This window comes from Glycine max, chromosome 1, assembly GCF_000004515.6.
Source record: "Glycine max cultivar Williams 82 chromosome 1, Glycine_max_v4.0, whole genome shotgun sequence".
In the NCBI taxonomy this organism is placed as follows: Eukaryota; Viridiplantae; Streptophyta; class Magnoliopsida; order Fabales; family Fabaceae; genus Glycine; species Glycine max.
The window spans coordinates 34,735,736-34,807,824 of NC_016088.4; the positions used below are offsets into that span (position 1 = coordinate 34,735,736).

At 33.8% G+C, this 72,089-nt stretch overlaps 1 protein-coding gene and 1 pseudogene across 1 annotated transcript; both read left to right on the forward strand.

Annotated features, from left to right (window-relative positions):
* The first annotated feature begins 11,060 nt into the window (after positions 1-11,060).
* LOC100801791 (NADPH-dependent aldo-keto reductase, chloroplastic) lies at positions 11,061-14,224 on the forward strand. The gene is made up of 7 exons (XM_003516848.3): positions 11,061-11,360; positions 11,712-11,762; positions 12,060-12,136; positions 12,240-12,327; positions 12,767-13,042; positions 13,262-13,504; positions 13,963-14,224. The coding sequence occupies exons 1-7, from the start codon at positions 11,241-11,243 to the stop codon at positions 14,047-14,049; spliced, it is 942 nt and encodes a 313-aa protein (XP_003516896.1). The 5' UTR covers positions 11,061-11,240; the 3' UTR covers positions 14,050-14,224.
* A 9,133-nt stretch (positions 14,225-23,357) lies between these two features.
* On the forward strand, positions 23,358-46,062 carry LOC100806207 (NADPH-dependent aldo-keto reductase, chloroplastic-like; annotated as a pseudogene).
* Positions 46,063-72,089: the final 26,027 nt, after the last annotated feature.

Consider the following 72,089-nt stretch of genomic DNA (forward strand, 5'->3'; position numbering starts at 1 on the left):
AGAGAGGATGATCCAATCAACTTCTGTCAAGCTATGCACAGTTCTAACTCTCAAAATTAGATTGATGCCATGAAGTATGAGATGAAGTCTATGAATGACAATGAATTTTGGAATCTAATCGAATTGCCTGAAGGTGTGAAACCTATTGGTTGTAAATGGATATTTAAAATCAAGAAGGATTCAAAGGGTAATATCGAGAGATATAAGGCTCGTCTAGTTGCTAAAGGCTTTTCTCAGAAGGAAGACATTGACTATAAAGAAAACTTTTCTCTAGTATCTTTAAAGGATTCTTTTGGTTAAATTGTGTAATTTTAAGAAAATTTGTGTAATTTTAAGACCTCCCATTTATTGTATTAAATTGTCTTGTATTTTTTGTTAAATTGATTGAAACAACATGTTGCCAAAGTAACCTCTGTTGCGTAAATTTATTTGATTGAATTTACATGGATGTTGCATGAAATTATTCATGTGAATTGTGCTCGGCCCAAAGGAAGACACAATTTGACAGAATAATTACATGCTTGCAATGGTAAACATGTGGTGATTATAAATAGTGTGATTTTCCATGTGAATAATGAAATGTTCAAAGACAATCATTATTTGACCGGAATAATCATCATATAAGTTTTTCATGTGAGCAATGGAGTGTCCAAAGACAACCTTTGTTTGACAGGACTTATCACCAATGTTTGATCAATGCATTGAGAGTACCACTTGCAGTTAGTCTTTTTCAATCCAAAGATCAAGGATTAATGGTGTGTTAGGTATCTTGTTTGGATCTTGAAATTTACCATAAAGATTATTTGTGCATTGCATGGTTGTTGTTCTCTTCTTTAATTGTTGTTGTTGTTACTACTATGGTTTAAATTACTCATATTATGTGAATCCCAAATCTGCATGTGTAAATTATTTTGTGGGAATCCTAAGGTGATATATGAGTAATCTTGGTATGTAACACTAGAAGTAGTAAAGCGTATTATGCGTTAATTGAAGAGAACAAGAAACTATGTGTTTTCATATCGAAAGTCTAGAAGTTTAGAGATCATTGGGTATTCTGACTTTGATTTTTCAGAATGTCTTAATAGCAATCACTCTACATAAGGATCCATATTTAACCATGTTGGTGGAATTAATATTTTGCTATGAGACATCATACTAGAATTTATGATTGCTAAATTATTGTAACCGGTTTTCCTGTTGTTGCCAACATTAAGTAACCATTAGGTGTTTATTGAGACAATATCTTAGCAGTCTTATTAAGGCTTCAACCAAATAAAAGTTTGTTGACATAAAGTATTTGGTTGTTAAATAAAGAATCCAGAAAATATAGATTTGTATAGAACATATAGGAACTCATTCCATGCTAGCTGATCCACTTACTGTAATTCCTGATAGTACCTTAGTTCAGTGGGAGTCTTCTTCATGTTCTATATCTTATGATTTGCAAACATTTTGTTATTTGGATTTTCTGCAGAAATAAAGTTGAAGTTTATCATTTCATTATAAGTTTGTTTGTGTGCAATATTTGTAATGCATTTTGGATTGATCTCTATAAAGAATAAAGTTTGGACTAGTTGGAAATAGACATGATTAAGATCACATTGTATGTAATTTCCATGCCGCTTATCCATATTTGATCTATGTCATCGAGTATGAGTAACAGTGGTGATCATTGTGACTTAGTCAAGCTAAATTATGATGAAAACTGCTGTGGTTTCCTGTTGCTGTATGAGATGGACCAGATTGTATAAAAGGAGTCTAAAAGTAAATAACGTACGGTTGCGCGCCTAAAGAATTTTGTGATATAAATGTATAAGGTTAATATGAAGCCCAAGTGGGAGATTGTTATGAATTTTATAATTCCTAATTAATTAATATGGGATACATATTATATTATAACATTTATATTAGTTATTTACATTTAAATGGGTTCAATATAAAATGATCTATTGAAGTGAGCTCATTAGACTGCCAACAGATAATTGATATGGGCTTAATGAGCGGAAACCAGTTTGGCCCATTAGGGAATAATGGGAACCCTAATAGGTTTAAAACATAAGACATGATTATGGTCCCCAATACACCAAATCAATAAACAGTTTCTCCTCTCCCCATTTGAAGAGAAAACGAATGTCCCATAAGAAAGAATGTGATTTAGTTGAGGAAGATCATTAAGCCAATTGTTCGTGACCGCTGTAAGATTCCGCTGCGTGTTAATCAAGCTCTATGGATCCAGGTATTCCTCAAAACCTCTTGATAATCTGACGTAATGTGTTTTAGTGCTCATTTAGTATTTTATAAGGTTTATTGAAAATTCTCAACATCTTTCTCCAAGTAAATATATAAGATTAGGAAAATATCATATAGTTTTATGTAGTCTCGTTTCTATTTCGAAAGCATAAAAAAGAAAAAAGATTCAATGGTTGACGATTTAGGTTCCAATTTCACTCAATGTTCTAGTTTTACGACAAGAAGCAATACAACGATTGAAGAGAAGTTCTTCGTGGTTTTAAGATTTCTAAGATATTTCTAAGTTTAGAAAAGCGAAAATTAAAGAAAATATGAAAAAGAACCAAGGATTACTTTACAACTTTTTTAAAAAAAATTAAGAAATTGTATATGGACTATTTTAAGTTAGCATGACATAACTCTACTTATACAAAAACTAAAAATATTTAAATATTAATTTTACAATTATTTATTTTGGACTATTTCGGCCTGCAAACATTATTCATTAGATTCCTAATCCATAATGAATAAATATTCCAAAGTGGTAGACTTTGTAGCTTCTGCCGGCGAGGAGATGCTAGTTAGTAGTTAGTGGTTTACAAAGGTTTTTTTTTTTCTTCTTATGAGTGGGAAAGCTACAAAAAAGTCTAAGAAAAAAACACAAACACTTACTAGTTACAAAGTTGTGAACGCGGGGAAAAAAATACACATTTAATTATTCACTTAGTCTTATATTTATTTATACTTTTTTTTTCTTTATATTTAAAATTCTAAATTTTAGTTCTTATATATGCAATTTTTTATATTTTAATCTCTATCAGTGTTAACTTTAGATTCTACAAAGCTGTTACAAAATTGAAATTGTCAAAAAATTTGTTTGCATAATCTCAGTATTAAATATTGAATAAATTATGTTGGAAAAAAAATATTTATTTTGTATGTGATAAAATATTTTTAAATAAGATTTGATCACTACTAATACAGATTATACTTCGTACCTCACTAGATAAAAAAATAAATAAAGTTTTTAAAATTTGTTGACAACTTTAAAAAGGTTCATTTTTTTTACAGGAGTTTAACATAAATTTTGGGGGATAGGAAACCTAGAGTTAAAAAGGTTACTTACAACAAGAACAAATTATTTAAAATGTCGTTAAAACTTACATACAATTTATTTAATAAGAAAAGATTATTTAAAATTTTAAAATATGAATATTGTTAATATTCAACATTCTTATCATCTCTCTCTCTTACGCGTTTACAATGATGTTAGAACTTATGACATCATATATACTGATCAAACATCTCATTGAGAGTGCTTTTAGGTTGATTCTTGCGCTTTTTTATTCTAATCCACTATATATAAATTAAAATAAATACATTGAATAAGAGTATTTTTAGGAGTTATTATTCAATGAAAGTATTTTTCTTAGTTTTCTTTGGATGAGAGTGTTTTTAGAATATTTTTTTTAACGAATTGTCTCTATTTCTAAATTAAATTTTAATGATTTTAAAAAAAATTAACAATAACTTCAAATAATCTTGTATCCCAATATAAATTATTTATCATATATCTAAAATATAACTTATATGTTAAAAAATATTTATCTATCACAAATTTTAATAACAATATATTTTTATATTTAAAATTATTTATTTATTAAAAATATAATTATATAAAATAAGCATTTATCTTGTATATTACACAAGACAAACTATTAGTTATATTTAGACATATTTTATGTTTTTATATGAATAAACTTATTAAATTTTATGAAGATTATTTAATATATATTTACTTTAATTATACGATATGAATAATTTTCTACTTTTATAATAAACAATTATATTATAATTGACATATCAGATTCATTCCGTGAAATTCATAGACTAAAATATAGTAATGAAATTAAGGTCAAACACATTAACAACATATTTTGTTTTAATCGGTGAAGGAAAGAAAACACAACAACAAAAGGGAAAGCTATAGATGACTAGGGCATCAGCAAAATAAGAGTCCAAAACTCGCCAGAGAGCAGAAGATGAGGCTTCATGCTTGGCCAATGCTTCTCTACAAGAAATGTTACTATAAATGAAAAAAAAAATTGTAGGAATTTATTAGGTAATTTTACAAAACTTGAAGGATGATCAATAAAATTTACTCATAATAATATTTTATTTATTTAAAGTATTTAATTAATCTATAATGTGTAATCTACAACAATTTTAAAGAAAATTTTGCTTTTCGAGTTTACATTTTTTAATTATTTTATTATGTATCTAATATTATAAATTATACTATTATTGTAGTTTTTTTTTATCAGGATATTATTATAATATTTTAATTGCATATAAGAATCACTCCACTAACTATATATAAAATTCAATTTCATCCTAAAAAAATCAATCTCAAACACCTATATACATTTATTTATAATTTCCATCCCTCTCTTTACCTTTTTAATTTTATAGTGGGATATAGAGATCAAGAACGCCTCTCTTTCTCTTAATAATAATAGTAAAAGAAATATTAAATTACTAAGGTATGCTTAATATCTTAAAAGTATAACAAGTACTTACTTTACATTACAATCTTAAATCTAATAAACATATATATATAGAATAAAAGAATCAAATTACATCAATGTATTTTTTATAATTATTATATTATTTTATAATTTTTAAGTGGTTAATATTTTTTAAAAACTTACTGTTATATTAAAAGTTCTTTTCACATAATCATATACATAAAATTTTATATTAATTTATTTGACATAAACGATTTTGATAATACGTAGATATAATTAATGGTTGAATAAATAAAAATTATATTTTATATTAAGATATAAAAATGGTATAATAGTGATCAAAGTTACACCGGTGTAATTTGATTCATCCTTTTATATATATATATATATATATATATATATATATATATATATATATATATATATATATATGGTTTTTTATTTTATGAGGTGATGACATGTGACACTTTCATATTCATCCCCTTCAAATAATTCAATTAATAAGTACCTAAGAATCGGATAAATGATTTATTGACATATCTACTAACATATATTTATTAAAATTTAAATTAAATATTTAATAATATATTTAAAATTCAAAATAATATAAAATAAATTTCTCATATAAATTATAAAATAAATTTAATACCTATACAAGAGACAAAATAAAACTAAATATATATATATATATATATATATATATATATATATATATATATATATATATAAATATATAAAAGAAGATTTTATTTTATGGGGTGATGTTCCATGAAAATCCCATGTTCATTTCCTCCAAAAAGAGTATTAAATAAATTTATTTTATTTTTAATTTATAAAAATATATTTATCATTTATGGTATTTAAGATACTTATTTAATTATGAAATATTTAATTACAATAATCAATAATGACTAGAATATTTCTAATAATTAATAATATAACTATAAATAAATTAATGAATACTCAGATATTAATACATGAATTTGTATTCAGTGATGCTAATTAGTAAGAAAATCTCTCATGAATTCAAAACTATTCAATCAAGTTATTGCTTAAACATTCTAGGAAAGAGAATAAAAACTACACCAATCAGTTAGTGGCACATAAGATTCGTACGGATTTGTTGAATAATATTTTGTACCTAATATCATTTTTCATTTGTATTTTATGAATTGATATCAATGTTTGTGATTGCATTTTACAAATCAAATACTAATAAATTTGATTGATATCATTTTATTTGATCAGATCAATTAGACAATTCATGATGTCCTATTACTAGTGAAAACACAAGTCCTATCATACATGTACATGTATGTATGCATTTCTATTATATTATATTATATTGCATATAAAAGAGAAAAAACACAGACTTTATCATATATTTATTTTATTGTTGAAAAAATAATTCTTATATTTATTTTAAAAAAACACATTTGAAGTTCTTCAGAATAAAAATAAAATTAAAAGAAGTAGTGGGATAATTTGGGATTTTAAAAACAAATGAAGATGACAATGATTAAGTAATACTGATTTATTTAAGAAACAATTAAAAAATAATGAGATAATATGAAATCTTAAATTTAATTTTTTTTTCTAAATAGCAATAGTTAGTTTCCAATATGGATGCTTACAAGAATTAAAAAATCTACTTTAATATGAATCTCATAACATTTTTTTCTTTTAATCTAGACCATTAAAAATATAATCCCATGGTCTATATCTATAATTCTCTCTTCATTCTTAAAAAGATTAAGAGAACAAAAATAATCCAACTACCAAAATAAAACATTACATCACCTTGCTTAACATGATCACCACAAAATTATACTTAACAACTTTATTTTCCTCCAAAGTTGTGGCATCCTTAAGCACCTTCCCATGATGAATTAGCATTCGTTGCACAACAAACTAAACACCAACACCTTGCGTTGTCTCTATATTCTTCCACATCATCAACCTAATAATTCCAGAAAAAGGTAAATTCAAAATATTCAATAGCGTTTGACACGGATGTAACTAAAAAACAAACTCTTATAGCGAGAAAATTACAAAGGAATTAAAAGAAAGGTTTAATCTAAACAAAATTAACAATCCAATGCCAAAAAAAATAGTCTACAAAAATGTAAATATTCAATATCATTCGACACAAATGTAACAATACCTAATTGTTAAAAAAACTCCTACAGCAAGAAAATTACAAAAGAATTAAAAGAAAATTGTTTAATCAGACTAATGTAGAAACAAAGCTTCATGGTGAATCAAAGATGATTCAAAGGTGTTTTGATGATAACAATGATAATAACAAAAGATGATGACAAAGGTGATGACAAAAAGTTCAAAGATCAATCAAAGAACAACTCAAGTGAATCAAAGATCAATCAAAGAACAACTCAAGTGAATCAAGAACAATTCAATAGTTCAAGATAAGAATCAAGAAGAATTCAAGACTCAAGAAGAAAGTTTAGAGTCAAGAATCAAGATTCAAGGTTCAAGATCTCAATAATCAAGATCAAGATTCAAGACTCAAAATTCAAGAATCAAGAGAAGGCTTAATCAAGATAAGTATGAAAAGGTTTTCTCAAAAATTGAATACCACATGGTTTTTCTCAAAACATGTTTACCAAAGAGTTTTTACTCTCTGGTATCTGGTAATCGATTACCAGTAGCAAAATTGTTTTGAAAAAGTTTTCAAATTAAATTTACAACGTTCTAATTAATTTCAAAATGTTGTAATCGATTACAATGTTTTGGTAATCGATTATCAGTGCCTTTGAACGTTGAAATTCAAATTCAAATGTAAAGAGTCACATCCTTTCACATAAAAGTTTTGTATAATCGATTACACTTATTTGGTAATCGATTACCAATGACTGTTTCTGATAAATCAAAAGATGTAACTCTTCAAAAAAGTTTTGACCTTTTCAAATTGGTTTTAAGTTTTTCTAAAAAGTTATAACTCTTCTAAATGGTTGTCTTGACCAGACATGAAGAGTCTATAAAAGCAAGACTTTGATTTGCTTTTCAATATACTTTTACACTTATTCAATCAATCCTTTACAAGTCTAGAGTCTCTTTGAACTTCTTCTTCTTCTTCCTTTTGCCAAAAGCTTTCCAAAGTTTTCTGGTTTTTCTAAACCTTGAAAACTTGTGCTATTCATCTTTTTCATTCTCTTCTCCCTTTGCCAAAGAGAATTCGCCAAGGACTAACTATCTGAATTCTTTTTGTGTCTCTCTTCTCCCTTTTCCAAAAGAACAAAGGACTAACCGCCTGAATTCTTTTGTGTCTCCCTTCTCCCTTGTCAAAGAATTCAAAACGACACAGTCTGAGAATTCTTTTGATTCTTCTCATTCCCTTATACAAAAGTGTTCAAAGGACTAACCGCCTAAGAATTCTTTTGTATCCCCATTCACAAAGTATCAAAGGTTTAACAGTCTGAGATCTTTGTCTTAACACATTGGAGGGTACATCCTTTGTGGTACAAGTAGAGGGTACATCTACTTGGGTTTGACTGAGAACAAGAGAGAGTACATTTCTTGTGGATCAGTTCTAGTGGAGGGTACATCCACTAGGTTCAAAGAGAACAAGGGAGGGTACATCCCTTGTGGATCTTTGCTTGTAAAAGGATTTTTACAAGGTTGAAAGAAATCTCAAGGACCGCAGGTCGCTTAGGGACTGAATGTAGACACGGGTTGTTGCTGAACCAGTATAAAAACTCTTGTGTGTTTGTTTCCTTCTTCCCTACTCTTTTACTTTCCGCTGTGCATTTAATTTCCGCTTTTACTTCCTGTTAAGTTTATCTTCTACTCCTCATTCTCTTAACAATTTAGTAAAAGCCTTAGAAGAGTAATTTTTAATTAGTAAAGATTTATGAATAATTAATTCAACCCCCTTCTTAATTATTCTGAGACCACTCGATCCAACAAATAAAACTGAAAAAAAAATCAGAAGAATGTAAATTCAAATATTCGGTGGCATTTGACACAAATGTAGTTGTACTTCAATTTTTTTTTAAAAACACCTCCTACAGCGAGAAAATTACAAAAGAACTAAAAAACAATTGTTTTATCTAAATAAAATTAATGGTCCAAAAAAATCAAAAAAATGTAAATTGAAATATTGAATAAAATTTGACACAAATGTAACTATAGGTATCTTAAAATAAAAATAGAAAAACAACAACAACCGAGAAAAATAAAAAGCAAAAAAAATAAGTAAAAGAAAATGATTTAATATGAAGAATTACCATGTCCTGAGGGCTCACTTGGACGACAAAGTGAGTCCTCTTGAGAGTCTTAATGCTAATCTTTATCTTGTTCGAGTTTTGCTTCTTTTGGGGAATTGCAATTGAACCACTACACTTCGTTTCAATATATATAAGCTAGAAAGAGAAATAGGAGGATGGAGTTCCATTTTAAGAGAAATCAGACTATTCACTAGTCTATCTAATTTTTTTAGCCTCTCTTTAAAGTAAGCTTCCATCATTTTATTCAATTCTCTTGATTTTTTTAATTTCTTATACTATTTGATGTCTAACCTACCTTTTATGTTGAATTTTTTTTTTCTTCTAAAAAGACGTAGTGCTTTGATGGATAAAGTGATGATACAAACATATATCATTGGGTTTCTGCTCGTGAAGGACTTCAATATTCACTGATTAATTGGTTTCAATCTTCATGGAACTTCCAAAAATTGGGTTTATATTATGGATAATAGTTTTGTTTTGACAAAACTCTCTTGTTTATTATTGTCATACATATATACTACGGGTTACAAATTTGTTGGGAATGGGGTGCTTTAGTTTTTTTTTTCTTGGTCACTTGTACCTTTTAAATAAATAAATGAGATTTGTTGTATAAAAATCAACAAATAATATATATATATATATATATATATTGTATAAAAATCAACAAATAATATATATATATATATATATATATATATATATATATATATATAAAAAAATAATATTTCTATATTATACACATAAAGTCTAATTTTCTTTTTGTTTAGAATTTTAATTTTGCTATTTATTTTCTTCCATATATATATTTATCTTATTATTGTTTTAAATTTTATTTGTTTTTATTTTCTTTCTAATCTTCTACCTCTTTTCTATTTTTGTTGACTTTTTTTAAAATTATAATATTTGACATTTGAATTAGTTTGTATACCAACATTATTTATAATTTTAATAATTTCAATTATTAAGATGGGATAAAAGACTTAAAAAAAGAAAAAAAAAACAGTTTTTATGTTGATGCAAGATAACCTTTAATTTTTCTCCCGCTCTCTAGGTACACACAACATTTTGTAAAAAAAAATATGTCAAAGAAATATGTATTATTATATTAATATTTTTACATGGTAGTGCGTTTAATATTTCATTTAAAAAAATTAAAAACTTATAAAGAAATTATTCTATTTATTAAATCTCAAGTCTTTTATTATCATCAAAACATTTCTCTCATTTTTCTTTTTTATTATAATTTTAATTCGTGAAAACAAATTAATTGTTAAATTTATTGTAATTAAACAATTTCATTTAACTTTTTTTACCCAAGTCAAGCATGCAAAAAAAAAAAAGTTAATGAAGTAAATCAATATTTTAAAAAGAAAATAAAAAAGAAACATACAAGATATCATAGAGTAAAAGGAATCCTACCTAAAGATAACATTTTCAATAATAATAATTTATGACGCATGTGTGTATATAAAATATATTCATTGATATATCTATTAACATATATTTATCAAAATAATATAAAAATTAATCCTATAATTTTAGAAGGTGAATTTAATAGGTACAGGATATAGAATACGGATCTAGTAAAAAAAAAAGTACAGTACATACTTTACAATAATAAATAAAAAAAGACATTTCGTTTTTTTTTTTCATTTATTTAACACTTAACAAAAGTACATAACTGCTAGAAAGACTCATCCTAATAATTTAAATTTATTGATCCATTGATTAAACAATATCAATTTCATGATTAAACTCTTCAAAATAATGCGTCTCCACGCATTCACTTTTTCGTAAATGACGTGTGTGCATATGTCAGCCTTTCACTTTCGAGAGTCTTCATGTGAAGACCAAACACCCCGGATTCAGATTCGCCACAGCTATCATTTCCGAGTTACCAAGTTCCAACCGTCGATGAAAATCGTACGGTTCATATATCAAGTCTCAGTTTTCAGTTAAATTTACAAGATAAAACTAGAGCCGTCTGTTTCATCACACGACTCTGATTCTCCAATTGAACGAATAAATAAAAGAACTGTCCATAGAAAATCGAACCCACCTAACCTCACCGTCTCCTCCACTGTCCACTTCTTCATCTTCAGTTTTTTTTGCCTATAAATACACAAAATTGCTTCGAACTAAAACCGAACTCATAATATTCATCACTAGAAGTGTTGGATGCATTTCTATTTCTAACTAATTATTGTGCTTATTATTATTGTTGAGAAAGAAAAGAATGGCAAAGTTAATAAAATTCTTTGAGTTGAACACAGGGGCCAAGATTCCTTCTGTTGGGTTAGGCACTTGGCAAGCTGAGCCTGGTGTTGTAGCCAAAGCTGTCACCACAGCCATTCTGGTAAAACCCAAATTCTTTATTTTTATTTTCATTTCATTTTTTTTAGCCTTTTCTCATTTCTCAATAGAATACTAATTCAACTGAAGAATATTTCTCCACTGGTTTTAGTTTTTCTTATGATTTGAGTTTAGTTCTAATTCTTGTAAGTTTAGGGTTAGTACTCCTACTTATATATTTTAATTTTTTCGTATTGCTAATTGATGTTAAATCTCTAATAGTTTTCATTGCTATGTAAATAAAATTCAATTTTAGTTTTTTTTTTTGTTTATGTTTGGGCAAACATTTTTGTAGTTTTGATTTTTTCTAGGTGGAATTGATAACTAAATTTGGTGTCGGGTTATGGTTTTTCAGGTTGGATACAGGCATATTGATTGTGCTCAAGCGTATAACAATCAAGCAGAGGTAATAATAATTTTCACTTGATTACTCTTGTTTGTGTAATTCTGGTTTATTTTTTTCTCTTTTGTATTTTTTTATTTATAATATTTCCTTTGCACTACTAGAAATAATAATTAAAAGATGTGAATTGTGAAAATTGTTAATTTTTCATTCTGGGTTGTTTCAGCTGGTGCTATTTTACCTCAGAATTTATTGGAGTTGCTACTATGTGATATAATCTTGTTTTGAAAAATAGCGAGAAGCAGTCATTTTTGCAAGCGAATTAATGTATTTTTTTCTTCTTAATTTTGGTTTTTATAGATTGGTTCTGCTCTTAAGAAGCTTTTTGATGATGGTGTGGTGAAGCGTGAGGACTTATGGATCACCTCCAAACTCTGGTTTGTTGTCTTAAAAATTGTGTTTTCTCTCTGAATATTGGAAAAGATTGTAAGTGTTTGGTTGCTGAAGGAAGAACCTCTGCTTTGTTGGCTATATTTTCAGGTGTTCAGATCATGCTTCAGAAGATGTGCCCAAAGCATTGGATAAAACATTGCAGGATTTGCAACTTGATTACCTTGACCTCTATCTGGTATGCATGCATTATGTTTACTGATATGTGAATTCATGTTGGCAATTTGGGGGAAGGTTAAGTGCTCTAGATTCAAATTAGAGAAGTGTAGAAAACTAGCAGTACATCTTTTAACATTTTCTTTTCCTCGTACTCTTTTTTATTAGTTGAAATTGATGTGAGTCCTACTAGGTTGGGAAATGAGACCTAATAGGAGAGTGTCTCTCACTAAAATAGTCTTAGGAACCCAGTAGGAGAGTATGTATCTCTAAATTTAAAGAGTGTTGGAGGGGAGTATATTGTTAGCATTTATGGTTTCTGAATTGAATAAAGTTCATTGGTTTTCAAACATTCATATAATGCTTAGTTTAGTTACCAAGGGGCAAGGGTTTATTTCAATTTCATCAATTGCTCTCTTGAGTCTCTCCGTTCAAACAAACTAAATTGATTTATGTTTTAGATCCACTGGCCAGTGCGCATGAAAAGCGGATCAGTTGGATTCAAGAAGGAATATCTCGATCAACCGGACATTCCCAGCACATGGAAAGCAATGGAGGCACTCTATGACTCAGGCAAGGCAAGAGCCATAGGAGTTAGCAATTTCTCTTCAAAAAAGCTTCAAGATCTCATGAATATAGCAAGAGTGCCTCCTGCTGTTAACCAAGTGGAATTGCACCCAGGATGGCAGCAGCCAAAGCTGCATGCATTCTGTGAATCTAAAGGAGTTCATCTGTCTGTAAGTATGATATACATTATATGTACTTTCACTTAAAGGACCTAATATTCCTGTAAATTATGACTTAGAAATAAAATTATCACTTTTGGTGAAATTGGCTAGAGCTGGGTAAAAATGAATTTGGTGTATACTCAAATTAAGTTGATGGTGCCTCAACAACCACTCTTTATTCTTCTGATATTTGTAATGTAACTATTTATATGATGAATTTCTTTTCAGGGATATTCTCCACTGGGCTCACCAGGAGTTCTCAAAAGTGACATTCTTAAGAATCCTGTTGTGATAGAGATTGCAGAGAAATTGGGGAAGACACCGGCACAAGTTGCCCTTAGGTGGGGACTGCAAACAGGTCATAGTGTGCTGCCTAAGAGCACTAATGAGTCCAGAATCAAGGGAAACTTTGATGTGTTTGACTGGTCTATTCCAGAAGAAGTGATGGATAAGTTCTCTGAAATTAAGCAGGCGAGTAGTTAGATACTTAGGGTGTGTTTAATTTCAAAAACTGTTTTTGGTTTTCAAATAAAACTTAATGAGGTTGCTTAGACTGTTGGCGGAGGGTAGGGTGGTACAAGACACAGAGCAGAGTGTAGAATTGAGGAAGATGTTGAACAAGATGAGATAATATTATTTTCAAAACTTAATAGATTTTGGATGAGAAATTAATTGTTGATCAGTAGTATAAAATTGATTTAGAAAACAATTTTTTTAAAAAAGAAAAGTGAGAATGGAATTAAGCATTCCCTTTTTATTATCTAGTTTTTTTTTTTTCTCTTGATATGCATTTCCTCTACATTTTATGTTATACTGTATTATGCTTTTGTGTGGCTTAACAATAAAATGCAGGACAGGCTGCTCATGCAGGATTACTTTTTGTTGAAAGCTTCATTTTTTGAATTAACACATGGAATTTACTCATGCAGGATAGACTAATTAAGGGCACTTTTTTTGTTGACGAGACCTATGGTGCCTTTAAGACCGTTGAAGAGCTTTGGGATGGTGAACTCTGAGCAATATGCTTCATAGAGATGTTGACAAATGCACTGCTCCTCAAGCAGATTGATTCCGCCTTTTACCTGTTAAGATCTTAAAGCTACCAGCTGTAGTGATTCAAGTATGTTTGAGATTTTGAGAAGAGCTATTGTTCATAATAACACAAAGTAACCGAGACTTATTTTTCATTTATAATTGTTGTATCTTTAATTCAATCTAAAGAAACCAGTGCAGTGAATTTTAAAGGTCTGGTAGCCAAAATAAATTGATATTCAATCTCCACCATCTAGTCTTAATGGTAATATGATGTGATGCGACTCATCATAATATAAAAAGTATTGTAAAATATTTACATTTTTTAAATATATAGGTAATGAAATTCACTAGCATAACACAAATTAAAATATTTATTATTTTTTAGTTTATATGCTTAATTATTAATTAAAAAAATTCTGTATTATTGTTTTAATATTATCTAGTTAATTATAAAAATTTTAACAAATTGATAAATGAAATTTTACACTACGTTTTAAAAATGAATCATAATTTTGAAAATGAATCGTGAGAATTTAAAAACAGTTTTTTTAATATTATAAATATATGTGTGCAGTAATTTTAAATAACCTTTATCTTTAAAATAATAGTTAAAAGGATAATTTTAAAAATAATTATTACTTATGCTTATATTTAAGGTTATACTTTATATATGTGTATATATACATATCAGAATAATTATATTTCTCTTATCCTATTTAACAAATATATAATTTATATAAAATTATTGTTTTAAACATTAATATTAGATCATATATGATTAAAATCATTGACTATTATGAAATATAAGTTTGGTTAATGGTTGTGATAGTTTTAAGTGAACTTTAGATCAACAACATGGAGTTAAAATTTTGATCCAAAACTTAAATATAGTTAGATTAACGTTTTCATCTTTTTTGCAAACTAACAAATGTCATCTCTATTTTCAACTCCATGGAACAAAAACATTGATGTGGTTGAGAATGAAGCCCAAACAATGCTTATTGCAAAAAATCCTAATTTCTCCTTCAAATAGAGATGACCAATGGATGAAAAGACGACTTTCGTTGTGCCATGAGTCCCTCGCTTGCACCATCGCAAGGATGTAAGCTGAATGTGCGCTAGCTCTCTTTTGCTTCCCCTGTTGCAAGGACCCCCGCGGTCCCTTGACCACCAAGAAGGGCTTCTTCCCCTTGATCTCACTACTACAGTGCGTGACAACACTGTTAAGGAAAGTTGTTTATCCAATCGCATGTGTAGATCTTCGCCCATTATTCAGGCCACACACCACAAGAGGAGTTTGCACATTGGTTTTGGCGATGAAAGTGATGTTGCCATGATGGAGTCGGGCTTTGTTCGAGGGCAAGGGTTGCTAGGTTTCTGTGTGCCTTTGCTTCTTTTTTTCTTTTTCTTGAATTAATTATCAATCAAAACTATTGTTTTTGATTGTTGAAACAATGTTGTTCAGTTCTGAATTGATGAGTCATGAGTGATTTAAGTTCTTGCTTTGGGATTATGTATCCATTTAATCTAATTTTTTAAGCTAGTTTTAATTTGCTTATAGCAATTTATTTTGAAAATTTATTAGTTCAATTTTTGTTTTTGTCAAAATTGTTGATAATGATTCTTCGAAATTTCTATTCTTTGCAAAAAAAATTTGCTTAAGGGGCTTAATAAAGAAGATGAAATGGGGGTATTTTAGGAAAAAATGCACATGCCTGTTACATGACCCGTAAATTATATAGGGCTAATCCTGTTTGAGGTGTAGGGTGAAAAAAGGGAGTGTATGTGTAATTTGGGTAAATCTTAGGGAAGGTTGTTGCAATTTACTAAAATTATTATTATTATTATTATTTGTTTTATTGGGAACTAATAGGCACAATCCTGATTATGTGTATTGTAAAATAATATTATCTTTTATACTTTTATGTTAAGATTGACGGTGCAACTGCAACATAAGATTAAAAGTGATGTGATGTTAATGTGCAACATGCAAGTAATGTGAGAAATAAAATTACTCGTGTTATGAGAGAAGGAGGAGGATGCATTTCTTTATGGTTGAATCACTTGAATGAGTTTTTTTGGGTAATCATTTATTGGTATAAAGTATTTATCAATTTTTTCGATGATTAATCTCCGTCAAAGAATCTGACTGATTACCTTTAGTGGGATTCTCCCCTTGTGACATCCTAAAATCTTTTATGAATAAATATACAATTTTTCTTGATATGTAAACTCATTTTAATATAATCATGTTTATTAATACGATTGAGGAAACATTTTATCTTAAGAAGATTGAACAATTCTTTTTTTCTTTTGATTCCTTTATTCATACAAGACGTGACATAAAAATAAAGTGTTTAGTAAAAACACTTAATTACAATAAGTATTGATTTTGAAACCGTTAGATACATTAGAATGTGAATTTTTCCCAAAATACACATAATAAAAAAGCTTATGATTGCAAGTGCAAACAAAACATCTTGAACCTAGGTATACCCATACATATGCAAAAGAAAGGAAGACATCTAGCCCTAGAGCAATCACCACTAACTCAAACCTGAAAAAGAAACTGTACGAAAAAAAGGTGAGACAAGAGGTCGACAGTTTAAAAGATCCCTAACAACAGGACTCTCATGAGGAAACATCCCATATATCCTTATATGGATCCTCCTTACTGCTTTCCTCAGTGAGCCATCTGGCTCCTCCTTGGGGAAGCTTCCTGCCTATATCATTGTGTCATCCTTCATGACATGATCAAGAGGCTCCTTTGCCACCTTTGACTGGTCCTCCATGCCTGCTTTTTTCAAATATTTTTTGTATTACCAAAAATCATGATCAAAGAGTCCATATAATTTTTTTGAAATAATGGTATGCATTGTGATGAGTAATATTGATGAATTTGGTAAAGATTTAGAAAGAGAGGGATTTGAACCCTCGGTAAACAAAATGCTCTAACATCTTTAGGTCCTCCTCGATCTCATCCCCTGAAACATGTGCTAGGGTGAGAGAGGTTGTCACTGTATGCTCAGAGTTCTCATCGGCATGGGGTGGTCTTGGCACATATTGAGGAAAGTCTTCCTCGACATAAGGTGGCCCTGACACATACTCAGGCATGTCCAAAGAAGACAATGAAGACGAAATCTCAATGATTCCTATAGGCTCAACATAAGGTAGTAGAGCAGTGTGGGCTATACCCACCATATGAAATACTCCGCATACTTTGGCGCCTCCTCGATCTCAGCTTCAGACATCACTGTGAATTGAAGTACCCAATGAAGTGGTCAAGGAGTATGTGGAGTATATTTCCCAAACTCCAGAGTCAATCTCAAGAAGAAGCTTTGGCTCCTTTGACCTTAATAAAAATGTAAAGGGTGAGTATTTCTGCTTCGCCAACCAAAACACAAGTCAATTCACATAAGACTAGCAACCACTGCATTGTGTTTATCTACCAGATCTCACATGCATATTAAGGAGTCACTATTTTTTACTAACTCAACATATATATCACATTGGTTAGCAACCACTTGAACTCCTAGAACTCAATGATCGTACAACATTCTAATTTAGATGACTGTTGGGGGACACTTTAGGCCATGGTACAATGGAAATGCTCTCATAGAATGGTTTTGCCACACATCTGGCAGGATTGCCAAGTCGACACTCTGGAAACAAAACCACAAACTCAACATCGTTATCCCCAAGGACTCTCAAGCCAGCGAGCATACCTCAGGTACTACTCCCTAAGGCCATCCTAACTTTGAGGACTTACTCCTCAACCACTCCTCACTGAGGGTTTACTTTATCATTGCCATGGGTCTCGACTGCACAGGTACTAAACATCATCTAATGGCGAACCAAGTCCGGGAATCTTCCAGACTTAACATCATAAACAAAAGCAAGGACTTCATCCACATCTTGTGGTGCGAAACCGCCAATCTACTGTCGCCTAGCGAGCTTTCACTACTTCAGCATGATCCCCCACATTACTCTCTTGAAGAATATCTCAACATTCCATCGCGAGTCCATGCCTGCATGCATATCTCTCAAGCTCATTACTCTCTCGGAGAAAACATCTTAACCACACAGGTACTCTTGCCTAATTTCTTGTGAACTAACATACAATATTGCACGTATTTTGAGACACACAATGTACACTAAAACATGGTTCTAGTAAGCATTGGGTCTTGCGCTCGAGTCCTTACATCCACCACATAAAGATCCACATCTTTTGAGATGTATTGTGCCTATTAGAACAAGGTCCTAGTTAACAGTGGGACTCGTGCTCGAGTCCTTGTAACTACCACACACAAGGTCTGACATACAAGTTCATTACAATCCCTAGTTATAAGTCAATTGGGTCACACATAAATCATCAAATGCAACAAATGCCCGAGGTCACACCTCCCATTCTCCAAGTAAAGAAACACTTTCTACAGTTATAATTGTACATGATTCCTACTCCTTGGGTCTTTCAATCATAAGAAAACATATTGCATTTCATATAATCACAACTAAAATCAACATACACCACTTAGACAAAATTAACAATTCCTCATAACAACACTTAGTAAAGAAAATAACACTTTAACATAACAAAGTAACCATGCATTAAAAACCTTAACTTTAGAAAATAAAGAAAATTCAAGACTCTGTAGAATTTAGCAAAACAATTATCAACATTAAATTTTAATATAACCTTAAAGAAAATTTTCTTATCTTTCCAATAAGGTAAACCAATTCATTTGCAAAAATCTAAGAAAATACATAAAAATTCTACAAGGCAGCAAGACAAAGAGTATTCTAGTTTGACATAGTTCAAAGATTTGCAAAGTTCTAACAAAACCCTCTTTTCATCAAGATAAAAGTTGTACAAAAATTCATTTTATCATTCCCAGTAAAATTTTCTTTCCAACATTTTTCCCAAACTTCACAAAATGTCTTTCTTGCGGCCACTTTGTTTTACTTTGGCCTTTAGAAAATGAATATGAAACCCTTAATTTTTATAACATACATGGTTGAAAAGAAATTTCTCTTTTTTTCAATTAAATGTAACCATATTTTTATTTTGACAACCACAGAAGCAAAAAATTAAAGAAAACCACACACTGCCAAACACAATTTGCAAAACAAGACAGTCACTTTGTATGTCACATATGGGTCTCAACATGGCCTCATCTCTTAAGGGCTTCAACATGAAAGTTATTGAATTTTTTTTCGAGAATAAAACAAGAAAAAATTCATGAAACATAAATGGGTAGATTTTATTATAGGCTTGAATCATTGAGATTGGTCTAGAGAACAAAGTCTTCCGACCAACCTTTAGCTTCTCCCTTCTCATAGCTCCAAATTTAAAAAATCAAAGCTTGTTCAAAAATCCAAATAAAATTGGATAGAGTCTCCTTTGTATTAGGAGCTCTTCCAAGGCACAAAAAAGCAAAAAGAAAAGAAGAAGACATGCATGCAACTCAAACATTCATAGTTTTACAAAAATTGTTTGAGAGAAAACATTAAAAACCCATTTTTTTCCAACATGCAATGCAATGGAGGTTCACTTCACCATGGTTGCCTCCTCCCCAAGGAAATCATGGGCTGAGTTCATAAAAAGAACTCCCCCGTACCCTAGGTTCAGTTCACACAATTTGGAGAAGAGAAGAAGATGAGAGTGCAAGCTTCTCAGCCTTGCAATGGCACCACCCACAAGGTGAAGTGCAAAATTTTTAATTGGCTCCTCCTTCTCCTCCTTTGGGCTCACGGTTAAAGCAAGAAAAAGGAGAGGAAATTGGTTGTTTTGTGTCTTTGGGTGGCTAATGTAAGGTGAGAGCAGAGAGCTTTTACTTGTGCACTAAGTAGAAATGAACAAATAAAGAGAGAGGTGGGTGAGGGAGTCAGGGTCAAGTGTTGAATTGGATAACCAAGTTGTTGGGGAGAGATTTTGCCTTGCATGGTCAGTCCCCTTTCCCTTTGGTGGGTGCGGTTTTGGCATGATGGCCCTTTGGGGTTTATACTGTGTAATTATCTTACACAGTGTAATCTTGTATTGTGAAATTTTTGCAATAGAATTTAATTTTCTACTAGTTTTAGGAATTAAATCTAAACAATAATTTTTTTTATAAAACTTAATACTTGAGGTATTTACTATTTGTGTAATTAAATAAATTTCAATCATCAAATATATATTCTTTTATAAAAAAAATAATTTAAAAGACAACAAAATATCACAGAAAAATAATTGCGGGCAAAAAATTTCAAACAATTAATCCCCAAGAAATAAATTAACACTATGAATTTTAATTAAATCATAGTCCACAGTCAATTTGATCACAAACAAATATTCAAAAGAGAATATATTCACATTGTCATACCCTAATTTCATCTGGGGACCTTCATTTGCTAACGTTTTGATTCTTGCTAGCTGAATTGAGCTGCTTGGCACCAGCTGCTGCACAATTCGAAAGGTTTTCAACATTTTGGAAAAGAATGCGGAAAATAATCAAAAGGGAGGGAAAATGGTCATTTTTACACTTTTTCAGGCCCTTGGCTCGCCCAGGCTAGCCTCTGGCTCGCCTGGGCCACCAAAAAGCTTAGGGCTGAAGTAACTAACTCGCCTGGGTGAGCAAGATTACTTCTAGAGGAAGTAACCAGCTCGCCTGGGTGAGCCGCTGAACAACCTCCACCCCTCATTTCCTATAAATAGGCGTGAGGGGGCTAAGGTAAAGGTTCAACTTCATATATTGAGAGCATTTTAGTGAAATTAGTGACAAGAAGGAGAAGGAAGAAGAAAAAACAAGCCCGGGGCACTTTCAAATCGCTTTCATGATCGATTCCTACTTTCGTTCTTCACCGTTCTTCGTTCGGTTAGTGTTTGCTTTTAAGAATTTGAACATGATTCATGGACCCCTATTGGTCCTCTTTATTGTTTTGTGCATCTTCATCTCCTTCTCCTATCATCGGTAATTGCTTTTCTTTTGTAAAGTAAGTTTTAACCGGCCATTAGTGCCACAAGTTATCTTTAAAAAAGGATTGAAGTTTAATAAACAAAAATAAAAATAAATCCAACTTATAACTATTTTCTTTTTATCAAATATCACTTGAGATCATTTCAAGGTCCAACGCCTTAACGATTTTCTCAGGCTTTCAAGCTTGAGAAAATCATTTCAAGGTCCAACGCCTTAACGATTCTCTCCGCCTTTCAAACTTGAGAAGACCGTTTCAAGGTCCAACACCTTAAGGACTCTCTTTTTTTTTCAAAAATCAAAATATTGTTTCAAGGACCAACACCTTAAACGACTTTTGTTCTCAATTAAAATCAAATCTTTCAAAAAAACATAAAAATAATGTAACACAACAAACACTCAGATGAAAGAACTACGTAGGTCTGATTTTCTCATCCCACCTGAGAATACGTAGGAGCGAGGGCAACACCCTTGTCGACCCTAAAAAATAAAATAAAAATATAAAAAGGGAAAATACCTAAAAAATACGAAAAGGAAAAAAACATAATTTTGAAGTCATGTTTTGCATACTCGATTAGAGGCTGCCGTCCCTTGTGACGGGCGCATGGGGTGCTAATACCTTCTCTGTACATAAACAACTTCAAACCCTCCTTTAAAAAATCCGTAGACCTTTGTCTTTTTGGTTTTTCTAGCATTTTCATCAAATAAACATTGGTAACGACTCCGTTCGTTTTCTCCCTTGGAGACAAACGCTTTGGCCCATTATTTTGGCCTTTTTGCCCTCCTGCCGAATGGTAGGTTGCGACAGTTGGTGACTCCACTGGGGATGTTGTTAGAGAGTTAGGTCATTCAATCAGTGTGCAAATGTTTATCATAACTTCTTTATTTAGTTTCCCTTTCCCCTTTTATCTTTTGTTTTGTCCATATTTGTATATAACCTTTGCTATGTTGTTGTGTTTGGTGTGTGTTTGTTTATCGATTACATTCATAGTTAGAAATATTTTTTCTACACACACATGACACCTACACCTTGCACACACATTGAGATATTAGGCCCTATACCCGGGTCTATGTGAGCCACAAGGAGTGGAGGTCGATTTGTGGTCATGCTGGGTCTCTGACTCGCTTGATAATAGTGAAGCCTCATCTTGAGTTTTCCTATTTTAGTGATGCATTGTTGCTGATAGTCCCTATCGTCACAATGTATTACTTAAGAGGATGATATCTCTAGAAGCCAGTAAGGTTACATGAAACCACCCCTGGGAATTATCACTAGAAGTGGACTTTTGGATCCTTTCCATTAGATTCCTAAACTAGGCGGGCGCATAGGAAACTCACTCTGACATGTTCCTTGATTGCATCATACATCTCTTCATGGCTTCGTAATGGGCATATCATTCCTGCATTTATCATATTCATGCATTGCATTTTGCATAAGTCATTGCATTATCATGCATTTTCATTTAACATGCTTTTTGTTCTACAAACTGCATACATTTTATTTTCATCATTCACATGTTATGCATGATCCTTGCATTTTCCTTTGCAAAACAAAAAAAAACGAAAAAAAACACAAAAGAAAGTCATGTGTTGGGTACCATGAGGATGGCTATAAACCTACTATGTGGGGATTATACACCCATTTCTCTTAAAAAAATGATTGAAAATCATGTGAACGTGGTACCTAATGCATGGTTAACTAGGAAAATGATGGTTCCCAGGGCATCTCATGTCAATCTCATAATTGCATTTTCTGTGCATAGCATAAGTATGCCCGAGTCATTCATCTCTATGAGATGTGGTTGAAGTGTTGGTGATCAAAATTTCTATTCCTTGGATTATGAGGTTGAATCAAGAACTTTTTTTAAGGAAAAATTCATCAAGTCAAGGTCAAGTATGGAAGTAACCAACTTGCAAAGTTGGGGCAGAAGATGGACCGAGTTACATGGTTTCTTTGTCTACTGTCAATACATGATTAAGCTAAATAATTTACAGGAAAATAAGGATTTTTGATGTCCATGTGTTATTCCCAGTTTCACTTTGGCAATATGTGATGGACCATGTTGTTTTAATTCAACTATATGTCCTGTGTAAAATTTGCAATACTTCAACAATGCATCATTCACATACATCCATGCTTTTCATTGGTTGCGTTTACTCATTGCATTCTTTCCTTGAAATCAGAACTGTAATCATTGTTATCAAAAGGAAAGAATGCGCTTTACGTCGCCCTTACCAAACGCGTGCAAGAGCTAGAGTAATAAGTGAAATAGAGGAGGTGCAAGAGCGGATGAAGGTCGACATGGAGGCCGTGAAAGAGCCAATGACCACAAATGATGGAGGCCATGATGAGCATGAAGAAGATGATGAAGGTCAATGTGGCTCCAGTTGTCGCTACCAGCGCCATTGTTGAGGTGGACCCGACTCCCCCATCTGGCCTTAACCAAATAAATCATCCAACCTCGGATATGGTAGGTGAGGGAGGCAAAGAGTTGGGAAGTACGGGCGGCCCCCATTTTGTACAAGTTCAGAACAAGCATGCCTTCTCGCCATATGGCTTGCCTCCCAACTATACACCTCCCAATGTGGTGCACACTCCCGATGAGAATGAAAATAACTCCACTCCCATACTCATTGAGAGCCAACAACCTCAACCTGATCATGCACATGTCTCTCAACCCATGGGGGAGGCACATGAAATACCCCACCACAATCTAGCCGACTATGAGCCTCGCCTCGAATACGCCATTGAGGGATAAGCAGTTAGTGGTGTACCCTTGCCAAACACTTTGGAGGGCCCTCAATTTCGCCCACAACCACAACCCTTGCATTTCACAGTGGGGAAAGTCCCTCTTGCTATGGAGAAAAAGGGAAAATTGGATCATATAGAGGAAAGGCTCAGGGCCATTGAAGGAGGCGGAGATTATGCCTTTGCTGACATGGCAAACTTGTACCTAGTGTCTGACGTCATCATCCCTCCGAAGTTCAAGGTGTCGGATTACGATAAGTACAAAGGGACTACTTGCCTGAAGAATCACCTAAAAATGTACTGTCGGAAGATGGGGGCGTATGCGAAAGATGAGAAACTGTTGATGCATTTCTTCTAAGAAAGTCTTACTGGGGCATCCATCACCTAGTATACTAATCTAGAACCTTCCTGGGTCCATTCTTAGAAGGACCTAATGGTGGCCTTCATTAGGCAGTATCAATACAATTCTGATATGACTCCAAATAGGATGCAGCTACAGAGCATGTGTAAAAAAGAGCATGAATCTTTCAAGGAATATGCCCTAAGGTGGAGGGATCTGGCGACTCAAGTAGCACCTCCAATGACGGACAAGGAGATGATAACAATGATAGTTGACACGTTACCAGTGGTCTATTATGAGAAGATAGTGGGTTACACACCTTCAAACTTTGCCGATTTAGTTTTTGCCAGCGAAAGGATCGAAGTGGGTCTGAAAAGAGGCAAATTTGATTATCCTACTTTGATAAATAAAAGGCCTGGGGAAAATAGGGTGAATGAGAAGGAGGGAGGAACCTATGTTGTGACTGCCATTCCTACATGGCCAAATTCCTCACTAGCTCAACAATATCAATGCTTCTCATTACCCACCACCCTACCAGTCAAGAACACCTAATCAACCACAAAGGCCACCCCTAAATCAGCCACAAAGCCTGCTTGCCGCATATCCAATACCAAACACCACCCTTAACACAAACCAAAACACCAACCAGGGAAGAAATTTTCCAACAAAGAAGCCTATAGAATTCACCCCAATTTCAGTGTCGTATGCTAACTTGCTCCCATATCTACTCGATAATGCAATGGTAGCCATAACCCCAGCCAAGGTTCCTCAACCTCCATTTTTCCGAGGGTACAACTCGAATGCAACATGTGCTTATCATGGAGGAGTCCCGGGGCATTTGACTGAGCATTGTATGACCTTGAAACATAAGGTGAAAAGTCTAATTGATGCAGACTGACTAAACTTTGAGGAGGATAATCGCTTGTGAATTATGACATTGGCAAGCGACACTATGCATGGGGCAGTTTGAAGGATGTTGTTAGATGTCTCCAATGACTCATTAGGATTTTCAAGTTTATGCCATTAATGTAAACAACAATCACAATGCTAATAATATGGATAAATTTGATGTCCTTATCTCATTCTCTCATGATTACATCTTTGCTTATTTAACTTTGACTAGAATGTGAATGTAAGCTGTTGGTTTGTTTGCTCAAGTGACATGCGCTCCTGAGTTTGACTTCTAAGTCTGTTCAATCAGAAATTGTGCGTTCTACACGTTTGGTGAGGGTGCCATAAACGACAAGTAAAAAGTTAAAAAAATGTTTGATTGACTGTGTTTCAAATAAAAAGTACAAATATTCATGTGACCTCATATTTCCTAAAAGTTGTTCTTTTGAGAGAAAAGTGAGTTATCAAGAACATGATTCGTTCAACTTAATCTATCAATTTGAAATCCTTTAAATGTTTCTCGTCCTTGAAAATTCATTTTCGAGAATCTGCATAGTTTCTTTCATTTTTCCTTACTATAAGGTCGCGACAAAAGACAACAATAGGTACCTCAGAGCCCTACATTGAGGCAATGAGAGGGACCATGCATGAACCTCAAGCAAACCTAGGGGTAGATCAGAAGTTTTTACCCAGTAGGTCAAGAACCCGAAAGGGTGGCCTAGGCAAAAATTAGGGTAATAAAAAATAAAGAAAGAGAAAAAACAATCAGGGGCGTGCTATTAAGGTTTTGCCCCAAAATCCAAACTACAAAGGATCTAAGTCAAGATTTGAAATGACACATGACCATGTTTTAACATCCTAAACACGAGTTTATCGTTTGCTACCCCTCTAAGACAAAGCATATTCATTTTCTAAAAACAACAACAAAGAAAAACAACAAAAGCAAAATAGAAAAATGAAAAGAAAAAGAAAATAAAATTTGCCAAAGGCGAGTAAAAAAAATAGAAGAAGAAAAAAAAAAGAGACATCAGATCTCCAAATTCTTCAAGAAAGGCACAAAAGTGCAATGAAAGATTAATGTATGAGGCAAAAGGAGTAAAGCCTAACCCAAAAGGTACAAGCAACGCTCTTGAGGTTCTTACTCAATGTAACCCTTAAACACTCTTTGAGCCTTTGTGACCTTTTCTTTCATAGCCCTCTTACCCCTAACCATGTTACAAGCCTAATAAAGCCCATGTAGATCAAGAATGACTAATTTTCTTTTAAGTTGGGATTCTAGAATGAAATCCGCACATGCTTGTGATTGTTGAAAAAATATATATATGAAAAAAAGAATCCTCAAGGTTTCACACTTGCACGTTTGAGAAGAAAACTCATTTGACTAGGAGCTCATGGAAGATGCCTGAAGACAATTGTGATAGTAGAGTACATCTGATGTTAGTCTCTCATGAAAACTCCTTTGGGATCCCTTTCGAATCCAAGGGTAGCTTCGTTATAAATTCTTTCGTGATTAGCCGATGTCATCAAATTTCAACGGGATCGACAGACCATTGGCATCACTCTATAATCTAAAATCAAGAAAGTTTCACTTGGTCATATATCAAAGTGTAACAATCCATTGCCATCCTTCAATGGTGCACACGATTGGTCCTAAAGCCTTATATTTCTCTTGTTGTGAAAAATAATTGAAGTTTTTAAAAGAAAAAAGGGAAAACCCTTGGATCCATATTTCGGTTGATTGATTAAATGTCAAATGACTCCATTGCCGCCACTCCAAAATTGTCAAGTGGTTAAATAAAAAGCATACACTCTGAGGGAGTCCCTAAAGGGATTTGAAAAAAGATGGGATGAGGTTGCATGAGTTATCACATCTTTTAAAAAAGAGATAGTCAATCTGTGTTTTCCACAAAAAGAAAAAAAAATCAAAATCAAAATAAAAAAATAGGAAAGAATGTCATGAGCATTACACAATTTTCATGGTTCAAAACCATTTTGCATTACTAGCATTTCAAGATGAAGGTTGTATGCATCTAGATCCCGAAAATCATAAGTGCATGGACCTCTCTGTACATACCAATTTCCCAAATCTAATGTCCTATCTTTCGAGGATGAGAGGTCCTCTCAAAGAGTCAACCTCTTGTTTTCTAATAAGGTTGAGCCCCTTGGTACTAGTACCTATTGGCTTGTTTCACAGGACTCAAAGTCCTCTCTTTTATCATTCATAAGACTCAAAGTCCTCGCCTTTATCTTCGATAGGACTCAAAGTCCTCGCTTTTATCTTTCATAGGACTCAAAGTCCTCGTCTTTATCTTTCAAGGGATTCAAAGTCCTCACAATTATCATTTCAAAGACTATCATAGTCTTTTGTATGGCGGAGACTATCAATGTCATCCACCTTTACTTTTCAAAGACTATCATAGTATTTTGTCTTGCAGAGACAATCAAGGTAATCTGCTCCTTTACCTTCAAAGACTATCGTAGTCTTTTGTCTTACAGAGACAATCAAGGTCATCTGCTCCTTCACATTTCAAAAGACGGCAATGTCTTCAGTCATTTATGCTTTCAAAAGGTGACAATGCCTTCATTTACATTTCAAAAGATGACAATGTCTTCAGTCATTTATGCTTTCAAAAGGCGACAATGCCTTCATTTACATTTCAAAAGACGACAATGTCTTCAGTCATTTATGCTTTCAAAAGGTGATAATGCCTTCATTTACATTTCAAAAGACGATAATGATTTCAGCCATTTACGCTTTCAAAAGATGACAATGTCTTCATTTACTTTTAAAAGACTTCAATGTCTTCAGTCATTTATGCTTTCGAAGATGACAATGCCTTCATTTACATTTCAAAGGCTTCAACGTCTTTTGTCTTTTATAGGACTCAACGTCCTTGTCTTTGTGGTTTGTAGGACTCGACATCCTCTGTTTCTATGCTTTGAAAAAAATATATGCATATAAAAAAAGGAGAAGAAAAAGAAGAAGAACTTCAAATATCTTCCACTCTACAAAACTTCAATGTCCTTATGTTTCCTCGGTTTCACTTCCTTGGTTTCCGCTAGTTGCCCGATTGAATAGCAAGATAGCTCAAACGAAATTAGTGTCTTTATCTTTACTTCCCTTTTATTTCTAATAAAAGATAAGTAAAGAGGGGCAACTGTCATACCCTAATTTCGTCTGAGGACCTTCATTTGCTAATGTTTTGATTCTTGCTTGCCGAATTGAGCTGCTTGGCACCAGTTGTTGCGCAATCTGAAAGGTTTTTTGACGTGTTAGAAAAGAATGCGGAAAATACTCAAAAGCAATGGCAAAAGGGTCATTTTTACAATTTTTCAGGCTCCTGGCTCGCTTGGGCCACCAGAAAGCTTAGGGCTGATGTAACCGGCTCGCCTGGGCGAGCAAAGTTACTTTTGGAGGAAGCAACTAGCTCGCCTGGGCGAGCTGAGCTCGCTTGGGCGAGTTGCTGAACAACCTCCACCCTTCATTTCCTATAAATAGTCGTGAGGAGGCTGAGGTAAAGGTTCAACTTCATATATTGAGAACATTTTAGTGAAATTAGTGAGAATAAGGAGAACAAAGAAGAAACAACGAGGCCGAGGCGCTTTCAAGATCGATTCCTACTTCCGTTCTTCACCGTTCTTCGTCTGTTCTTCATCGTTCTTCGTTCGGTTAGTGTTTGCTTTTTGGAATTTGAACATGATTCATGGACCCCTATTGGTCCTCCTTATTGTTTTGTGCATCTTCATCTCTTTCTCCTATCATCGATAATTGTTTTTCTTTTGTAAAGTAAGTTTTAACCGATCATTAGTGCCGCAAGTTATCTTTAAAAAAGGATTGAAGTTTAATAAACAAAATAAAACCAACTCATAACTATTTTCCCTTTATCAAATATCACTTGAGATCTTTTCAAGGTCCAACGCCTTAACGATTCTCTCCGCCTTTCAAACTTGAGAAAATCATTTCAAGGTCCAACGCCTTAACGATTCTCTCCACTTTTCAAACTTGAGAAGACTGTTTCAAGGTCCAACACCTTAACTACTCTCTCCTCTTTTCAAAAATCAAAAGATCATTTTATGGTCCAACGCCTTTTGTTCTCAATTAAAATCAATCTTTCAAAAAAACATAAAAATAACGTAACACAACAAACATTCAGACTAAAGAACTACGTAGGTCTGATTTCCTCATCACACCTGAGGATACGTAGGAGCAAGGGCAACACCATTCTCTACCCCAAAAAATAAAAAAATATAAAAGGAAAAATACCTAAAAAATATAAAAAAGAAAAAAAAAACATAATTTTGAAGTCATGTTTTGCATACTCGATTAGAGGCTGTCGTCCCTTGTAACGAGCACGTGGGGTGCTAATACCTTCCCCGTACGTAAACAACTCCCAAACCTTCATTTTCAAAATTTGCAGACCTTTGTCTTTTTGGTTTTTCTAGTGTTTTCCTGGAGTAAATGTTGGTGGCGACTCCGCTCGCTTTCTACCTTGGAGACAAATGCTTCGGCCCTCCCGCGGAAGGGTAGGTTGTGACACACACATACACTAAGTCGAAAATTATAGGTATTACATCCCTCTCAAGTATATTTTCTCCATCCAAGAGACTAGCATATGTGACTTGTGTCATATCCCTATTTCGTCTGGAGACTATCGTTTGTTGATCTTTTGATCCTTGTTAGTCGACTTATGGTGTGGAATGCCAGTTATAGTGCAAAGCAAGGAACCATTCAGTGTTTCAATTAGGAAGACAAAATATACCAAGAAAGGAGGGCAAAAGGGTTGTTTCCTTGTTTTTCCTAGGCCCCACCTCGCCTAGGGCAACATTTGGCTTGCCTGGGCCACCAAATAATGTCAAGGCTAAGGGACTAGCTCGCCTGGGTGAGCTCTTTGCTTCAGGGTTAAGTTTAAGCTCGCCTAGGCAAGCTGCAATTGCCCCAAGGTGGTCTTTTGCCTATAAATAGGCATCCTAGGGGTGTTTTAAAGGGTTCCAGGGGTTAGAAGTGAAGAGAATTGAGAGAAGAGAGAAAAAAGAAGAAAAAAGAAGAGGAAACAAAGCTGAGGCACTACTGAATCGCGACCGTGATCATTCCCTACATCATTCTTGTTCTGTGTTCTTCTTTCGACCATCGGTTAGTTTTATTTTTAAGGATTGAATGTGATCTATGTACCCTTAGGGGTCCCCTTTGTTATTATGTGCACATTCATCTTCACCATCTATCATTGATAATCTCTTTTTCTTTGTAATGCTCAATCTTAACCCATCACTAGTGCAGTAAAATTGCCTTTAAAAAGATTGAAAGTTAATGAACAAATCTAAGGTAAAACCAACTTATAACTAAACTTTATTTCATGAAATATCACTTGAGATCGTTTCAAGGTCCAACACCTTAACGATTCTCTCAGCTTTTCAAGATTTAAAACATCATTTCAAGGTCCTGCATTTATTGTTTATCGTATTCATGCATTACATTTGCATTATCATACATCCTCATTTGGCATGCTTTTGTTCTGCCAATTGCATACATTCTATTTTCATCGTTTGCATGTTATGTTCACTCATGCATGATTCTGACACATAGTTGCTCAAATTCTATTTTCATCTTTCGCATGTCATGTTCACTCATGCATGATCCTGACACATAGTTGCTCATACCTTGCATTTTCCCCTACAAAAAGAAGAAGAAGAAGAAAACACAAAAAAAACAAAAAAAAAAATGAGCAAAAAGAAATTCACAATGAAGCGATAAATTTTACACCACATTCTTAGTTACATGTGTTGGGTACCATGATGATAGCTATAAACAGACCATGTTGAGATTATACACCCATTTCTCTTGAAAAACGATTGAAAATCACATGAACATGGTACCTAACACATTGTTAACTAGGAAAGGATAGTTCTTCGGTCGTCTCATGTTGATCTCATTTGTCATGCATAGCATAGGTATGCCCTAATCATTCATCTCTATGATAGGTTTTCGAAGTATTGGCAATCAAAATTTCTATTCTTGTGAACATAGGGTCGAACCAAGCACATGCTTTTAAGAAAAGTTTTTCATCGAGTCAAGGTCAAGTATGGAAGTAACCAGCTTGCAAAAGTTGGGACAGAAGATGGATCGAGTTTACATAGCTTCTTTGGCTACTGCCAACACATGATTGAGCTAAATAATTTACAAAATCAAGGACTGTTGATTTCCATGTTTTATTTCCAGTTGCACTTTGGCTCTAACAAGATGTGATGAACAATGTTGTTTTAATGAAAATCTAAATTGATTCGATCCTATGTTCTACTGAATGTTCTGTGTAAAATTTGTAATACTTCAACAATGTATCATTCACCTACATCCATGCTTTTTTCTTCTTTTCACATTGGCTGCATTGCTCATTGCATTCTTTCCTTGAAATTAGAACTGCAATCATTGTAATAAAAAGAAAAGAGCACGCTTTACAATGCCCTCACCGAATGCATGCCAATGCTAGAGTGATGAGTGAAATAGAGGTGGTACAGGAACAGATGAAGGCCAACATGGAGGCCATGAAAGAGCAAATGACCACAATGATGGAAGCCATGATCAGTATGAGAAAAATGATGGAGGTCAATACGGCTACAGCCGTTGCCGCAAGTACCTCCACTAAGGTGGACCTAACTCACCCACCTGGCCTCAATCAAGTAAATTGTCTAGTCTCGGATATGGTAGGTTAGGGAGGTGAAGCGTTGGAAAGTACAGGCGGCCCCTATTTTGTGCAGGTCCAGAGCGAGCATTCCTTCCCACCATATGGCTTGCCTCCCAACTATGCACCACCCAATGTTGCACACGCTCCCGAGGAGAATGTCGACAACTTCACTCCTATACCCATTGAGAGCCAACAACACTGGTCTGGTCATGCACCGGTCCCTCAACCCATGGGGTAGACACATGAAGTACCCCGGGACCATGCTCTGGCCGACTTCAAGCCTCACCTCAGATATGCCATTGAGGAGCAAGCATTTGGTGGAATACCCTTGCCAAAAACTTTGGGGGGGGGGGGGGGCTCAATATCACCCACAACCCCAACCCTTACATTTTGCGATGGGAGGAGGGCTTCCTGCTATGGTGGAAAGGGAGAAATTTGATCATATAGAGGAAAGGTTGAGGGTCATTGAAGGAGGCGAAAATTATGCTTTTGTTGACATGGCAGAGTTGTGCCAAGTGCCCGACGTGGTCATTCCTCTGAAGTTCAAGGTGACGGATTTTGATAAGTACAAGGGGACTACTTGCCCCAAGATCACTTGAAGATGAACTATAGGAAAATGAGGGCATACATGAAAAATGAAGAATCGTTGATGCATTTATTTCAAGAAAGTCTTACGTTCTTGGAAAGACCTAATGGTTGCCTTCATTAGGTAGTATCAGTACAATTCTGATATGGCTCCAGATAGAATACAGTTGCAGAACATGTGCAAAAGGGAGCATGAATCTTTCAAAGAATATGCCCAAAGGTGGAGGGGTTTGGTTGCTAAAGTGGCGCCCCCAATGATAACATTGATATACATTACCAGTGTTCTACTATGAGAAAATGGTGGATTACTTGCCTTTGAGCTTTGCAGATTTAGTGTTTGCGAGTGAGAGGATTGAAGTAGGCCTAAAAAGAGGCAAATTTGATTACGCTGCTCGATGAATTATGGTGATAGGAGGCCTAGGGCAAATGGAGGGAATAAGAAGGAGGGAGAAACCCATGTTATGACTGTCGTTCCTACATGGCTAAATTTCCCATTAGTCCAATAATATCAATACTCAGCCAATATCAATCCTTCTCAACCCACCACCCTACCAGTCAAGAACGCCCAATCATCCACAAAGGCCATCCCCAAATTGGCCACAAAATCCGCCCAATGCACATCCAAGACGAAACACCACCCCTAATATCAGTCAAAATACCAACCAGGGAAGGAACTTTCTAGAAAAGAAGCCTGTAGAATTCACCCCAATTCCAATGCCATATACTGACTTACTCCCCTATTAGCTCGATAATGCAATGGCACTCATAAGCCCAACAAATATTTCTCAACCTCCGTTTCCCAGAGGATACAACCCTAACATGACATGCGCTTATCATGAGGGAGTTCTAGGGCATTCCATTGAGCATTGTATTGCAAGTGTATTGGCCAAGGAATTATTTTGAGTGCTCCATTGTTCAAAATAATTCCTTATTGAATTACAAGTGTATTGGCCAAGGAATTTTTAAGAGGATAAGATAATTTTGCTTTTGAGAGGATAAAACCAATTTGTTCTGAAAAACTCTGAGCAAATTCGTGTTCTAAGTCACATATAAATAGACCTTTGATGGCCATTAAAAAATCATTTGAACAGATGTGACTCTTGAAAATTATTTTTTGAAATTCTCCTCTGGTAATCGATTACAATATTTGTGTAATCGATTACAGGCCTTAAAATTTAAAACAAAACGTTCAATAACTGCTAGTAATCGATTACCATCCATGTGTAATCGATTACACATTATAAATTTTGAATTCAAATATTTAATGACTGTTGTAAATATTTTCAACTACTGGTAATCGATTATAATCCTCATGTAATCGATTACATGCCTTCAAAAATATTCAAAATTATTTTAAAAACGTTTTAGGAAGTGTTTTGGCCATTGGTAATCGATTACATCCTCTGGTAATTGATTACCAGAGAGTAAATCTCTTGTAAAAACATTTTTTGCTTAAATTCATTGGCCAAACCTCTTGTTGTTTCAACTTGGAATTCCCTTCCTAAATCACTAGAGATCTTCTTAATGATGTATCTTGAATTTCTTGGATTTTTGTCTTGAATTAAACTTGAGAAGCGCATGATCATATGGCATCGTCAAAACGTCAAGTCAAAGTCTTTGCTTCTACATCCTCGAATAAATGTTGGTGGCGACTCCACTTGTTTCCTCCCTAGGAAACGAATGCTTTGACTTATCTATTTTGCCTTCATTGTCTCGTTGTAGGGTATTGCGACACCTTACTTATGGGATTGAGTTCAATATCACTCGAACTAATGACTTGTTGATAATCAGTTAAATGGTTTGAAGGTTACTTACATATTTTTATGTTTTAATGTTAATATGTCATTTAAAAATATTTTATGGTGAATATTTATATTAAAATTGAAAAATTGGTGGATTTGTGTTTTTTAAGACTTTATTAGAAATTAGAAGAGAGATACGAACAAATTAGTAAAGTTCTTAAATATTTAGTTCATTAAGCTCCAAATGAATGAACTCAGTCGCTCTAATAGATACATTGTTTTTTTTAATGAAGGTATCTTCATAGCCGAAGTCATAAGACTAACTTTCGAGGTGTAGAGATCACTAAAATAGATTTTGTCTCTTCCAACAAAGTCTTCTTCATACGCACAAATAGAGAATCAAACTCCTGCCAACATGCCTAAAGAACTGTTATCTACCAACTACAATAAACCTTCCAAATCGATTTGGCTTAATAAACCAAGGTGATCAATATTTTAAACCTGGTCTCCCAACTAGGGAAGGGTTTAGAGCTTGTGACTAATAAAAAAAATAGTTATGTCCTTCCACGTCACATTTTTTTTCTTTCCATCCAAGTTTTATGAAATTTGAATTTAAGGACCTATTTTTATTTTCTTATAGTAATAAATGTAAAATATATTTTTCATCTTTATAAATATGAAAATATTTAAAATTCATTCCTATAAAATTTTTAGTATGTTTTCTCTTCCTCACAAAATTGAAATTTATGGTTTTTGGTCGAATGTAGGTTCAAGTAAATCCGAACCTACTATGATGACTTTTTACATTGATTATATATATAATTGATATAAATGTGATATTCTTTTTACATCTTTTATGCATATTACTGATTTAAAAAAGCCATGCACGTAATTTCAAATGTTCAAACCTTGCTCTAAGTAAAAAAATAACATATTTTAATGTTGAGGGAACAAAAAACATATTAAAATTTTTACAAGAACATGTTTTGAACATTTCCATATTTATAAGAATGAAAAACATATTTTAACCTAATAAGTATAAGAAAAAAAGATTATCCACATAGAAATTTTGTAAATTAATAGACACAATTTACATTTATCTCACCGGAAAATAAACAATTATGAGTTTCATGTAGTTTTCCATATACAAGACCTTGTCAAATAAAACATAGGAAATGAAATTGTAATTAAATCATTTTTTATAATCTCAGTAAGTTAACGATTACTTTTTTTATTAAAATTAATTATATTAAAATTCAAAACAAAATACTGTATTTGTTATTATTCTTTAGAAAAATACAATTTCACCTATAATTAAATAATACTTAAGGAATAAAATAATAAAATAATTAAAAAGATAACATATAATATTATTAGTATATTTTTGAGTTTATTACCAAAAATTATATTTTTAAGTTTGATGTTAATGCAATGTGAATATAAAAGGTTTTACATTTTTTACCAATTAAAAAATATTTGATATGAATTTAAGGTTATTATTATCAAAACCAATAAATTTACTATATGAAGATTCATAATTGAATACTACTATAAAAACTTTTCTTGTCATTTCATATGATACTTTCTCTTTATTTTTTCATCCTCTATTTCATATTGATTGTCATTCTAACATTATTCAATTTTTTTCATATTTATTGAAAATTTTCAGTTTTCAATGAAATATAAAAAAATTATTCCAATTTTGACTCCTAATAAAGATATTTTAGTAAAATTAGTCCATATAAATAATATTGTCTAAAATATAATTTTTTTTAATCCTCTGAAAAATATTAAACTTAATTAATATTTTTTGGGTCACTTTGATATTGCTACAAAATATGTAGCAATTTTTCTAATAATTGTTTTTCTTAAATGTAATTTTTGTCACTTTATATTAAAATAGAGTCATTTAGTCCTCCTATTAAAATTCATAATTTTAATTCTCCTATTTTAATATAGAGACATTTAGTCCTTCAATTTTATAAAATCTACAATTTAGTTCTTCCATTAAATTTGAAATGTGATGATTGATAATAAATTAATCTAATGTGACCCAAATTAAGTGATGTGATATGAGATTATTTATTTAATCTACATTATACTTAATATTAGTATTTTAACAAGTCAATGCTTTCAGTTTAATAAAAGGACTAAAATTACATATTTTATAAAGGTGAGAATTAGATGTTTCCATTTTAAAATACAGGAGATTAAAAGGTTGTGAATTTTATAAAATAGGAAGATTAAATTCTTTATTTTAAAATAGAAGAATAAAAACTACAAATTTTAAAAAAATATAGAAAAACTAAAACTACATTTAAGCCTTATTTTTTACAAAATAATTTGGTGGATCACTTTTCAAAATATCTTTCTTTTTTCATTTATAACTGTCAAAGCGATACTTGCCTATTAAAAGTGATACTTGTCTATTAATAACAAGAAAAAAAGTGACACTTGTCTAGGAAATTCAAGCGTAATGCCATTCTTACTTTTTGTTTTTTTTTAAGCCAATGCATACTTACTAACGACATGATGGTTAACTTAATCATTTAATCAATATGAATTTGAGGGAATATTTTGTTTTACATATTACTACCTCTCTGGTAATTTATATAAGAAATAAAAAAACAGTTTTATAAAAAACATTTTTTATAAAAAATATAAGATTGCTTTTAAGTTTATTAATTATTATTTTTTATTTTTAATTAATGGTAAGATCTATTAATGATATGTACTAATTTTAATAAAAATAAATATATTTATTGAATTGTTAACATTACGAGATATTCCCATTATTTGAAAAATTATCTCTTAAAAATAATCATCACTAAAACTATTTAATATTATTGAATTTTTTTGAAATAAAATTAAAATTTATGATATTATTAATTAAAATTAACCAATTTAATAATCATTAGTATTGATGAATTAAATATTCATTTCTTAGATAAATAACTATTTTCGTCCCTGAATGTGTAGAACACTGATAAATTTGTTCATGAACGATGAAAATTCAAATTTTAGTCCCAAAAGTAAAAAAAGTGCGACAAATTCATTCATCTGTTAACTTTCATTTGTTATCGTTAGTGAAAGAACCTATGCAGCACATTTAGGAACGAATTTGTTAGCATTCTACATATTCAGGGACGAAAATAACTATTCACCCAAAATATAATTTAATTTTCATCTTCTCCCGTTTTTAATCATTATAAGCATAACATTACAATAAGTACTAAAAAAATAGAAAAACAAGTATAAGTTAAAACAAACATAATAATAAATATAATATTGATTAACAAATATAATTTCTATTGTTCTGAAGCAATGAAATTTGCTATTTTCAAACTTGTGTAGTTTGTTTTAGTTTGGGCTTAAGCCTTCATGAATAGTAGAAAACAATAGTTCTGCATGAGAGGTATAAAAAGCTAATATCCTATTAAGTTAACTACACCAAAGTAATATCATGTTACAATTCTTATCCTCTCTTATATATTACACTGTTTTTATACTCTACTCTCTATCTATTAACTTAATGTAAATTTTCTGTAGATTGGTGCTGCCTTGAAGTTGTTTGTTGTTGGTCTAGTTAAGGGTGAAGATATGTCTATCACTTCCATGCTATGGTTTGTCTTTTTTATATATACTCAATATTTGTTAAACTATTTTGTTGCCAAGGTTATCTATGCAATAACTTGGTATAGATTTATTGGGAGTCTTCACTTTTCTTTTTTCTTAACTCGGACTTATTGAATAGAATTTAATAAGTCAGCTTTCCAAAGTATTTTCATGCTAACTTTGGAAGATAATTGTTAAGGTTCTGAACCAGAACCTTTCCTTAGAATTCGAGGACTAAGGTTGCCTCCAAAAAAGGGAGAGAAGGTAAGGGAGTTATGATATTATTTCTTACTTTTCCTTCAAGGAGTGTTGTTACATATATAGCCTATTCTATTGCATAGACCATGGCCCGACAAGCTATCAACAAGCATAACAGAAAATGCTAACAAACCAGCAATGCTATAACATAATTATTCCCTTAACTAACTATAATATTTGCTCCTGCTAATTGGGTCTATCTACTCATAATCCTTCAGGTACGAAGGGGGACAATGCTTCCTCTTGGGCTTGTCATTTGTAATTTCTTCTGGCCCATTCTCTTCTACTTGCATCTCCTTGGCTTTTGCCATAACATTCCCGTGCGCATCTGGCAACACCTTGTTCTCAAGGTGGTAAGTGGCCCTTAAGTCAGACCAATCCTCCCATGAGGTGTCCTCTAGAGCTAACCCAACCCATTGAACTAGGACCTGTTGTTTCGGCCCAGAGGGTGTAGAGTCCCACCGTGTCTCCAGGAAAGCTAAGGGGCAAATCTCAAGTTGGTTATCCATTGCTGAAGTTGGTAATGCTACTGGTTTCGGGATCATCGAAGAAGATGGGTGAAATGGTATTAGAATTGAACAGTGGAACATTGGGTGAATACGAGAGTGTTCTAGCAATTGAAGTTTATAGGCTACCCTTCCAATTCGATCTTCCACCTGAAATGGTCTATAAAAGCGTTTGGACAGTTTTGAGTGAGATTGGCTTGTAGCTGAGGCTTGTCGGTGTGGCCTCAACTTCACCATCACCCAGTCACCAATTTGAAATTCCTTATCCTTCTTATGGCCATCTGCCACTTTCTTCATGTGAATCTGTGCTTTCAATAGTTTCTTGCATAGGGAAGCAAATACAGATTCACGATGTATGAGTAGATCATCTACTGCCTCAAAGTTGGAGGTGCTTGTAATGTATTGTGGGATATTAGGAGGTTTCTTGCCAAAGGTTACCTCGAATGATGAAAGATTGGTCCCAGAATGGCATGAGGTATTGTAGGACCATTCGGCCCACATTAGGAACCACCCCCATGATGACGCTTTATTATGAATAAAGGCCCTGAGATATTGCTCAAAGATATAGTTTGCGACTTCGGTTTGGTCGTTTAATTGCGGGTGCTAGGCGGAATCTGCTAATGAAGAGTGGGTCACGATCAGAGATGATGCTACGAGGCATGCCATGGTGCTTGGGTAACATACCCAGGTGAATACCCTTAGAGAATCTATCCACCACCACCAAAATTGATGTATGACCATGATACACGGGTAGGCCAGAAATGAAATCCATGAACAAATATTCCCAAGGTGTCGATGGTACTGGTAACAGATACAACAACCCTCCTGCATGAGTTATTTTATATTTAGTGTGTTGGCAATCTAAACAGCTGGCAATGAATTTTCGAACATCCTGGTGAATATTGGCCCAAGTAAAGTTATCATTTAATCAGGCAAGAGTTTAGCAGACCCCCATATGGTCTCCCGTCGAGGACTAGTGAAACTCTGATAACAGAGTTGGAATAAAAGGGATCCCACTTGGTAACCAAATTCGCCCATTTTTCATAATAAGTTCTTATGTAATGGAGTAATCAGGATATGATGTTGGTTTAGACTTGACGGTTTTCTGGAGAACGAGAAATTCAGAGTTTGCGGCTAACTCCTTCTTCAATTCATCAAGAAAGGTAAAGTGAGGTATGGATAAGAACAATAGGAATCTTGTGGAGGGTTCATAAGCTCTGGACAAGGCATCTACCACCATGTTATATTTTCCGGAGTGATATTGGATCATGTAGTTGTATCCAAGGAGGTGAGACAAGTACAACTGTTGTTCGAGAGTCTGTATAACCTGTGCCATGAGTTCTTTTAGGCTTCGATGATTGATGAGGACGATGAAGCGGTGGCCCAACAGATATTGATGCCACTTCTTAACCCCCATGGTGATGGTGGTGAGTTCCTAAACATAGGTAGACGCATGAACGAGTTTGGGGGCAAAACTGCTTACAGAAGAAGGCGATAGGGTGGCCGCCTTGTGATAGTATTGTGCCCATTCCCATTCCTGAAGCATCTGTTTCGACCACGAATGGAATGGTGAAGTTGGGTAGAGTTAGGACTAGTGCCTTGCTGATGGCATCCTTGAGAGTTTGGAAAGCAAGGTCCGCCTCTAGTGGCCATCTGAACTTCTCCTGTGTGAAGAGGTTCATCAATGGCACTGCTATGGCTGCATAGACTTTATTGAATCTACGATAAAACCCCATCAAACCGAGGAACCCGCACAAGGCTCAGAACAAACGCAATGGTGGCCATTGTTGGATTGCCTTCACCTTTTCCGACACTAGTTCTACTCCCGTCCAGTCACCGAAACCAAGTGACCTAGGTATTCAATTTGATTCTGGGCAAAACAACATTTGGACAACTTGAGGTGAAATTCACCATTCTATAAAACTTGGAAAGCAATTGTTAGATGAAATAGATGATCGTTAAAGGTGGTGCTATAAATTAAAATGTCATTGAAGAAAACGATGATGAATTTGCACATATAAGGTTTGAATATTTGATTCATTGTAGCTTGGAACGAAAGGCACGAGCCAAAAGGCATCACACGAAATTCGTAGTGGCCATGGTGTGTGTGGAATGCCGTTTTGCTCACATTGTCCTCCTTCATCAATATCTGGTGATAACCTTGGAGTATGTCCAATTTTGAGGACCATCGAGCGCCTCCTAACTCATCCAATAATTTTTCCACCGTTAGAATTGGAAAACGATCCTTGACCGTGATGGAGTTCAAGGCACGGTAGTCAACACAAAATCACCAAGAACCATCTTGTTTCTTCACGAGAAGGACCGGAGATGAAAAAAGACTTGTGCTTCGTTGGATGAGCCCCTATTTCAGCATAGAATCAACCTGGGTTTTGATTTCTTGCTTTTGGTAGTATGGTATCAATACGATCAAACATTAATTAGAGAGGCATTAGGAATGAGGGTGATGAAATGATTAGTGGTACGTGGTGGAGGTAGTGTAGTAAGTGGTTGGAACAGGTGGCGATATTGGTTAATGAGGTTGGAGATGGCAGGTGATTGATTGTGGGTAGAATTTGAGGAAAGGGTTGTTTGAGTTGGAAGAGGCTCTATGCATAAGTGGAAGAATGCACTAGCAGTGTTGGAACGAACCATGCGCCGTAGTTGGCGAGGGGTTACAAGTGTGAGCTCACTTTCACGATCACCACAAAGCTCCACTAACCTGTCTTCATGGCAGAATTTCATGGTCAGATCGTTGTAGTCCATAAGGATTGGACCCAACAACTTCAACCATTGCGCTCCTAAGACAATGTCATGTTAGACAAGTGGCCTCAGATATCTTAAGAAGGGGCGGGGGGTTGAATTAAGATATCACAAACTATTTCCTCAATTAAAAATTCTACTTTGATTTTAATGCAAGTTCCAAGTTCCCTTAAAGATGAATATCTAAAAGATAATTCAAATTAAATAATCTGAATATAAATGTTAAGCAACAAAAAATAAAAGAGTTTAAGGGAAGAGAAAGTGCAAACACAGTTTTTATACTAGTTCGATAAAGTCCGTTGCCTACGTCCAGTCCCCAAGAAGCCCTCTTGGGAGTTCCACTATCTCGCAAAATCCTTTACAAATTCTGACCCACACAAGGACAACCTTTCCTTTGTGTTCAGATTGCTTTACAACAAGAGACCCTCGATCTCTTTATCCCTTTTCAGAAGTAAGAAGAAGAGAAGAAGAAATCTCTCTTGAAAGAGATAGATTATACAATGAAGCACTTAAATAATTCCTTATTGAATTGCAAGTGTTTTGGCCAAGGGATATTTTAGAGGATAAGATAATTTTGCTCTTGAGAGGATAAGACCTTTTGTGCAGAAAAAATCTGAGCAAATTCGTGTTCCAAGTCACATATATATAGGCCTTTGATGGCCATTCAAAAACCATTTGAACAGATGTGACTTTTGAAAATTATTTTTGAAAATCCCTTCTGTTAATCAATTACAAGATTTGTGTAATCGATTACAAGCTTTAAAATTTGAATTCTAACTGCTATAAAACGTTCAATAACTGCTGGTAATCGATTACCATCCAGATGTAATCGATTACATATTGTAAAATTTGAATTTAAATTTCTAATAGCTGTTATAAACAGTTTCAACTGCTGGTAATCGATTACATGCTTTGTGTAATCAATTACATATTGTCAAAAATATTTAAAATCATTTTAAAACATTTCAGGAAGCATTTTGGTCACTGGTAATCGATTACATCCTCTGGTAATCGATGATCAGAGAGTAAATCTCTTTTTAAAAACATTTTAACTTGAATTCTTTGGCCAAACCTTTTGCAGTTTCAACTTGGAATTCCCTTCCTAAGACTCTAGAGATTTTCTTGATCATTATCTTGAATTTCTTGGATTCTTGGATTCTTGTCTTGAATAAAACTTGAGAAGCGTGTGATCCTTTGGCATCATCAAAACATCAAAATGTCATTGCTTCTACACATCAGCCCCACATAATGCCAAGACATGGAAATTGACCAAAAAAACGTGGCCCTAGATATGCACCGGAATGTCCTTGTAGACCTAGTGACATTGGAGTTCATTGCCATTGCCAACAATGATGTCTAACAGGGTTGTGGGTTGAGTGCATAGGCCCTAGGTTGATGCCAATTGTTGTTGAAGAAAATTATGGGTGCTACCTCTATCTATTATTATGAGCATCGACTGTCGTGAAATCTGGCCTAATAAGCGTAACGTCTCAAGTGCTACATGGCCCGAAAGAGAATGTAGGCTGATTTAGGCTTGAGGCTAGGTATCCGGGTCCGCTAGTGGATCAGGCACTAAAGAGGGAAATGAGCCTTTGGGAAGGTCTTCATCCTTATCCTTAGAAATTAGCAAAAAAAGCTTAAAGGAGCAGCGACGACCTCGTGAAAATTTCTCGTCACAATTAAAGCAAAACCCCTTTTCCCTTTGAGTCGTAATTTCCTTCGGTGACAAGTGCTTGATGGGGATGAGGGGTGGTTTGCTAGGAAAAATAAAGGGAGAGTTCCAAAGGGACAAGGAATAAGTTGTGTTTACGCGAGGCAACAGGGGTCCCGTGGGTGAGGAAAATTAAGACAGTGACTGTCCCGAAAACAAAAGAGGACGTTTGGGACGAAGGGGACAACGAGAGTTGATGAGCTTCTCCTCCTAGAGACGAGCCAGGGAAGCCTCCTGAGTTAGCATTAGAGGTTGCAAGGCTTGTACCTCGTGGCGAATCTCAACGGTGAGCCTGGAGATGAAGCAACTAAGTAGAAATTGGGCTGGCAACCCTACAATGCAATTGGCCAAGGATTCAAACTCAGATAAGTACTCAGTAACTGTACCTTGCTGAGTTAACTTGAAAAGCAGACCAGTAGGGTCCTCATAAGAGGACAGTGCAAAACGGGCTTCGAGGGCTTGGATAAGAGCGGACCATGAAGAAAGTTGGGTGTTATGAGACATCCATTGAAACCAAGCCAATGTCGGGCCATCCATGTAGAAGGAGGTGATGGTCAATCGTTCATGGTCCGAAGTAGAGTGATAGTAAAAAAACTGGGTGATCTTAAAGATCCAACCCATGGGGTCAGTGTCGTCGAAGCGAGGTACTTCTAATTTCATTCGGTGTTGGGCCGAGGTTGGTGATTGAGTGTATGGGGTTGTGGCGGAAGAAACAGGGGAAGGTTGATTCGTCTCCAATTGTGCCATGCAGTGGAGAAGGTCGTTGATCTTTGTAGACATGTTGATCTGGGAGGAGGTGAGTCTAGCAATGTTGTCTTCGATTTGGTCCATGTTGGACTTCGAGCAAGTTGACTCCGCCATGGAAATTGCAATGAATGCACCAAGATGTTAAGGTTCTAAAGTATTTTCCAAAGTATTTTCATGCTAACTTTGGAAGATAATTGTTAAGGTTCTGAACCAGAACCTTTCCTTAGAACTCGAGGACTAAGGTCACCTCCAGAAATGGGAGAAGGTAAGGGAATTCTGATATTATTTCTTACTTTTCGTTCAAGGAGTGTTCTTACATATATAGCCTATTCTACTGCACAGACCATGGCCCGACAAGCTCTCGACAAGCATAACAGAAAAATGCTAGCAAACCAACAATGCTATAACAGAATTATTCCCTTAACTAACTATAATATTTTCTCTTGTTAATTGAGTCTATCTATTCATAATCCTTCAAGTACAAAGGGCAACAATGCTTCCTCTTGGGCCTGTCATTTGTAACTTCTTCTGGCCCATCCTCTCCTACTTGCACCTCCTTGGTTTCTGCCGTAACAATAACTCATTGATAAGTTTATTGGTGGACAGAAAGATGTGAAATTCTGAGATTAGCATCATTAATGATCTTTACAGTTGCCAGTTTGTTTTTCATTTTTTCAATGTTCTAACCAATGGCGGTTGGGCTAGCGGAGGGCGTTGACCATAGAGTGGCCATCCATGTTTAAATCCATACTAGGAGAAGCACCTACGTTAGTGTTTAACCATGCCTTGAGTAGGATTGCCACCTATGGAGAATATCTATTGAAAATCTCAAAAAATTGATGTTTTTGAATTCTTCAAACTTTCAACAAATACTGATTTTCTTTTCTTTGGATCTTAACATTATTTCTTCATTATCTTTGTGTCCACCAAATAAGCATTCTCTTACTCTAAAAGCCTTATAGCTTTTCATCTTTTTCTGACAAAGGACTATTGTGATCATACATTGTTGTTCAAAAACTTGGAACAATTTTATGAAAAGCAAAGGACTTCCTCAATAACAAAGTCTACAGATTTCTGGCATTTATTCAAACTGTTCTTGCTAATGTGTTCTTAAACCTAATTGCATACTTTATCATTCTGATGCTGTAATTACATTCTTTATACCCAATTTAATTTGCACATGTTTTAGGTGTACTGATGACTTGCCGCAAGACGTCCCAAAGGCATCTGATAAAACTTTACGGGATTTGCAGCTGGACTATTTGGATCTCTACCTTGTATGTAAATCATAAGAAATTCGTTCCTTCCTACATCAATTTCTATTAGTGTCACTGAATTCAAAATTTGATTTTTCATGACTATTTTCTTATATAGATTCATTGGCCAGTCAGTGCGAATAATTGGCAGCTTACCAAACCTGACATAGCTAGCACATGGAGAGCAATGGAGGCACTCTACAATTCTGGCAAGGCTCGAGATATAGGGGTCAGCAAATGTGCCTCCAGTTGTTAACCAAGTGGAATTGCACCCTTCATTACAGCAGCCAAAATTACATGCTTTCTGTAAATCCAAGGGAGTGCACTTATCAGTGAGTGCAAATTTACATCCGTTTAGAACAATTATGAATTCTACCATAAGTACATATCTCTGAATATAAAGAACTTGAAGGAATAGTATAGTAGACATCTTGTAGCAATTTCAGTGTTAACATATAGAAAAGTTTTGTGATTCTGAGCTGCAATTTTGCTTACTACTTACCACTATCAATGTTTTTATTCAGGGTTATTCACCACTGGGAAAAGGATACAGTGAAAGTAATATACTTAAAAATCCAGTTCTGCACACAACTGCAGGGAAGTTAGGGAAGACTCCAGCACAAATAGCCCTTAGATGGGAACTATAAATGGGTCACAGTGTACTTCCCAAGAGCACAAATGATGCAAGGCTCAAGGAAAAATTTGATCTGTTTGATTGGTCTATACCTGCTGATTTGCTTGCCAACTTCTCCGACATTAAGCAGGCAAGTTATTTCAGGCAATCTTCTGTTTACTCGTTTGGGAAGAGCTTAATTAAGGAAATAAAGTTTTCTCAAGCTAAGAAAAATTATTGTTTTTTGAAATTAAGTTATTTTAAGTTCCAAATCTTGCAAAAGATTTTTTTGTTTGTTTCATGTAGCATTTTACTTGCTATACAAGTATGATATTTAAAAATCAGTTTATATACTAACTGCTAAGGCCAATCCATGTTAGAAAAATTCAGTGAATATATACATGCAGACAAGTTCTCATTTCTACTTTATGTTTTACTGATGCAGGAGAGAAGTTACTGGAGATGGTTTTGTTAGCAAGACATCTCCTGGGTACAAAACAATTGAAGAACTCTTGGATGAGTATTGGAGAGTTTCCATATAGGCCATTTTCTCCCCTCTTAATGCAAAATGAGCGTATCGGATTATTGTAATAATTTACAATGCATTTATTATTTGGGAATTAAGATGTGTAATGGGAGATGTCGAGTTTAGTTTACATTAATAACGTGACATTTTGGAATTCAGTTGTTTGAGTCTTTTTTTTGAGTGGGAAAATACAGACAAAGAAAGAACAACTAAACTAGGACCTCACATAGGAGTGTCCTATAACATCAGCAACATAAACAGGAAAAAGAGCACTAGGACACTGTTGCAAGATAATTAAATCCTGTGGAGAAGATGATCCTTCTTTCGCGAGGCAATCTGCAATAGTATTTCCTTCCCTATAGACGTGTTGGAAACAACTCATAGTTGTTTGAGTCTTGACCTTAGTGTTGACAAAACTATCAGATAAATTAACTGAATACTAAACAGTTAAGTAAAAGTTGAGAAGTTGGTATAAACTCAAAGTTGATAAACTAGCTAGGTATGTTCGGCCAACACTTGGGTTTGGAAAATAAATGCTATAGTTATTAGAGAAAGGGGTAATTCTGTCTTTACTGATATAAGTAGGGGAATAAGTGTAATTTCACAATAAGGGAAACAATTTGTTATGAGATAAACACTTTTCGTTTCCGCAAAATACGCAATTTTCGTTATTCTGTCTTTCTTCCATCTCTTTCTTGCTCATCTTCTCCATTTTTCTTGGTGAGTTTCTTGGTGAGTTTGTGTGTGTGATTCAAGTTTCCATTGCTTGATGTGTGCTAGATTAATGTTTTAGATCCAACATTTTGGTATCAGAGCCTAATCGAGCCTGGGATCGGGAAACACGAGTGAAATCAGTGAGGTTTCAATTTGCAATTTGGGAAACACGAGTGTGAGTGAGTGTTCTTCATCGATTTAGTGAATTGAACACGAATTGAGTGAAAATGAAGTTGAGCACAAATGGAGGAAATGTCCCTGCGCAATTGCTGGTTCTTGATGGAAAAAATTGGGAACGGTGGCATATTCAAATGAAGGCATTGTTTGAATTTCAAGACGTGATGGAGGTAGTGAAGAATGGCGTAGCGGCGGAACCAACAGAACCCGCTACTGAGGCGGTGAGGAATGCATACAAGGATAGCAAGAAGAAGGATGCGAAGGAAATATTCTTTCTGCATCAGAGTGTAGATGATGCGAATTTCAATCTGATCTCGAAGGCGACCTTAGCGAAGCAGGCCTGGGATAAACTTGAGAAATGTTATGCTGGTGGAGATCGAATCAAGAAGGTGAAACTTCAAGTGTTGCAGCGACAGTTTGACTCAATGACGATGGAAGAGAATGAGAAGATTGCTGACTTCTTTGCACGAGTAAAGGTAGTCACCAATCAGATGGCTACACAAGGTGAGACTCTAACTGATGGAAAAATTTGTGAGAAAATTACTCGATCTCTACTGGAAAAATATGATTATATAGTATGTGCAATTGAGGAATCCAAGGAAGTAAGTGAAATGAGTTTAGAAGAATTGCAAAGTTCACTAGAAGCTAGAGAACTTAGATTGCTAGAGAGAAATAAGAAGAAAATTGCTGAGCAAGCCTTATTGGCTCAATCTAGTAACAAGAATTCTGGCGACAGTAACAGAGGAAGAAGTGGTTTTAGAGGAAGAGGTCGTGGTAGGAACAATAGAGGAAGAAGTGGCTATGTTTCTAGTAGTGGAAGAGGCCAGAATAATGTTGAAAATAAACCTGATCAGTCGCAGAGAGGCAGGGGCAGAGGCTACTATCGAGGTGGTAGCAATGGTAGAGGAAGAGGTGGTAGGAAAAGGTTTGATAAACAGAACATCCAATGTTATAATTGTGATAGGTGGGGACACTTTGCAGATGAGTGTTATGCGAAGAAGGATTCCCAAGGTGATGAGGCAAATCTTGCCAAAGGTGATGATGAAGAAAATGAGCTAGTGATGCTCATGGTGACTACTGCAGATGAAATGTGCACCATTGATGAATGGTACCTTGACACAGGATGTTCTACACATATGACTGGTCATAAAGAATGGCTTGTCAACTTTGATGCAAGCAAGAAAAATAGAATCAAGTTTGCTGATGGTAGAGCTATGCTAGCAGAAGGAGTTGGAAATGTGATGATCAAGATGCCGAATGGTACACAGTACTGCATATCAGGTGTATTTTATGTACCTGGACTAGAGAGCAATTTGCTCAGTCTAGGACAATTAGTGGAGAAAGGCCATAAGGTGATTATGGAAGATAAAAAACTTAAACTGTTTGATTCAGGTGGTAAAAACAGTTTGATATTTGATGTTTCTATGTCTAGAAACAGGACATTTAGAGCCAATCTGGAAGCACTTTGCCATAAATGCCTAGCTGCAATAGTGAGTGAAGATGATTGGGTGTGGCATTACAGATATGGTCACTTGAATTTTAGATACTTGCATGACTTGAGTACTCACAACATGGTTGGGGGGCTGCCATTGATAAATGTACCAAAAGAATTATGCAAAAATTGTGTTGAGTCTAAACAACATAGAGAGTCTTTTAAGAAATTTGTTGAAACTAAGGCAAGAGAAAAGCTTGAAGTGATATACTCTGATGTGTGTGGCCCAATGCAGTGTGAATCTCTTGGTGAGAGTAGATACTTTGTATCATTCCTAGATGATTTCACTAGGAAGATGTGGGTGTATATCTTGAAGAGAAAGAGTGAAGTGCTAGGAGTATTCAAGAAGTTCAAGAGAATGGTGGAGAGACAAATTGGTTTCTTGATAAAAACTATAGTCACTGATGAAGGAGGAGAGTATACTAGCAATGAATTTGATGAATTTTGTGAACTGGAAGGTATTGCGCATGATGTGACACCTCCCTACACTCCCCAACATAACGGTGCAGTAGAAAGAAGAAAACGAACAGTGATGAATATGGTCAGATGCATGCTTAATGGAAAGAAGCTACCAAAATTTCTTTGGGCAGAGGCTGTCTCCACTACAATGTATGTGCTAAACCGAAGCCCAACAAAAAGGCTCAATAAAATCACACCTGGAGAAGCATGGTTTGGACGCAAACCAGTTGTTAGTCATTTTAAAATTTTTGGCTCTATTTGTTATAAACATGTGCCTGATCAGTTGAGAAAGAAGTTAGATAGAAAAAGTGAGATAATGATACTGCTGGGTTATCATGCCACTGGTGGTTACAAATTGTTTAATCTAGTAACCAAAGAAGTGCTTGTGAGTAAAGATGCGGTAGTTGATGAATCCAAGGACTGGAATTGGGATAAAGAGATGGTAGAGGAGCCTACAAAAGTTGTGATTGAAGCTTCTATTGATGAGCCAAGTGATTCTTCTGCTGCAGTAATTGATGACAGTGACCAAGGAGGAGTAAGGAAATCACAGAGAGCTAGACAACCTCTAGCAGGTTACAGGATTATGAATTGATACATGATTCAGCAATAGGGGAGGAAGGTGAGCTAGTACACTTAGCTCTATTTGCTGAATCTGAATCAGTGAGCTTGGAGGAAGCAATGAATGACACAAAGTGGACTGATGCTATGAAAGAAGAGCTGAAAGCTATTGAAAAGAATAATACATGGCAACTTGTGCCTCTGCCTGCTAAGAAAAAACCTATTGCAGTAAAGTGGGTTTATAAGGTAAAAAAGAATCCAAAAAGAGAGATTTCCAAGTATAAGGCCAGGCTAGTGGCAAAGGGATTCTTGCAAAAGGCTGACATTGATTTTAAGGAGGTGTTTGCACCTGTTGCAAGAATAGAGACAGTGAGAATTATTACTGCTATAGCAAGTAAAAAAGGGTGGCATATGCACCATATGGATGTGAAATCAGCCTTCTTGAATGGTCCTCTAGAGGAGGAGGTTTATGTGAGTCAACCACCTGGTTTGAAATAAAAGGAAGTGAAGAAAGGTGTACAGATTGAACAAGGCTTTGTATGGCTTAAAGCAGGCGCCTAGAGCTTGGAACAGGCGCATTGATGGCTTTCTAATGAAGCTTGGATTCCTCAAATGTACAACTGAGCATGGTGTTTATATAAAGGGCAACAATACTACTAACTTGATTGTAGTGTTCCTGTATGTAGATGACTTGCTTGTGACAGGAAATAATGAGACTGAAATTGCCAACTTTAAAGGAGAGATGACGAGAGAATTCGAAATGACTGATTTGGACCTTATTTCTTATTTTCTTGGAATTGAATTCAAGAGAACTGATGAGGCAGTGATCATGTATCAAGGGAGGTATGCAAGAGATGTACTGAAGAAGTTCAGAATGGTTGACTGCAATTCTGCAGACACACCCATTGCCACTGGTGTGAACTTGGTGAAAGATCCTAATGAAGAAGAAGTAGATGTAACTTTGTATAGACAAATGGTGGGCTCACTGAGGTATCTTTGCTGTACTAGACCTGACTTATTGTATGTTGTTGGCTTAATTAGTAGATATATGGAGAATCCTAAACTTTCTCACTTCCTGCTGCCAAGAGAATAATGAGGTATGTGAAAGGTACTCTCGATTATGGTACTCTGTTTCCCAGTGCTGCCAAAAAATGTAATGTTCTGGGATATAGTGATTCTGATAGGTGTGGAGATAAGAGTGATAGGAAGAGCACAACAGGTTATGTGTTCTTCTATGGTGATGCCCCAATCTCGTGGAGCTCAAAGAAGGAACAAGTGGTGGCTCTCTCCTCATGAGGCAGAATACATTGCAGCTGCTATGGCAGCATGTCAAGCTCAATGGCTTGATAATATTTTTGGTGAACTGAAGATGAAGGAAAAGGGTGCTATTACAATGATGGTGGACAACAAATCTGCCATCAATCTAGCTAAACACCCAGTTGCTCATGGGAGGAGCAAACACATTGAAACACGATTTCATTTCCTTAGAGAGCAAGTGACAAAAGGCAAGCTAAGTGTTAAGTGTTGTCCAACTACTGTGCAAGTAGCAGACATATTCACTAAACCATTGAAGATTGATCAGTTCAAAGAGTTAAGGAGCAGATTGGGAGTGATTGAAGTGCAGTGAAGATCTCTGTTAAGTGCTGTGAGGGTGTTGTATCAGTGATTTGCTGTTTTCTTTTACTGTTATTGTAATGTTGAGTTTAAAGGATAGATACAGAATTAAAGGAGAGTATCAGAGAAAGGGGTAATTCTATCTTTACTGATATAAGTAGGGGAATAAGTGTAATTTCACAATAAGGGAAGCATTTTGTTATGAGATAAACACTTTTCGTTTCCGCAAAATACGCAATTTTCGTTATTCTGTTTTTCTTCCATCTCTTTCTTGCTCATCTTCTCCATTTTTCTTGGTGAGTTTCTTGGTGAGTTTGTGTGTGTGATTCAAGTTTCCATTGCTTGATGTGTGCTAGATTAATGTTCTAGATCCAACAATAGTAATATTGGATGTATGACTTCAATTTGTTGGTGCCACTTGCATTTTTTCCTCAAACCATTTCATCTGAGAATGCTAATAATAAACGCCCTTATTTTGTTTTGTGATGGGTTCGTGGATCAATCCACTTAAATATAAAAAAATTAAGACTTAAATATGTTTCCATTTCTTATAATATCTATAATAATATATAAAAGTGATACCATTAGTTTTAACTATTTTTTGGTCTATACTTTTTTAAGAACATTTTATTCTTGATAATATTAAATATTACATACATATTAATTAAAATGATCCAAAGCTACTCACTCTTCCAAATCGTGGTTCAATTTTTTCCGTCCCTTAAATTTCTGGCCAACACAACTTTTCCATTCATTCAGCCTTCTGGCTTCACTCCTTTCTCTCATATGATTACACACGAAGAATGAAATTCTTAATTTTAGCATTCGTATGCATTTACCGTTTCTCTTCTCTTCATCGATTCATTGGAATTCGAGATATTGTTACGTTGTATTTCACACTACATCCAATTTAGTTTGCTCTGTTCTGCCAGTAAAATTCAAAATCTTAATCTTCATTCTTAATTTTCACTTCTACATTTGTTGTTATTATTAGAAAAGTTTAATTGCAGTTACTTTTTTTATAAATACAGTACGCTTGCACCCACTCAGATTGCTGTATTTGTGTAATTATTTTTTCCAATTTTTTTTTATCGAGTTGATATTCTTATGAAGAGAAAAAAATGATATTTTGATTTCAGGAATTTCTCTTGCGCACATGTTGCAACCTTCCTGCTGCACCGATGAATTAACAAAGACTTTACCTTCTCTCAGTGGTTGTTAACGTTGTGTTTCTTTCCTTTCTTTAATTTTAGTTTGTTTTCAAGAGATGGTAGAGGAGCCTACAAAAGTTGTGATTGAAGCTTCTATTGATGAGCCAAGTGATTCTTCTGCTGCAGTAATTGATGACAGTGACCAAGGAGGAGTAAGGAAATCACAGAGAGCTAGACAACCCTCTAGCAGGTTACAGGATTATGAATTGATACATGATTCAGCAATAGGGGAGGAAGGTGAGCTAGTACACTTAGCTCTATTTGCTGAATCTGAATCAGTGAGCTTGGAGGAAGCAATGAATGACACAAAGTGGACTGATGCTATGAAAGAAGAGCTGAAAGCTATTGAAAAGAATAATACATGGCAACTTGTGCCTCTGCCTGCTAAGAAAAAACCTATTGCAGTAAAGTGGGTTTATAAGGTAAAAAAGAATCCAAAAAGAGAGATTTCCAAGTATAAGGCCAGGCTAGTGGCAAAGGGATTCTTGCAAAAGGCTGACATTGATTTTAAGGAGGTGTTTGCACCTGTTGCAAGAATAGAGACAGTGAGAATTATTACTGCTATAGCAAGTAAAAAAGGGTGGCATATGCACCATATGGATGTGAAATCAGCCTTCTTGAATGGTCCTCTAGAGGAGGAGGTTTATGTGAGTCAACCACCTGGGTTTGAAATAAAAGGAAGTGAAGAAAAGGTGTACAGATTGAACAAGGCTTTGTATGGCTTAAAGCAGGCGCCTAGAGCTTGGAACAGGCGCATTGATGGCTTTCTAATGAAGCTTGGATTCCTCAAATGTACAACTGAGCATGGTGTTTATATAAAGGGCAACAATACTACTAACTTGATTGTAGTGTTCCTGTATGTAGATGACTTGCTTGTGACAGGAAATAATGAGACTGAAATTGCCAACTTTAAAGGAGAGATGACGAGAGAATTCGAAATGACTGATTTGGACCTTATTTCTTATTTTCTTGGAATTGAATTCAAGAGAACTGATGAGGCAGTGATCATGTATCAAGGAGGTATGCAAGAGATGTACTGAAGAAGTTCAGAATGGTTGACTGCAATTCTGCAGACACACCCATTGCCACTGGTGTGAACTTGGTGAAAGATCCTAATGAAGAAGAAGTAGATGTAACTTTGTATAGACAAATGGTGGGCTCACTGAGGTATCTTTGCTGTACTAGACCTGACTTATTGTATGTTGTTGGCTTAATTAGTAGATATATGGAGAATCCTAAACTTTCTCACTTCCTGCTGCCAAGAGAATAATGAGGTATGTGAAAGGTACTCTCGATTATGGTACTCTGTTTCCCAGTGCTGCCAAAAAATGTAATGTTCTGGGATATAGTGATTCTGATAGGTGTGGAGATAAGAGTGATAGGAAGAGCACAACAGGTTATGTGTTCTTCTATGGTGATGCCCCAATCTCGTGGAGCTCAAAGAAGGAACAAGTGGTGGCTCTCTCCTCATGAGGCAGAATACATTGCAGCTGCTATGGCAGCATGTCAAGCTCAATGGCTTGATAATATTTTTGGTGAACTGAAGATGAAGGAAAAGGGTGCTATTACAATGATGGTGGACAACAAATCTGCCATCAATCTAGCTAAACACCCAGTTGCTCATGGGAGGAGCAAACACATTGAAACACGATTTCATTTCCTTAGAGAGCAAGTGACAAAAGGCAAGCTAAGTGTTAAGTGTTGTCCAACTACTGTGCAAGTAGCAGACATATTCACTAAACCATTGAAGATTGATCAGTTCAAAGAGTTAAGGAGCAGATTGGGAGTGATTGAAGTGCAGTGAAGATCTCTGTTAAGTGCTGTGAGGGTGTTGTATCAGTGATTTGCTGTTTTCTTTTACTGTTATTGTAATGTTGAGTTTAAAGGATAGATACAGAATTAAAGGAGAGTATCAGAGAAAGGGGTAATTCTATCTTTACTGATATAAGTAGGGGAATAAGTGTAATTTCACAATAAGGGAAGCATTTTGTTATGAGATAAACACTTTTCGTTTCCGCAAAATACGCAATTTTCGTTATTCTGTTTTTCTTCCATCTCTTTCTTGCTCATCTTCTCCATTTTTCTTGGTGAGTTTCTTGGTGAGTTTGTGTGTGTGATTCAAGTTTCCATTGCTTGATGTGTGCTAGATTAATGTTCTAGATCCAACAATAGTAATATTGTCTTATTATAAATAACCTCTATATATAGTGCACTTACCTACTGTAAATCATCTTTTCAAATCAATCCTTTTTATCCAATGCTATTCCATGACACTCTTCTCTACTCAGAAATCTATGATGTATGACTTCAATTTGTTGGTGCCACTTGCATTTTTTCCTCAAACCATTTCATCTGAGAATGCTAATAATAAACGCCCTTATTTTGTTTTGTGATGGGTTCGTGGATCAATCCACTTAAATATAAAAAAATTAAGACTTAAATATGTTTCCATTTCTTATAATATCTATAATAATATATAAAAGTGATACCATTAGTTTTAACTATTTTTTGGTCTATACTTTTTTAAGAACATTTTATTCTTGATAATATTAAATATTACATACATATTAATTAAAATGATCCAAAAGCTACTCACTCTTCCAAATCGTGGTTCAATTTTTTCCGTCCCTTAAATTTCTGGCCAACACAACTTTTCCATTCATTCAGCCTTCTGGCTTCACTCCTTTCTCTCATATGATTACACACGAAGAATGAAATTCTTAATTTTAGCATTCGTATGCATTTACCGTTTCTCTTCTCTTCATCGATTCATTGGAATTCGAGATATTGTTACGTTGTATTTCACACTACATCCAATTTAGTTTGCTCTGTTCTGCCAGTAAAATTCAAAATCTTAATCTTCATTCTTAATTTTCACTTCTACATTTGTTGTTATTATTAGAAAAGTTTAATTGCAGTTACTTTTTTTATAAATACAGTACGCTTGCACCCACTCAGATTGCTGTATTTGTGTAATTATTTTTTCCAATTTTTTTTATCGAGTTGATATTCTTATGAAGAGAAAAAAATGATATTTTGATTTCAGGAATTTCTCTTGCGCACATGTTGCAACCTTCCTGCTGCACCGATGAATTAACAAAGACTTTACCTTCTCTCAGTGGTTGTTAACGTTGTGTTTCTTTCCTTTCTTTAATTTTAGTTTGTTTTCATACTTTATCTATAATTTCTTGGGGCATCATTTGATATTTGCTAATTGTTTGAATTTGTTCTAGCTTTTTAGGAGCAATAAAGAAAAACACTGCATTTAAGAGAGCTGCCATCTTTTTTTTCTAATTTTAAAATTACAAAATACTTCATTACTTGCTTCTATGTTTTCTCTAAAATGCCCAGTTTTTTTTTTTTTAATTTAAGAACCTCACAGGTATTAGCGATGAAGATATTTTTAGAACGATTTGTAATTTAAAAATTGCCATAAAAAAATGATACATAATTTCCATTTTTAAAATTTTAAAATTACAAACCAAACCACTACTTTCTTCTAGGCTTTTTTAAACAACTCAGTTCTTTAAATTTTAAGATCTCACCGTTGTTAACGATAAAAAATATTAGAACGTTAGAATAATAAATTATGTTTCTATTTTCACCTATTAAGGATCAATAGGCTGTTCATTCTTTTTGAATTATAAAGATCTAAAACTGTGACACCCTTTACCCTCACATATATACTAATAAAGGAATAAAAATTCAAATATTAATTAAAAGTATTTTTAAAATTTTTAAATACAAGCCTTTCAAAGGGATAAAAACTCACATTCACTTTCTTCTACATCATATTCAAACTTGTCCAAATAAATAATAAAGTCATCTCGGCTCAAACAAGGTCGTCTAAGCTTCATACAATTAATATAAAACCTATACCCAATGTCACATCCTATCAGAGCGTTGTGTCCGACGTCCTTCAGCACAAGGTTCCTTAAAGCAATTCACCTAGTCATCTGCTCCCCGAACACAAAGTTCAAGATCATCACAGGATCCAAACACAAACAACACACGGGAGTGAGTTATCACATTCCTAACTAATAGAGAAACAAGACAACTAGATATACATATCATATAAACCAAATAAAACTTACTTAACATAACTCACGTAATTCCACCACTTTGTCATTCAAATTCACTTTCATCATCCACTTTTCAATCATCAATCACATTACACAAGAATCACACCTCTGATCAAGACATAATAACACATCAATTTCATAATAAACAATTAGCAAGCGCATGAGACAGTTATGCTAAGACTCAAGCCTATATGCAATGTGGTACCATGTCAGTGAAAAACCACCCTGGGCGCTTAGGAGTACATAACAAGACACACCACACAATGGGTTTGTCAGGTCACTCTCACTAAGTAAGATCATAGGGAGACCAGTCAGGGTCACGATGTTTTGCGAGAATGCTCCAACCATATGGGATCAGCATAGGCTTAAAGGAGCACTCAAACCCGGTGACCCCCAAGGCCTACACTCCGAAGAGTCCGTCAGGGCCTCTCCCTCCTGATTCAGGTCCAACCCCTAAAATAATTTTGCAGCAGACACTGCTCATGAATTATACAATACCCACGACCTCACACTCGTGTTTAAACACGTTCAACATATTGCGCTACAATTTAACACTGGTTCCTAAATAGAAACCTACACTTTCTCTTTAACACTGTTCCTAATAGGAACCTACACTTTCTCTTTAACATGCGCATCAACCTTTTCTCAAGATAACACTGGTCGGTTATTGTACAATTCATAGCTTACAACACAAGTAATGTCACATCAAGTGTTAACTACACACTTATCCACAACCAAAACTCATTCACAATTTCACATCTCATAGTGTCACAATCCACCATCACATGTTTACACGTATCTCACAAATTAACAGATGTTCAACTTTACTCTTATACTCAATCTCAATAACAATATTATAATCTCAAAGCAACATGTTATTTCACAATTCATCACATATTCCATTTATAAACACTGCTCATCTGCATTTAAGAGAGCTGCCATCTTTTTTTTCTAATTTTAAAATTACAAAATACTTCATTACTTGCTTCTATGTTTTCTCTAAAATGCCCAGTTTTTTTTTTTTTTAATTTAAGAACCTCACAGGTATTAGCGATGAAGATATTTTTAGAACGATTTGTAATTTAAAAATTGCCATAAAAAATGATACATAATTTCCATTTTTAAAATTTTAAAATTACAAACCAAACCACTACTTTCTTCTAGGCTTTTTTAAACAACTCAGTTCTTTAAATTTTAAGATCTCACCGTTGTTAACGATAAAAAAATATTAGAACGTTAGAATAATAAATTATGTTTCTATTTTCACCTATTAAGGATCAATAGGCTGTTCATTCTTTTTGAATTATAAAGATCTAAAACTGTGACACCCTTACCCCTCACATATATACTAAAAAGGAATAAAAATTCAAATATTAATTAAAAGTATTTTTTAAAAATTTTAAATACAAGCCTTTCAAAGGGATAAAAGCTCATATTCACTTTCTTTACATCATATTAAACTTGTCAAATAATAATAAAGTCATCTCGCTCAAACAAGTCGTCTAAGACTTCATACAATTGATATAAAACCTATATCCAATGCACATCCTATCAGAGCGTTGTGTTCCGACGTCCTTCAGCATAGGTTCTTAAAGCATCACCTATTCATCTGCTCCCTCGAACACAAGTTCAAGATCATCACAGGATCCAAACACAACAACACACGGGAGTGAGTTATCACATTCCTACTAATAGAGAAGCAAGACAATAAATATACATATTATATAAATGAATACCACTTGCTTAAACATACTCACGTAATTCATCACTTTGTCATTCAAAATTCACTTTTCAATCATCAATCACATTACACAAGAATCACACCTCTGATCAAGACATAATAACACTCAATTTCATAATAAACAATTAGCAAGCATATGAACAGTTATGCTAAGACTCAACCTATATGCAATGTGGTACCATGTCAGTGAAAAACACCCTGGGGCGCTTAGGAGTACATAACAAGACACACCACACAATGGGTTTGTCAGGTCACTCTCACTAAGTAAGATCATAGGGAGACCAGTCAGGGTCACGATGTTTTGCGAAATGTTCAATCATATGGGATCAGCATAGGCTTAAAGGAGCACTCAAACCCGGTGACCCCCGAGGCCTACACTCCGAAGAGTCCGTCAGGGCCTCTCCCTCCTATTCAGGTCCAACCCCTAAAATAATTTTGCATCAGACACTGCTCATGAATTATACAATACCACGACCTTACACTCGTGTTTTAAACACGTTCAACACAATTGCGCTACGATTTAACACTGGTTCCTAAATAGGAAACCTACATTTTCTCTTTAACACTGCGCATCAACGCTTTTCTCAAGATAACACTGGTCGGTTATTGTACAATTCATACTTACAACACAAGTAATGTCACATCAAGTGTTAACTACACACTTATCCACAACCAAAACTCATTCACAATTTCACATCTCATAGTGTCACAATCCACCATCACATGTTTACACGTATCTCACAATTAACACATGTTCAACTTTACACTTATACTCAATCTCAATAACAATATTATAATCTCAAAGCAACATGTTATTCCACAATTCATCACATATTTCATTTATAAACACTGCTCATGAATTACACAATACCACGACCTCACACTCATGTTTCAAACACGTTTAACACATTGCGCTACAATTTAACACTGGTTCCTAACTAGGAACCTACACTTTCTCTTTAACACTGCGCATAAACATTGGTCGGGTTATTGTATAATTCATAGCTCACAATATAATTAATGTAACATCAAGTGTTAAACACATCCACTTATTCACAATCAATATCATGCCACACTACATCTATAACATCACATCAACATCTCATAACATTCCTAATGATATTCATAAGGTACAACATACACATGTTCATCAAATTTAACCATAATATTCTCAAACTCCAACACTTAATAATTTTTGGAATATACTATAACAACTCTACAATATTATTTACATAAATTATTAATATAAATAAATATATAACTATTCTATATATATAAACTAGCATACTCATATTGAATCACAAATTTCAAAGTAAGCTTTCAATGCACAAATTCTAAATAATTATATGAACACTTTGGTCAATTTCAATTATGATATTAATTTTAAATTATATATAAAAAACTAAAAACATGAAAAAGAGAAAATACAAAATCAATATCTCACTCTAAATTTCTCCTTACTTTATTTCATCAATTCATATTAATTAGAAAAATGCTCATTTATAGGGTTCACGCTCAACACAATAGCATATCAATTTCACAACAATTGGTTTGTCAAACATATATAATTCACATTAATAATTATAAGGATAAATAAAAATGACGGAAACACCCCAAAACTCATTCCAATTGATACTCTAAGATCCCTACACATATTCTCACTAATCCCAATTGTGAATAACTCATCCCTTACCTCTAAGCGGACTCACGTGTCTTCACAGCGATAGCAGCATCTCTAGCGGTTCCCTGAGATTCCTCCATTTTTTCCTCTGACTGTTCCGATAGAGTTCCAAACGTCAGAGAGACAGAGAAGGGATTGAAGCCTCCACTTGTACTGTCTTTGTGATTCCTTTTTCTCTCTCCGTGAATATTATCTCGCAAATCCCAACGGTGAAGGTGTGCAACTGAATTGCGAACCACATATCAAAATTTCATGAAATCAACGGTTAACAAATCGGATCATAGTTTTACTGAGACGTTTGGGTTTCTGCGGAAAGGAAAAGCTACAATGCGAAGGTATTTCTCTAGCTCAACATGATATCAAATTCCCAATGGTGAGAATTCTCGAATTGGTTGCGAACTGGTGCTCAAATTTCACGACGATCCAACGGTGAATGAGTCCGAGATCGTCATTTTTCTGAGACAGGTTTGGTGGCTGCGGGAAAAAGAAAGGTTTTAAGAGGAGAAGAGAAAAATGAAAATGAGGCAAGAGGAGACATCTGACTTAACATTGCTATTTATACCTAGGGTACTCAGCCTATTATTTACTCTATATTTATTTATTTTTACTAAAAAGCTTTTTAAATTTATTTAGAAAAAATGGAATGTTACAAAAATCGTTGTTATTTAAAACTGCTATTTTTTAATTTTATATTTATAAGCTATCATACTAATTTTAAATTTTCTTTTTATCTCTTAAAAAATTGTTACATGTTTTCTAATTTAAGAATCAATATCAATTCAGAAATTTGTAAATTTAACAATTCATTTTCAGATGTTGATCTTATGTGAGAGAGCATTAAAAAAAGACATTAATTATCATCAACCTTCTTTGGCAAATCATTGGAATTGAACATTGTGAGACAGAGTTGCACATTATTGTAACCTTCTCGCTTTTAATTGGAATACATTATACTTCTTGAGGCAAAAAACAAGATACTCATTGTAACCAAAAAATGAATAATTGAATACTCTATCATTACAATATTTCCTGTTCATGTTTTAGTGTAGACATCTAAAAGATATACTCGTATACAAGTTTATGTACAAAGTGCAAAACAAAATTCTCTATACACCTTTGCGATGCCTTCACCGTTGCATCAATCATTATTAATTTATCATTTAATTATTCACTATAATATTTTTTCATGTGAAACCATGTATATATTATTGTTATTAGTGTTGTGTTTTCTAGAATTCTCAAGCCCATCAATGGTTGTTTATCATTTGTTCAATTTTTGTGTGCGTGTGTGCTTTCTTTATGGAAGGCCAATTACCACAACAACCACGTCTTGGAAAGGATGTAGATGATAAAATAATTCAAAGGAAAATTACCTTCATTATATGCAAACCGATATGGAATTCTACTATTTCCTTCATTTTTAATTTGTTTCGAAATTTATGCAAACCGATATGGAATTACAAAAAAATTAGTTGCCTCAATAACCGTGATTTAGAAAGGGTGAACAAGCATTATAAGAATGGATTAAAGAGAAATCATAAAAAAATTGGCTTAATTTTTGCTTCGGTATTTTAATACACTACTACAAAAAACACAAACAAAGACGGTGGAAAATAACATACAAAGACGGTGGAGTCTTTGAATCTAATATCGTCGAAAGTTTATGACGGGCCTATAAAACGCGTCTTAAAAAAACGTTGTCTTCTAAGACGGTCGTTAGTTAATGACCATCTTAGAAAGGTAACTTTTTAAGACGTTGCTTAACTATCGACCGTCTTTGAATGTTATTTTGACAAAAAAAATATTAAATTTAAAAAATAATAAAAGCATTATTTGCTATCAATAGTTTCCATGTTTTGGGACTTAGTAACATGAAAATTTATTTTTTACAACTATCTCAAACAAACTCTAAATTTATTTCTATTAGACCTTTAAGACAAATAACAATAAGAATGGCCCAAAAACATAATACTGGGAGCTATGATTAAATAGAGAGAGAGAACTCTCATGATCAAGGAAAATTACTAAAATAGAATTACCTTATTAAATTTACTATCCTACAGAGGGAAACTTACAATTTTGCCATCCCTCCTTGCTTCTTCCAAATATTGGTCCCACACTTCTTTGGTGGTAATAAGTTTCACATTCCCAGCAACAAAATCCACGTTATCATCAGAATCATTATCCTTAGCTTTGTTCTACAAGCATTAGAAACATGAAACTTCTCAGTCAACTTGTTTATCAATGTCTACAAAGTTAAGCATTGAGGATTTCCAACTAGTACATGATCTAATTAACACTCTATTTTTTTTTCAAGACCTAATTAAGAATTAAGAGATTAATAATAATTTAATTGGTAACAGTAAATTTATTTTAAATTTATATATTTTTTTTAAAATTATTCTTAATAGTAATAAAACATACTTTTATTAATTTTAATTAGTTCTTTTATCCTCTTTTATGATTTTATCATTAATATATTTATTGCTTTTATTTTGATCTAGTTTCTTAGATAATTAACGAGAACTGCTATTACCCAAATAGCACATAAGTTTGTCCACTCCTAACCATGCAAATCAACGGTGAGTTGTTGATCTAGTTTCTTAAATAATAGTATTATAATGGGAACACACATGAATAAACAATGTTTCTTATGCTGTTTCAACTACGTGAATAAGGATCCTTCTAGTTTAATTAATTAGTGCTAATAACTTATACGTGTAACGACTACATAATTATATGTACATACATGAATAAACAATATTTTAGCCTGAGCTTTGCAACCAGGACTAACATGCAACCAGGACAAGAAACATTCAACAGATTCTATCTTTCAACAGAATCATAACAGGCCTTGCATGAAAGCTCATTTAAGATTAGAAAAATATCTAGTGTATGCTGAAATTATTTCATATTTTGTGAAACTATCCTCTTGAGAGCCAATCTCATGAAGATATAGACAATCTGGATTGCTGCAAGGCTGGTCATCAAGATCTATCCCCAATCAAGCTCTAACTAATGAAAGAACAAATTATATAATTCATAAGGAATTAGTAATTTTCAAACCATGTTTCTGAACCATGCATGACAATATTTAGTGGTTCCAAAACAAGCCCTGCAAATGCATAAATTAAAACCTCTGCCCTTTGCACAAATTAAAAAAATCCAAAAATTACAATTGAATAAAACCAAGACACACATTGACATAACAATACAGTGAAACACATTTTTTTCCTTCACTTTAATAATTGTTTTTATAACTTTTGTTTTATTATTTTATACCTATTCATCTATTTATTTTAAACATTTGTTAAACAATACTTTCAATTTCGGTTTTTATTTACATAAAATAAAAAAAAGATCTCAATTTTTTTCCTAATAAAATTCCAAACCATCCCCACTATACACTTCCAAATAAAACCCCCGCACATTACTAAACCACTCTTTAAAAAAGCTACCAATTTTTTTTTTTTTAATTTTAAAACTTCAAACTACCTCACTTTTCTCTCCAAATTTTAAACCGTTCAATATTTTTAATTTTAAAACCTAACAATTAACAATTTGTTAAAATAATTTTTATAATGATATTTGCTCATTTCTTGACCAAATATAGTAAAAAAAAAACCAGCGTAAAATAAACTATTATTATTTTAAAAAATATTTTTTAATTTAAAATTTCAAACTATCCCACTATTCGTATCTTAGCTTTTTTTTTTTAAAAGAATCACATTTTTTTTAAAACTAACATTTTTTTAATTTTAAAATTCAAGCTACAATTTTCTATTGGCTTTTTTTATTCTGTCTACATTTATATTTTTATTTTAATAAACTAGCAATTAATTATAAACCAAATTTTGAAAACAACTGTTATGATATTAATATTTGTTAATGATTATATTGGATAAAGTAGATTTTTTAACTCTTTTAAGCATTATAAACCAACTATTGTTATTTTGAAAGAAAAATATATTTTTAAATTTAAGATTTCATATTATCCCACTATTTTCTTAAAGAAATCAGTATTACTTAAATATTGTCATTTTTTTTCTTCAAAATTTCAAACTATCCCACCATTTTCTTAAATAAATCAGTGCTACTTAAATACTGTCATTTGGTTAGTAGTAATAAAGATGACACCTCACTTAATATGGCTAAGAGGCAATTTGACAATCCCAATCTCCAAAAGGAAAATAGAAGTGGGATCCTATGCAGCAGAGTAATATTGGGAAGGGGTGTTCAAAACACTCAACAAGGATATGGAAAAACAAGAGTCACTAGACTCATTTAAAACTTTTTTTTTTTTAATTCTTTTCAAGTCAAAGAACTTTAACCGTTAGATTAGTTTGTTTTAATGGATAAGTTTTAGTGTAAGCTTTAGACTGAATGTAGTGTGAATGGATCCAATCCCTGCCTTAAAATGTTTAGTTAATAGTTTTTTCATATCAATAAAAGAATATTAAATTAGAAAGGTAAGTTCTTAACAACTTAAAAATATTTCTATAAATTTGTAAAAAGAAGCATCTGAAAATATAACAAGTACTTTATTATAATAAAATAATGAGATTTCATTTTTTTTTTCCAGTAGACACTTAAAATATCAACTAGAAAGATTGGCCCTAATAGTTTAAATTTATTGATCCATTATACAAATATCAAGTTCATGATTAAGCTTTTCAAAGTGTGTCTCCCGGCATTCACTTTTGGTTCGTAAATGACATTGACGTGTATTTTTTCCTATAAGCACATAAGGGTTAAAATATGTTTATATTTCTTGAAAAGTTTTAGATTTTGCATTTAATATCTAATAGTTTTCCCCCCACTTTTTAGTCTAATTTTTTAGTCCTCACCACACGTTTATTTCCTAAACAACCTTCTGTGAACAATTACAAGTATCTCTCAAAACACAAAAATGAAGGATTAAATATTTGTTTACAAACAAAAACTTCATTTTTATAAATATCTCTTTGGATAAAACTTTTCTCTCTCCTGAGTGAGAAGTCACTACCATAAATATGTTTTTAACATCATGAATTTAACATTAGTTTTATGAAAATCAATGTTAACAAAAGTGTGATGATATTTTTGTAAACAAATGAATTTTGTTAACATCGATTTTTTAAAAATTGATGTTGTGTATTACTCTTAACATCGATTTTGATCAGAACCAATGTTGTTTAATGCTTATTAACTTCGAGTTTGATCATAATTGATATTTTTTGTGCATTAACAATGATTCTTAGACAACCGATGTTAATCTGTTTCCCTCTCAGTTGTTCTCACTTTCGTGCTCACTTTGTCTCTCAATCTCTTCTTCTCCCCTCACCCACACACCACACAGTCATGCCACGTACATCGTCACTCCTCGCAGTCACATCTTTGACTTCATCAGCACCTACAGGTGACGATGCTAGTGCGGGATTTGCATCTTCAATTGCGACACAATTTGTGGGCGACGGCTACACAAGATCTGCATATGAGGTTTCATGACAAAGAGGTGTTGTCCCTTTTGGTGAAATCCACAAAGCCATAGCTCTCAATCACAAAATTGTCTCCTAACACCATCTCGAACCCAACTAGAAGCACCATAACCCAAACCAATTCTCAGATCTAGTTTTTTTTTCTTTAAATCTATTTTTTTTTCAAATCTAAGTTCATTATTAATCTGTTTTTGCTCCTTCAGATTTGGGTTAAGTTTTGCTTTCTTCATATTTGGTTTTTCCCCTTTCAAATTAGGGTTTTTGATTAGTTATTTTGATTGATATTATAGTCTATGTTTTGATAACTTCTCAAGCCCAAATGGAAGGACCTTAACTGCAACTTGATTATTAGATCTATTATTTTTCTTTCTTCAGATCTAGGTTTTTTTTTTTCTTTAAAGTTTGGATTTTTGATCAATTTTATGGTACGGTATGTGTTTCTATCATTTTTAGGTGAGTGTTCTGGTTGAATGGAAAAAGATTGAGGAAGTTAGGTTAAAGGTTCTGGAACAAAGTTGGTCCCTTGGAACAAAGTTCTGTCATTCATGTGATAGTTGGTGTTGTTGTAGAAAACTGTTTCTCATTGAGGCATAGTTGTAATGAAAGAATTAATTCTATATTTAATTGGTTCTTTTGTAATTTGTAATTTTTGTAAGTCATTTGACTATTCTAATGTTGTTTGACTATGATCTATTAACATATTTACATAAGTTGATTAGGATTCCATTAAGTTGATTAATTTAGGTTGGGTCTGGTTTGCCTAAACCTGTTACCCAACGCAATAAAAAAATTTCGGGTTGGGTTGGTTTTAGATTTTTTTTTACCAAATCCAACCCAAGCAAACTCTTTCACGAATGGGTTGGACTGGATTGGGTCACAATATTTTAGAAATAATTTTATTTTACAAAATTAAAATTTGAATAAATTATGCAAAATTTAAAACAAAGTGAATAGTAAGTATCTACTAGTCTCAACTCTCAAATGGAATTTTTTAAAATTTGAAATGTTTTGTGGCTTATAACCAACATCCTTCATGTCCATAGTTAATTTTTCTAAGACATCATATATCTCATCACTTTGAGGGTGTTTCTCATCTGAAGTACTTCATCCACCCAACAATAGTGATACCAAATAAAATTGTAAGCAATAATGCAGATTGTTGTACAACAAACACTAATAGTCTAATACAAAGTAAAATTCAAAATAGGGTAGTTTGTTGGACTTGGACAGCCATATGATCACATCTAGAGTGTTTCTTAAACAGTGCAATGTTGGACAACATAATGTCATGCCACACTCCTTGCAAGTTTGTATCAAAAACAAAATGCAAATAAATAAGACACATATTTTACATGTTTGTTAAATATCCAATAGTTCCTCTCTTAGACAACCATTATATTGAAAGTAGTAAAAATATTACCTTAAGATCTAGTGGTCCTAACTCCCAATACTAGATGTCCCAATAGTAATCCTAGTATCAGTCCCAACATTAGTATTATTTAAGGTCAAACCATACAACTCTAAAAATAAATAAAAAATATCATTAGAACAAAATATTTTAAACAAATGAGAAAAAGAGAAAGTAGGAGTTTTTATACCTGATTCAATATTTTTTGTTTCATCTAATTCAACTAACAAATCATTGACATTTTTGTTACCAATTTTAAGCCAATTTTGGGCACAAATCAAAGCTTCAACCGTAATTGAACTCAATCAACTACGAAATGGATCAAGTAGTTGGCCTCTTGTGTTGAATGAGGACTTAAATGACATAATAGACACCGGAAGGGCAAGTATATCTCTAGCCATGAAAGAAAGAACATTATACTTGGTTGCTTTCATTTTCCACCATGCCAAAATGTCAAATCCAGGGCTATCTTCTTTAATCCCATCCTCCTAATACCTTTTGAGCTCATTCCTTTTCTCTTCACCATGTTTTTTCTTCATTTTCAATCTAAATTGATCGTCCCAATCCTCATCCTCATCACCATTGTTTGTGTTAGCTGTTTAGGCAATGCTTGAAGCTAGAGTACTAGAAGTACTACTATAAATGGAAATGGGATGTTGTATTGCATATTCCACAAACAATTTTTTGATGAGATCATCCAATTTTATCATCAAGTCTTCTCTTTTCTTAACACCATACATTATCATAAAACAAAATTCAACATACTCAAAGTTGTTTCATGGATCAAGAAAAGCAGCAACAACACAAAAGATGGTTGATCTCACCACTCTCCTAATACTTATTAAACTTCAGCTGCATATTATTCGTCATTTTTTGTATCATTGGATCATCATTGTGCATTTTAACCAACATCTTTAAGAAATTTTTAGCTTTAACATGCAATGAACCAAAAAAAGAAAGAGTTGTATCATAGAAAACCTTCAAAAAACTCACAAAAGCACGAGCACATTTCAAATCAACCTCTTTAGGACATACTCCTTCACTAGTAAGAAGGGTGAGCACATATGCAACCTCAACATACTCAAAGTGATAAAAAGCTTGTTCAAAATTTTCAGCAACATCTAAACATCAAATAAGTGGAGTTTCACCTAGTTGGCACATAAGTGTTAACATTGCCTTAGAATTTACCGTAGCTTCCTCCACACACTTCTTAAAAGTTACGATCTCACAGAGTCAATTTCCATCAACCCATCACTCATAATCAAATTCAAAATATGAGCAGAACATCACATATGCATGAACTCTCCATTCTACAAAGTATGACCATTTCAAACACTTAGACCTGTACTTAAATATGAAATGACTACATTGTTGGCACTTGCATTATCCACTATTACACAACAAAGTTTTTCAATCCCCCATTCTTTCAAGCAATTCTCTAGGGTTATCCCTATAGTTTCACCTTTATGGTTGGCAATAAAAAAATTAAATATTTTCTTACGCAACCTAAATGCCTCATCAATATAATGAGCTATCACATACATGTAATTCACATTTTGGATTGATGTACATGCACTAGTTGTAGGTGAAACCATTTGTAGACAACAAGCATTTCAACTTCTCTTTTTCATCATTGAACACTAACATGCAATATCTAGAAGAGTCATACGAGAAGGAATTTTAAAATAGGGTTGAGCTTCTTCCATAACCTTCCTAAACCCTTCATTTTGAACAAATTTAAAAGGAAGTTCATCTGTACTTATCATCTTTGCAATTACTGTAAGAGTTCGCTCTCGATTGAATCCAACAAGGTTCATACTAACAACATTATGGTCACCCTCACATCCCTTTCTAAGAGCAATAATCTTTTGTTTTTTTTGTATTAACTTGCCTATTAGGATTTTTCAGACAATCTCTCACATGCCTTATCAAATTAGTGGTTCCATATTTAGAACTATTAGTCTTATATGATTTGCTGCAATACTTACAAAAAGAATAATCATTTACACTATCAAAATGAACCCAAACACTAAAAGGAGTTCTAACATGTTTTCTTGTATAGGAACCTCTGGCAGAGGACTTAAGGCATTAACACTTCTAGTACAACTTCTATTTGCTATTTGTCTAAGACAACCTGTGCAATATAAAATAAAAATATCAACAACATAATATACTCAATTAAAAACAACCAAGATAATTATATACATATTATAGTTGACAAGTTCTAGCTAGCAGCCCTCAAAGTATAAATCAGTTGTTTATAACTAGTGGTATTTTTTTACTTCTTAATTTTACTTGTCCTAGCTAGTAAAGTGTTAGCCGCATTTTCATAAAGTATAATCATATTTTCATAAGTTTTTGAATTCTATGAGGCTGTGTTTATATAAAGATGATGTGATAGGGGGAAATGATAGTAGTAACTAACCTTAGTGAGCTCCTTAAGTCTTAGAGTATTTGTAAAATAAGTGTTTTTAAAACCTCTCCATTTTTCTAGGGGCTCAAAACAACAATTTTCTACCTGCAAAAGTATTGTTAAAATAAGTGGCTTGATTCTCAGAGAATAATAGATAAAAAATGAGCAAGAGATTGTGTGAAGCCTCAATTTTAGATGAATGAAAATAGAGTAATTGAACAACCAAATATGGAGCATAGAGTGATTGTCTGTGCAAAGCCCCTACTATAATAGAATAATGAAAACAAAGCTATCGCAACCAACCCTTTGGTGGGAGTGCGAAAAGGCCTTTACAATGGGCCAAAGCGTTTTTCTTCGAGGGAGAAAATGAGCAGAGTCGCCACCAACGTTTATTTGAGGAAAACGCTAGAAAAACCAAAAAGATAATGGTATGCGAATTTTGAAAATGAGGGTTTGGGAGTTATTTACACACGGGAAAGGTATTAACACCCCACGCACCATCACAAGGGATGAAAACCTCTAATCGAGTGTGAAAAACATGACTTCAAAATTATGTTTTTCCCTTTTTATGTTTTTTTTTTATTTTTTTGGGGTCGACAAGAGGAGAGAATCGTTAAGGCATTGAACCTTGAAATGATCTTCTCAAGTTTGAAAGGCGAAGAGAATCGTCAAGGCGTTGAACCTTGAAACGATCTCTTGATTTTTTTTATGAAATGAAGATGTTTATGAGTTGGTTTTATTTTTGGCTTTTTTCCTTGTTTATTAACCTTCAATCCCTTAAAGATGAATTGCGACACTAATGATAAATTAAAACTTACTTTACAAAAGAAAAATGATTACCGGTGATAAGAGAAGGAGATGAAGATGCACAAAACAATAAAGAGGACCCCTAAGGGTGCGTAGAGTAAATTCAGAACTTCAAAATAAAAACTAACCGGACAAAGAAGGAAAAACGAACGAATAATGATATAGAAATCAATTGTAGTCGTGATTCGGTGGTGTTTTAGCTTCTTTTTCTCTTCTTTCTTCTCAATTTTGGACCTCTGGACCTTGGGACCCCATTCTTAGCCTCCTTTCACGCCTATTTATAGCAAAAGATGGCATTTGGGATGAAGGTAGCTCGCCCAGGTGAGCTGTTACTTCATTTTGAAGCAACCTTGCTCGCCCAGGCGAGTTGGTTACTTCACCATGAAGTTATTTTGGTGGCGCAGGTGAGCCAGGGGTCAGAAAAAGTGTAAAAAGACCCTTTTGCCCTCTCTTTTGTCTCTGCATGCCAATGCACTTGATAGTCTTTGAGGAAAAGAAGACTGTGATAGTCTTGATCGAAAGACATTGAAGTCTTCAAAAAGAGGTCGATGACCTTGATAGTCTCTGAGGCAAAGAAGACTGTGATAGTCTTGGTTGAAAGACTTTGAAGTCTTTGAAAAGAGGCAGATGACCTTGATTGTCTCTGCATGCCAACGGACTTGATAGTCTCTAAGGCAAAGAAGACTATGATAGTCTTGGTCGAAAGAATTTGAAGTCTTCGGAAAGAGGCAGATGACCTTGATTGTCTCTGCATGCCAACAGACTTTATAGTCTCAAGGCAAAAAAGACTACGATAGTCTTGGTCGAAAGACTTTGAAGTCTTCAAAAAGTAACGAAAGAGGACTTTGAGTCCTATAAAAGCAAAGACAGAGGACTTTGAGTCCTATGAAAGATAAAGTGAGGACTTTGTGATATGCCATTATTTTCTCCTATTTCTTAACCCTTTTTGCACCATTTTAAGTACTGATTAATTTTAATTGTCAAATTAATTATGCAGTTTTATTATTTGGGTCCATTCAACTAATTTGATGTTTTTAATCTAATTTCAGGAATTAATGAAGCATTGGGCTTGAATCCAGAATTGGGCTTGGATTTGAAGAGGACATACTATTTTATTCTACAAAATTAGATCTTATCTTATCTTATCTAGATATTATTTCATCTAGATCTTATCTTATCTTATCTAGATTTGATTTTATTTTATTTATGGGCTTGGATTTAAAATAGATTTGTAAGCTTTGGGGCTGGAAAACTATATAATAGCACCAAGGTTCTAGTTTAGCCTCTTCTCCCTCTCTTCTCTCTCCCCTATTTTCGTTTTTTAGTTTTAGGCTTTTTCTTTGAGACATTTTTTCGTTTTGCAATTCCAGTAGCAATAAAATTTCGTTCTTCAATTTATAAGTTCGTTATCTATTGATTAATGGAAGGCTAAGTCCCCAGCGTTGCTTTCTCTTGAGGATCAAGCGCAGTTCTCTTTGAGGTTCTATTATTACTGTTAAATTTTGTTCAGTGTTTCCTCTTCACTAATTACTCTAAATTTGTTGCTATTAATTCATGCATGCTTAGTGCTTGATTAATTGTCTCTGCGCTTAATTTACATTCATGCTTAATTATCGTTTATGAGTAATTGGTGTATGTGTTGCTTAATCACATAATGAATGCCTTATGTTAAATTTTGCCTAGTAATTTAATTTATGGTTGGATTAAGTGGTTAAAATGATAAAGGATAAATTCTCGCAACCTAGGATAAGAGACTTGCTTGTGAATCAAGGGGAAGCAACATATTTTAAATTATGATATTTTTCTAATTCAATTTTACTCGCTATTTAATTTACAAAAGCAAACAACCCCCCCCCCCCCCCCAATTTGTTACTATTTCCTACTATCTGTTATGAACATTTGGTTTATCATTGCTTGTTGGGAAACGACCTAGGATCACTTCCTAGTTAATACATTTTAATGTCTATTTGATTCGGGTACGACCTCGATCACTTTGAGTCCTATGAAAGCAAAGATTGAGGAATTTGAGTCCCATAAAATCATAAAGCAAAAGACACTGAGTCCTATGAAACAAGCCAATGGGCATTAGTACCAAAGGGCTCAACCTTATGAGAAAGCAAGAGGTTGACTCTTTGAGAGGGCTTCCCATCCTCAAAAAATAGGATATTAGATTTGGGAAATAAAAATCTATTCACTTAACATGAACATGATTTTTGGGATGTAGATGCATGCAACCTTTATCTTGAACTGCAGTAAAT

Coding starts and splice junctions, on each gene's coding strand:
- LOC100801791 (XM_003516848.3), top strand. CDS start 11,241: ATGGCAAAGTTAATAAAATTCTTTGAGTTGAACACAGGGGCCAAGATT. Junction 11,361..11,711: donor CTGTCACCACAGCCATTCTG/GTAAAACCCAAA, acceptor ATGGTTTTTCAG/GTTGGATACAGGCATATTGA. Junction 12,328..12,766: donor ATTACCTTGACCTCTATCTG/GTATGCATGCAT, acceptor TTTATGTTTTAG/ATCCACTGGCCAGTGCGCAT.